The following is a 70,477-nucleotide window of genomic DNA, read 5'->3' as shown; positions in this document are numbered from 1 at the left end:
TCAGGAGGCCTACTCATCCATCCTGATTACATTTGAATCAGGGCTCTGGCCACCTCTTCCAAGAAACCTGGAGTGCCCTGGCCTACACAATCTGAGCCAATCCCTAGACCCCTCACCTATGAGCATGCGGTATTTGTGTGGGTGCCGAGCATCTTCAATAACAGGAATAATGTTGGTCCTCTTCTTGGCCAAGTTAATGAGGTCACGGCCAGAGCGGTGGGAGAACTCAACTGCATAGACTAGACCATCCTAAAACAATTAATAAAAACACTGATACTACTTTTTAGATGGAATACCTACTTTAAGCTCAAACACTGCATGTAGCATCTCTTCAAATCCACACAGAATCAAAACCCTACCATTTGACAACGTATTGTTGCCAAGGGTTATTCAATCCCACTTTGCTTGATCTGAGAGTCCAGTCTCCCCAGTACAGGCTTCAAACGAGGAAGCCAGGCACAGAGATGAAGTTCTAACAGCTAAGAATACTTACAATGGACTAGGCATTGCTCTAAGTACTTTACAGGAATTACAAGTATCTTCACAGCAACCTTATTTTCCAGAGGCATAAACCGAGGCTCAGAGAGTTTAAGAAATGTGCCGAAAACCACCTCACTGTTAAACGCCCACAACAGAGCCTGGGGTTTTAAACCACTACATTACACAGCCTACAAAGTCATGCAGATGGGCTAGAGGTCCTGAAGTGAGATGCACGGGTGACCTCTAACCAAGGAGCCTGCAGAGTGACACAGAAATGTAGGCCCAGAAACTAATACCTGTTCTTTTAAGAGAAACCACAAGACCAGATTTGGGGGCATACATTTTTAAAGAGGACAACTAAATCCAACACTCTGGTATCTGTACCTTCGACCCCGGGGCCCCTCTAACTGCACTTACGCCAATACCCACGTCCCTTCCCTCCAGACCAGGAACTCAGGAATGGGACTAAATGAGCCTTTGGAGACTGGATGCTTCAAGCTGCTCCTTCTACTACAGGCACTCTGAAGGAAGGGCCTAGCCCCAAGCCACATGGTACAGGGAAGCAGCCAGGCCCACTGACTCCAGGCTGGCAGAGGCAGTCTCTGCCTCCTTTTCACCTCACCACCTGCCCTTACTCACTCCTCCTTAACCCTCTATCCACTCACCGGGCCTACGATGTCAGAGACGTGGGAGACAGTGGTGCCTGAGGCAGCGCCGAGGTAGAGCACCTTGGCCCCTGGCTTGATATGGATCTGGTCCACACCACCCAGGATTGCTGCCGCCAGCTTGGAGCGGAAGGGGTTCCAGGCACGGTACTCAATTTTGTCATCTCCTTCCTGGGCCGGGAGAGATGGGGATAGAAGTTAGTGCCAGGTTTTTTTTGCTAGACCCCACTGCCCTTAGCCCTAGGGCCTAGGGCGCTCATTCATTGTTCAAGAAATGAACACAGGCACACATCAGTGACCATGATGGATGCAGTACCTGCCCTCTCATGAAGGTTAATGACTCAGGTAGAAGGGGCAGGGACAGACAATAAACACAGAGATAAAAGATCGTATCAGTTAACAGCAAGACCTGTGTGTTCATTCAACAAACATTTGCTGTGCCAACATGTTCTGTGCCAGACCCTATGCCAGGCTACATAGTGAATGAGACAGACCCCTGCCCTCAAGGAGCAAGTCTACACCAAACTACGTACAGTACAGAAGCCAGTGACAGTTGCTAAGGAGAAAAGATCAAGCCAGGAAAGGACATACAGTAGGGGGAGGGGGCTGAGGAACAGGTGAAAATGAGGCAGGGTGGCCAGGGAAGTGCCTAGGAGACATATGCAGACCCGAAGGAGGTGGGGGCCATGCAAGTCACCTGGGGAAGCACATTCTAGGCAGCAGGAAAGGCAGCAAAAAGCCCTGAGCAGGAGCGTGCCTCATCATAAAGGTGAAGTGGGATAATAGAGCAGAGGGTAGGCTGCTTTTCATGGACTGGGTGGCACAAGGTGGCCTTGTGAGAAACACAAGGTGATGTTGACCAGAGATGCTGGTGATGAAAGGAACCAGACATACACACAGCTGGAGAGGAGGAGTATTCAAGATAGAGGGAAGAGCAAGGAGACCCGTATGGCTAGAAGACTCTAGGTCTGGGGCAGGGGTGGGGGCATGGGTGGGGAGGGGGAGCTGGAATGTGCAGGGTCTTCTGGGCCACACTGAGGACCTGGGACTTGAACCTGAAGGCAATGGGGATCTGACTTATGTATTAAGATGACTCCCGGGCAGCCCGGGTGGCTTAGCGGTTTAGCGCTGCCTTCAGCCCATGATCCTGGAGCCCTAGGATCGAGTCCCATGTCAGGCTCCCTGCATGGAGCCTGCTTCTCCCTCTGCCTGTGTCTCTGCCTTTCCACTCCCCTCTCTCTCTACCTTTCTCTCTGTCTCTCTCATGAATGAATAAATAAAATCTTAAAAAAAGAAAAAAAAAAAGAAAAAAAAAAAAAGAAAAAGGTGACTCCCTAGCTGGCATGTGTAGGATGCATGGTGGGGGTAGGGAGACCAGACCGCTGGCTACCCTGTCAGTTGGGGCCCTGGTCTCACCGAAATCGATACTCTCTTCTCTCCGTAAACTGATTCCCCAGGGACCAGATTCTTGGTGACAAGCGCATCTTCCTTTCCTCGACAAATGAAGACACCTAAGTGAGGAGACCAGCGCAGGGTGAAGACTCTGGGCTGCACCCCACAACCCACCCTACCCTCAGCAGCTCTGCACCCTCCCCACTCACCCTCATGCCGATGAGGTTCCACCATCACATTTTTCCCCGACTGGTTTCCTCTCTTCCCTCCCCGACCACGACCCCGGTTGCCGCCAGACTGGAAACCTCCACCTACAAGGCAGAGATGAAGTGAGAGAGGGAGATCCCATGATCTCTTCCCTCCCAAAGCCCAGGGAAAGCCTCCTAATCATATCCCACCTCCCACCCACTCCCAATGTCACTTACCACCTCGTCCTCCTCCTCCTCGGCCACGGCCCCTAAAGCCTCCACCACGACCTCTGCCCCCACCAAAGCCTCCTCGGCCTCCACCACGACCACCGCGGTCACCGAAGCCCCCTCGGCCACCGAAGCCGCCCCCGCGGGGGCTGAAACCTGTAGTGGCAACAGAAAGAGGAATTGGGGCAATTAAGTTTGAGAAGTTATGTCTCGTAATTCCACACAGGAAAATCAGGACCAATGCAGATGTCCACTGGCAGAATGGACAAATAAAATGGGGAGTATTCATAAGCACCAGTGACGAGGATCTATATAATTACAACAGGTAGATAAATCTTATTAGAGTCATGGGACGCCTGGGTGGCTCAGTGGTTGAGCACCTGCCTTTGGCTCAGGTTGTGACCCCAAGGTCCTGGGATCAAGTTCCGCATCGGGCTCCTCGCAGGGAGCCTGCTTCTCCCTCTGCCTATGTCTTTGCCTCTCTTTGTGTGTCTTTCATGAATAAATAAAATCTTAAAAAAACCCAAAAAACCAACAAACTTAAGAGTCATGTTAAGTGAAAAAGCAACTCGAAGACCATGTCCAACACAGTATTGGTCATAAGGCTCAGCAACAGCTAAATTTAAACAACGTCGTGCTGTGTTGATATACATGGTAACCCTGCCCCATGCCACCCCCCAAAAGAGGAAAGGGGACGATAAATGCAAAGCTGATAATACTGGGGATTGAGAGGGGAATATGAACAAGATTCAGGTAGGGGAGGGATACCCAGGTAGATGTAGGTTACTGTCAACATGCTGCTTTTGTTGGTCAGATAGGAGGTTTGAAGATCCACTCTATTTTCAGTGTTAGTCTGAAGCCTGTGCACGCATCGTGGCAGGAAGGGCCCCCAGACCCTGAAACCATGTCCGTGCCCTCCCACTCCTGAACTTCAGTCTGGAGGAAAAAGGCCAACCCCTAAACAGAGGGGAGTTGGCCATGATGTCTTTCTTGCTACCTCATCGACCTTCCTGCAAACTTGCAGAGGTCTCTCTCAGCTCAGAGGGAGAAAAAAAAACAAGAAAAAAGTCGAGTTGTCCTTTATGGATGGGCAACAGCACATAAGCAATTTAGGGCTTGTTACCTGGCCTGAAATCTGAAGGGGGGCAAAAAAAAAAGATTCAGGAAGACTTGATTTTCATCACCTCAGGTCAGAGCAAACATGCGCTGCACTGAGCTGGTAATGACGGCAGAAGCAGATGGCATTCTCCTGGTGCTAACAGATTCACTATCTGACTTTTCTGCGCCAGTGTCCTAAGCTCTGCACTACTTTGGGCAAAGCACAAGTTACAAAACAATAGTGTGACAATTAGGGATGCTCTAAAATGACCTCACCTGATGTCAACTACTCAATAGTAAACTAGCTAGAGTTTTTTGTAAAGGTGCGTTATATCTGCGCGCTATGAAATCTTCACACACTGTAAAGGTGTTAAAGATGAAAATACGCAGGCGCCCGGCCTGGGGGGCTCAGTCGGTTAAGCAGCTATCTTCAGCTCAGGTCATGATCTTGAGGTCCTGGGATGGGTCCCCGCATCGGGCTCCCTGCTCCCCTGCTCAGAAGGGAGGAGAGTCTGCTTCTCCCTCTGCCTCTGCCCACCTCCTTCCTGTGCATTCGCTCTCTCTCAAATAAAAAAAAAAAATTTTTTTTTTTTAAAGATTTTACTTATTTACTCATGACAGAGAGAGAGAGGCAGAGGGAGAGAAGCAGGCTCCATGCAGGGAGCCCGACGTGGAACTCGATCCCAGGGCTCCAGGATCACATCCCAGGCCGAAGGCGGCACCAAACCGCTGGGCCACCAGGGCTGCCCAATAAATAAAATCTTTAAGAAAAAAAAATTTTTTTAAAAGACGAAAATGTAGAGCTTTTAAACATTATTCCTAATTTAAGTACTAAAAGTTAAGTTTCAGAATTCCCGAAGAGTCGCCTTTACTCCCTCTACAGGCTCCTGCCCACAGGGCAGCTACAGATGGACCTTCTCCAAACCACAAAATTGGATCTCTTGATCCCCTTGCCTAAATCCCTTCCAATGGCTTTCCATCATGTTGAAAATGCAACTGAAATTCCTGTCTCTGGCTTCCAAAGCCTGAAATCAGTGGCTCTCACCTTTGGCTAATCCCTGGAACCTAGAGATCCCGATTTAGGTGTAGGGGCCTGAGCATTGGGCTTTTTAAGGTTCCCCAGGCAATCTGAAATGTGCAGCCTGAACTAAGAATGTCGCTGACTTTTGTGCCCTCACGCTTTCTGTTCTGGGCCTTGCACCCTTCCTCCTCAACTCACTCTCCAGCTTCTAAGCCCTTCATACCTGCTGTCCTTCCTGCACACATTAGCTGGGCTCACCCACTTCTTCGTTGCACTCAGCTCTCTGATGAAACATTCTTTCCTGAGAACTCAGGGCCTTCGGGCTCCCTACCTTTAGCTTCTTCCTATCAAGCATCACACATGGCACTTTTTACTTTATCACTGCCTGACTTCCCCACCAGCATCCCAAGGGACAGGGATGTTTTAATACTTTTGGTCACTCTGCATCCCCAGCACCATGCACAACATTTGGCACAAAGTGTGGGCTCAATAAATATTAAGTGAGCTGTCTGCTGATGACTCTTAAATCCCTGGGTTCTGCCCCGGGCGGGGGAAGCACTCTCTCTGTTCATTCAGGGAGCCCCAGTCCCCGCCCCTCAATCAGTTCATGTGTCCCGTACAGGGCGATGGAGATGCCACTCACGGCCCTAGAGAGTAGGGAAGGTTCATGGGAATCCTGAAAACTTTACCTGTAAGACAGAGATACGGCGATAACAATCACACATTGTAGGAAAAAAATGTCTTAATACACACAAAGCACTTCCCTCAACACACTGCCTGGTACACAGTTTGAACAGGAGTATTTTAATGAGGGGAAGGAGAGTCCCCCTGTCCTTCCACTTAGGGGAGAAATCACTAGGCTGAAGGGACTCTCATCCCAGGCCTGATGGAACAGTGACCTGAGAAGTGTGGGCATAGCTAGGGGACCTGGGGGCATGAGTGTCAACTTGCAGTTCTAGGTACTCAAAACATATCTATTCATTTCAGGTCCAGGGGAGCTTACAAAAATGTACCAGAAGTACCAACTCCTCAGGAAAACACACGTTTGCACACACATTTCCAGAAGTTTTGGGAGGAAGTTCCACGGACCCCCAGGTTTAGACCCTGCTCTCCTCCTAGAACCTTCCCATCTCAAAAATGGACACTCCATCCTTCCAGGTACATGTGTCCACACCCTGAGGTATCCTTGATCTCTCTTATACCCACATACAAGCTGTCGGCTTTATGTTCAAAATATATTTCCAAAGTGTGACAATTTGTCAGGCAGGTCCACTAATACCACCCTAGCCCAAGCCACATCATCTCCTACTAAATCACCACAAGTTTCCTGCTAATGCACCTGCTTCCACTTGTGCTCCCCTGATGCCCTTTACATAAAAAAACAATAAGGATCCTTTTAAATGTGTCAATCAGACAGCATTCTGTCCCTGCTCAAAATCTCCCCAGGGCTTCTTCTCTGTCAGACTCAAACCCTTAGTGAAGAGCTGACTCTTAACTGCTGCAGCTTCATATCCTAACACAATGAGGGAATGGTTGGGCGGAAGGTATATCCTCCATTCCTGGGGGAATCAAATTGTAGGGTGCCTGCAGGCATGCCGGGGTATGATGGAGAGACACAGTCCAGCATTGCCTCCCCGCCCATCATTTCATCAGGTCATCAGGTCTTCTTTCTCCTGAAGAAACCCACCCTCCCCCTCCACCAGATGACCCCATCTCTCCACACACGCAGGGAGGGTGGGAGAAAAAGGAAGTGCAAAGTGCAAAACAAAGACCTGTACTAGGAAACAGACCTTCTGGGTCACAGTGGAAGATTTCCCCAAACTCTAGCGAAGCAAGTTGTGGGGAGGGGCATTGCCTGATTTAGGAAGCCCCAAGTCACCAGGAAGAAAGACCCTAATTTTGTGCCTCTTGAGAGGAATGATAAAGATAACAGGAGGTGGAGACAAATACTATTATGTCAAGTCCTGTGCTTTTCCCCCTCGGCCTTATTGAACTATAACTGACATGTATATATAACATCACATATGCCAACCTGTTGATTTATTTGTACACTTAATCTATTGCAAAGAGATTACCACAATATGTACTTTTTCTTAACGTGATCTTGCTAAATTATAACTGGGCGCCATTTTACAAACGAGAAAACAGAGAAGTAAAGCCACTTGCCCAAGGTCACGCTGCAACTTAAGAACCAAAGCTAGTGCTGAAGTTTTGAACTGAGATCTTTCTTCTGTCAAAGCCTGCCCTCTCATCGATCTACCAACGGGGGAGGCGGGGTGGGTTCACCAGAATCTCGGGGAAAATCAAATGAATAAAATCACTCACGCGTCCTGTGACTATCTCCCTCCCCCACCCCACGCTAAGCCCGTCTTGGGCTCGTGAAGGTTCATCTCACCGCGAGTTGAGCATCACGATCACTCACACCTCGGAGACCCGCCCCTCGGGAGAGTAGAGAGCGGGAAAGTGGGGCAGAAAGGGCCACACACTCCCAAGCCGGGAGTCCTCATTCACTACGGCCCTCTCTGAGAAGCTGGTCTGGGAGCTAAGGGGGCTCTGGTTGCGGCGACACGCGAAGCAAACGGGGCTTCTCCCCGACCCCAAATCGGGACTCACCTCCGAGCCAACACATAATCCCCAAATCCCGCAGCCAGAGATCCAAGACCCCAGACGCCTGGATCCAGACTCTGGGTCGGTTGTCCCGACTGCCACCCCCAGCCCAATAACCGGGACCCCTAATGACGGCCTCAGGGAGTCGAATCCTAGCTCAGGAACCCCCTTCCAAACCCAGGACCCCCGACTCACGACCGTGACCTCCGAAGCCAGTCACACACCCCCAGACCAGGAACCCGCACCCCGGACTCAGCGTCGCTTCACAGGGAGGAGCCAAGACCCCCTCGCCACCGCCACGGGCGACCGGAACCAGGACCCCCTCCCCACTAGCGGCCGGACCCCCTGCCCCTAGGCCGGGGCCCCGCCCCTCGGGCTCCCGCCGGCCCCCAGTCCCCGACCCCGGCCCTCAACCCCGGCCTGCACCTGGCTTCATGGCGAGAGCTCAGCCCCGCGGCTCAGGACTCCGCGGCGGCCGGGACTACACGAGTCTGGGGCTTTCGCACGTGGAAAGGAGCGCACGCGCGGCGACGCACGGCGCGTGACGTAACCTCGCAGCCCCGCCCCTCGGAGCTCCTTCCGCGTCCGGAGCCCCGCGCGCGCGCTGTGGGCGGGGCTTCGCAAGCCTCTCAGGGCGCCGCCCCCGTGGGCGGCCTTAGGCGCGTCCATCGCGACGCTGAGCGCGCTTCCCGCCTTCTCTTGGGCGTGCGATCCTCCCCGGAGCCGGGGCTCGTCTCTTGTGCTCCCTGCTGCCCCTCTGCTCTGTTTGTGATTAACTTCCTAAGGTCTACACCCGAAAGCTTTCCCTGACCCATTTCCACCCGACGAACACGGACGATTCTGGGCTCACACATATGCAGTCGATTAAGCATTTATTTATTTATTTATTAAGATTTATTTATTTATTCATGATAGACACGGAGAGAGAGAGGCAGAGGCACAGGCAGAGGGAGAAGCAGGCTCCATGCAGGGAGCCCGACGCGGGACTCGATCCCGCGACCCCAGGATCACGCCCTGGGCGGAAGGCGGACGCTCAACCGCTGGGCCGCCCAGGGATCCCCGGAGTTCATCTTCTAGTGGGAGGAACAGACACCAACTAAGTTATTAGAAGGCAATAAAAGTGCTTTTGATGGAGGAACAGAGGACTAGCTGAGGACAAAGCACCGGCCCAGGGCAGCACATTGACAAGTCCTTGAGACAGGCAGAGGGACAGTCCTCTATGGACTCAACTGCCTCGATGTTAATACTTTGTTAAGGGCAAAAGGCAATATTAGCCTGACCCCCAGGATCCTGTGAGTCTACTTTAACATAAAAAAATTCCTTTAGAAATTTCCTTTATCTCTGGGATCCCTGGGTGGCTCAGCGGTTTAGCGCCTGCCTTCGCCCAGGGCGTGATCCTGGAGATGGAAGATCGAGTCCCACATCGGGTTCCTTGCATGGAGCCTGCTTCTCCCTCTGCCTCTCTCTCTCTCTCTGTGTCTCATGAATAAATAAATAAAATTTAAAAAAGAAAAAGAAATTTCCTTTATTTCTAAGTCTCCAAGATACATGTTGGCAATCATCCCCCAAGCACGTGGCCCACCGAGGTACATCTGAAGGGTCTCATGACTCAGGTTTTATTAGACGGTAATAAGTGCCCTTTTCCCAACAATAGCTACCCCCTCAAGGTGCTGGAAACCTTGCTTCCGAAATTCCTGAGAGAGTGTGCTATCCTCAAACCCCTCCCGGCTCCCAGGTACATAATCAGCCACCCCTCCCAGGCCCAAGGCAGCAGCCCTGGGTCCTGCCCCCATACTTTAATAAAACCATCATTTTGCACCAAAAATGTCTCAATAATTCTTTCTTGGTGGTCGGCTCCGGACTTCACCCCAACAAACCTCACCTATAATTCCCAAACTTCATCACTTTGGAGAAAATAAGAGGAGGAAAGGAAGATAGGACAGTTGGAGGAGAGGTGACTTTCTTAATCAGGCATCAAGGAATGCATCCAGTGACTTGAGCAAAGAGTTAAAAGGGATGAGGAGTGAGGCATGCACCTATCTGGGGGAAGAGAGGTCTAGGTATGGAGGATTGTAGGTGCAAAGGTCCTGGGGCGGGGATGGTATGGAGGGTTGGAGAGGCAGTGAGGGGTGTGGTTGGGGCAGAGTTTGCAAGCAGAGCAGAAAGAGATGAGAGCCCGGAGGTAACAAAGGAAATTGTGTGAGGATCTTGGGTGCCAGTGAAAGGACTTTGGCTTTTATTCCAAGTGAGATGGAGCTATGGGAGATTCTTGAACAAAGAAGGGATGTGATCTAACATGGGATCACCTTGTTTGCACATGGGAAACAGAGTGTGGGAACAGCCCTGAGAGGAGGGAGACCAAGGAGGAGGCTGCTGCAGTGGATCAGCTAGCAGACAAGGATGGACAAGATCAGGGTATAGGCAGAGGAAGGAGGGACGAGTGAGCAGATTCTAAGGAAGTATTGGGAATTTGGTGCTTTGTAATTTTATAATATTAATATTCATCCTTACATTCATTGCACAAAGCAAAACAAGTGCTACTATGAGATACAACTAAAAACCTCCGGGAGAATGCACTGGCCTGTCCCATTCATGGCTGTATCACTCAGTACCTAGAACAAGGCCTGGCCCAAAGTGGGTGCTCAGTCACTGTTTGTTGAATGAATGACTGAACCAATGCTTTTGAGTTCTTTGTGCGGGGTGTTCCAGCCACGCAGATGCATTTCTGAAAATCTGTTTAAATGTTAAGATGGAAAACCTGCTGAGTTTATTCTGGATTTCTGGGAGCTGTGTAATAATCAAATGGCTTAGGGCACCTGGGTGGCTCAGTGATTGAGCATCTGCCTTTGGCTCAGGTCATGATCTCGGTGTCCTGGGATCGAGTCCAGCATCAGATTCCCCTCAGGGAGTCTGCTTCTCCCTCTGCCTATGTCTCTGCCTCTGTGTGTCTCTCATGAATAAATAAATAAAATCTTTAAAAAAAATTGCTGCTTGTTTAAATCTGGGTCCAAACAAGTTCCCTTCATTTGGTTGTTCTCTCATTCTCTCTCTTTCTCTCTCTTTCTCTCTCTCTCTCTCTCTCTCTCACACACACACACGTACACACACACACACACTGGCCAAGAATTTTCAGAGATTACGATTTTTTCATTTTAAAACTGTTTTTTTTGGGGAAGTATGACATGCCTACAGAAAAGTGCATGTAACTGCCCAGCTTTATGAGTTATCACAAAGGGAAGAACCCATACCACCACCATTCAAGTCAACAAATAGAACATTACCAGTACTCTAAAAGCCCCTTGTACTCCTTCTCTTAGGTCTCTTTCATTTTTTTTTTAATTTTTATTTATGATAGTCACACACACACAGAGAGAGAGAGAGAGAGAGAGAGGCAGAGACATAGGCAGAGGGAGAAGCAGGCCCCATGCACCAGGAGCCCAACGTGGGATTCGATCCCGGGTCTCCAGGATCGTGCCCTGGGCCAAAGGCAGGCGCCAAACCGCTGCACCACCCAGGGATCCCAGGTCTCTTTCATTATGGACACTGTTCCCACCTTGCTTTTCTCACTTCATAACATAACCAGGAGATCACTCCAGTAACAGTGTTTCCAAATATGCCTTATTTTACTTTCATCTGCAGAATAGTTCATATGTAAATCAACCAGGCTGCTGATGGATATCTGAATTGTTTCTCTTTATTTAAAAGATTTTATTTGGGACCCCTGGGTGGCTCAGTAGTTGAGCATCTGCCTTCGGCTCAGGGCCTGATCCTGGAGCCCCGGGATGGAGTCCCACATCGGGCTCCCTGCTGGAGCCTGCTTCTCCCTCTGCCTGCGTCTCTGCCTTCTCTCTCTCTGCCTCTCATGAATAAATAAATAAAATCTTTTTTAAAAAAATCTTTTAAAAAGATTTTATTTATTTAAGAGAGAGAGAGAGAGCATGAACGGAGGTGGGGGCAGAGGGAGAGAGAGAAACAGACTCCTCACTGATCAGGGAGACCAGGACCCTGGGATCACGATCTGAGCCAAAGGCAGACACTTAAATGAGTGAGCCACCTAGGCACCCCTCCCCTCCTTTTTAAACCATAAAGAGCACTGTGATGAACAGCGTTGGCTTATATCCTTTTACTGCCATTGTAGCTTTGGGTTGGATTCCTAGTAGTGAGTTCACTGGGTCGGGAGAAAAAAGCATCTATAATTTTGAAAGATACTGCTGAGTTTCCCTGCATCAGACTTATGTTTGCATTCCCAGTGATAGGATATGAGATTTTTTTTTTTTTCCTGATAGCCTTGTCAGTAAATTCTGTTGTTGAGGTCTATCTGGTTGGTGAGAAGTGGTATCTTGGGTGATTTAATTTCCCTTTTTCTTAATATGGGTAGGATTGAGCATTTCTTATTTTTTTAAAAAAGATTTTATTCATTTTTTCATAAGAGAGAGAGAGAGGCAGGCTCCATGCAGGGAGCCCGACGTGGGACTCAATCCCAGGTCTCCAGAATTACACCCTGGGCCAAAGGCAGGCACCAAACCGCTGAGCCACCCAGGGATCCTGAGCATTTCTTATTTTTAAGGGCCATTTGTATCTATCTATTAGCTATCTAAAATTTTTGCCTCTTTTTTTTAAAAAAAGATTTTATTTATTTATTCATGAGAGAGCCAGAGAGAGAGAGAGAGAGAGAGAGCCAGAGAGAGAGAGAGAGGCACAGACACAGGCAGAGGGGGAAGCAGGCTCCAGCAGGGAGCCCGATGAGGGACTCGATCCCAGGTCCCCAGGATCACACCCTGGGCCGAAGGCGGCCCCGAGCTACCGGGGCTGCCCTTTTGCCTCTTTTACTATTGGATTGTTTCTTTTTCATCTTAATTTTTAGGGCATCTCAATTCCTTTTCTTGAAAGGGAGTTGAGCCTATGTGAGACTCACCAAAATTCGGTGGAAAGGACTGTGTTTGGTGGCATACTTGAATTCAAATCTAGGCTCCATTGTTACAACCTGCTTTTGGGCAACTTAACTTCAATAAGTCTATTTCTTTATATCTATCCTTGTTTTGCAGAGTTGCTGGGAAGCTCAGAAATACTATATATGGATAACCTGACCTATTGAATCATTCAACATATGTAGATTTCTTTCTCTGTCAATTGCATATGTATATTCTCCACTCTTTTTTTTTTTAATTGGGCTGCTATCTTGTTTTATTGATTTGAAGGAGTTCTTTATATATTGTGGATATAATCCTTTACTAGGTATGTTGCAACTCTTTACTCCAGGTTAATCGTTGGCCATTTATTCATTCAATAAGTATGTCCTGAGTATCTACTGTGTGCTAGGTGCTGAGAATAAAGTGGTGAATGAAGCAGATATAGTCTCTGCTTTTGAGTTACTTCTAAATGGGCAGAAAGTCAAATAAAAGTAATTTTAAAGTGTAACAAATGCTAGGAAGGAAATAAGCAAGCAGGCAAGCATCTGGCGCAGAGGGTAACAGGGAATCCACTTTAAATGACGTGGCTGTGAAAGGCCTCTCTAAGGCCTTAAGCTAACATGTAAGCTGACATTTGAAGGATGAGAAGCAGCTAATCATCTGGTAAGTGCAAAGAACAGCATATTGCAAAGAAGTAAAGTGGGAAAAATCTGGCATGTTCAGTACATTGAAAGATCAAGTTCCCAAATCATAATTGGCAAGGAGGACAGTGATTGGAGATGAGTCAGCAGAGGTGGGCAGGGGCCTTATAGGACAAGATGGCGAATTTGATTTTATTATGAGAAGTTTCTAGCCAATAGTCCCCCTTATATGTTAGGAAGAGTCATCAAATAGCAGTGAGGGTGGATTACAAAAGGGGAAGAGCAGGTAGGAGGCTGTTGGCATCATCAGCATAAAGGGGTGATGGCTGTATCAAGTAGGCATAAGAAAGGCAGATTTCAGGTACATTTTGATACAACCCAACAGGATTTGTGGATGAACTGAGTGGAGGGCAAAAGAGAGGGAAGAATCAAGAACGATCCCTATTTTCTATTACAGTGAGTATTGGCAGCGCTAGTCACTGGGTGGGTAAGGCCATCATGGGAAAGGTGGGGGAAGGGTTTAGAAAGGAAGAGAGATTTCAAATTTTGACTTGTGGATTGAATGGACACATTGAATCCTCACTCCAACTCTATGAGGTAGGTACTATCATGAACTCTGCTTTAAATATGATGCTGTTGGGGCATCTGAGTGGCTCAGTCAAGCATCTGACTCTTGGTTTCAGCTCAGGTCATGATCCCAGGGTCTTGAGATGAGCTCTACATCATGCTCCGTGCTCAACAAGGAGTCTGCTTGAGATTCTCTCCCTCTCCCTCTCCCCCTTCCCCTGCTCACACAGTGCTCTCTCTAAAACAAACAAACAAACAAACAAACAAACAAGCAAATAAGATGCTGTTGAGTGAATGTTTGAACCCTTGAGTCCCTTCAAAATGCTTATGTTGGGGCAGCCAGGGTAGCTCAGTGGTTTAGCGCCGCCTTCAGCCCAGGGCCTGATCCTGGAGCCCCAGGATTGAGTCCCACGTCGGGCTCCCTGCATGGAGCCTGCTTCTCCCTCTGCCTGTGTCTCTGCCTCTCTCTCTGAGCTGAAGGCAGATGCCCAACTGACTGAGACACCCAGGCGCCCCAGATTAGTGCCTTTATAAACTAATCCCCAGAGGGCTCCCTTGGCCCTTTGCCATATGATGACACATATGAGAAGATAGCCAATCATCAACCAGGGAGAGGACTCTCGCCAGGCACCAAATCTGCTGGTGCCTTGATCTTGAACTTCCCAGCTTCCAGAACCATGAGAAATAAATTTCTGCTGTTTCTAAGCCATCCATTCTACAGTATTTTCTTATAGCAGCTGCATAGACTAAGACATATATGGAAACCAAGTGGCAGAGAAGTTGTTGGATTATAAATTATAAAGCCAGAATCTATTCACCCTCTTTCCATTTTTGACTCCTTCCCTCCATTCAATTGTTCATCTTCCCCTCATCTACTTTTAATTATCCATGTCCCTATCTTTCCATTTTGCCACCCCATTCACCCATCCAGGTCCCCTTCCTCCTTCTCTCCCTTTCCCCTCCTTTCCACCCACCCATAATCTGTCCACTCACCCACCCATACCTCCAATCATCCTTTCACCCTTCGGTAAATATTCATCATGTGCCAGATGCCCCAGGCATATGACAGCTGCTGTGCAAGAAGGAAAGTCAGAGTGGAGAAGGCATAAGACACATTGGCATGCAGCTTAGCCTGAGATATTTATTCAATGCTCTAGCAATTGGCCTCAGTGGCTCATCAAAGGGGTAGAACAGTGTAGGGGCACACAGGGACACTGTGCACCCTCCAATTATTGGAATCTCCAGGAGGGTCAGGTCCCGAAGTCCTCATTCCCAGGAGATGATTGATCAGCTGTGACTGTAAGAGACAGACTCTTAGCAATTCTCTTGCAGATTGAGCACTTACCCCGACTGCCCCCTTCCCATGAGGACCCAGGTGCCCCTACCCCCAAGTAGCCTGGCTTCCATGCTACATCTCTCACCATGGGGAGAAGTCCTGCACTCTTCAGCTCTCCTGTTGTCATCTTCTGGAGTCATGCCCATCATTGGTCTGGGCCTTGTCAAAGTTTCCGCAGACCCCACACAGCTTTCCAGCATGGTCATCATTGACCATCACAGCCAGCTGCCCGTTGGTGCCAAGCCACACCTGGACCCCTGCCTTCTGAATAACACTCACGGAGCCATCGGGATTCTTACGTATGGACACAGATGCCGATAACTCAGCTGGGAGAGTCACAGGGAGACCATTCACCTGGTGATGGTAAGGGAAAAACAGAGGTGAGGCTAGAGTCACAAAAGAGTTGGAGGGTTACCAAGATGGAGACTCCAAGCAAGATAACAAGTTCAAGGAGCAAAAGCAGAGACACAAGTGCCAAAAGAGATAAAGACATGGATTGACGCACCGTATATAGAGATGCATACATAAGCTAGCTGGAGATTTGGAGAGATGGTTAAAAGGACAGAGAGATGGGTTGATGGATAAGTAAGAATGCACAAAACATTCCAGGGCCAGCCAGGGTGGTGAGGAGCACTTTGTACCAGATAGATAAACACACGATCCAACCCCAGCATCGTCCCGTATGGTTCTCCTTTTCAAAATAAAAGAACACTTGTGTGTGTCCTGTTAAGTTACTGGTTCCCAACAAGAGCAACTTCATGTCTTATTTTTTCAATGCTGATATCTACAGACAAGTAACGAGCTAGAAAGTATCACAATCATGTGAGAAAATTACTGTTTCTCTGTCATAAGCTGTGGACACAGTAACCTTGAGAACCTCATGAGTTTTTCCCTTTAAATAATTGTTGTTTGTTTTCTTTTTTTTAAAAAAATATTTTTATTTATTTATTCATGAAAGACACAAAGAGAGAGAGAGGCAGAGACACAGGCAGAGGGAGAAGCAGGCTCCATGCAGGGAGCCTGACGTGGGACTCGATCCCAGGTCTCCAGGATCAGGCCCTGGACTAAAGGCAGCGCTAAACTGCTGAGCCACCCAGACTGCCCCTGTTGTTTGTTTTCATTGATGAATTAATTATTCTAGAGTTAGACTCCGTAGAGAACCCTTCTTTGAAAGAAAAGTTCTTTTTTTCTAAATGCTTTGTGTCTGAGTCTTCCTCTGCCAGTTGATTTTGATTGGAAAGATAGATAGATATACCTGGATGGATGGATGGATGGATGGATGGATGGATGGATGGATGGACGGACTGATGGATTGGTGGGTGGATGTGTGGATGGATGGGTGATGGGTAGGTGGATGCATGGATGGATGGATGGACTGGGGGGTGAATGGATGGGTGGGTGGATGGATGGACTGGTGCGTAGATGGATGAGCGGGTGGATGGATGGGTGGATGGATAGACAAAAGAAAGGAAAGAAGGAACAGAGGGAGGGAAAAGGGATGCAAAGAGAGAGGAGAAAAGGGAAACAGAGGTAGAAGAATAGATGGCTGGAAGGAAGGAAAAAGAGATGGATAGAGTGAAGAATAGTTGGAGGAGTGGATGCAAAGTTTCATCAGACTTCAATCTATGGAGGTATAATAACTGGGTCTGAATCATCTGTGTCTCTCAGCATATGGCCTGTCAGAGAGGGAATGGACTGAATATATTCACAAAAACCACCTTTTCCTGGGAATCCTCTTTGGGTGGCCAGGCCCCATTCTGGGTACTGGGGGCAAAGTGATGACCAAGAGGGACAGGACCACTGTCCACCTGCAGATTATATGCTAGTGATGGAGAAAGGCAACAAACACAAGCAAATAATGGATGACTTCAGATAGCGATAAGTGTTTTGAAGGAAATCAAAGAGAACAATAGCATGGAGACTGGGATGGAGAGGAGGAGCTTCTGTAGGTAGTCAGGAAAGGCCTTTCTGTAGAAGCAACGCTGGAACAGAGGCCTAGAGGACAAGAAGGTGTCAACTCAGATTGCCTGGGAGAAGAGCCCCACAGCAGTGGGCATAGCACATGCAAAGGCCCAAGGTGTACATGCAAAGGAACAAGCTTGGTTTGCTGAAAGGTCAGCCTGGCCTTTCATAAGCATAGCTAACAAGGGAAGGAGTTACAGGAAACGAGGTTGGAGGCCAGCAGGAGTCAGATCACACAGCCTCGTAGGCCAAGGGAAGGAGGTGGCTTGAGTTTGGAATGTTGTTCTGGGAAGCCACCTGTAGAGTTTTACACCTGATCTGATTCACATTTCTAGAGCATTTGTCTGCTATACAGAGAACTGTTTCTCAGAGGGGCAAGGAGAGGTCAAGAGTAGGTGTCTGTGAATCTGAATTATGGATCAGGGAGATGGCTTGAGAAAAGGAATGATTGGTCCAGATTACCCTAAAGAGAGAATGCAAGCCTCCCTGCTTCCAGCAAGGGCTGAACCTTGACCTGTCTCCATGCGCTGGAGGGGGGATGCAGATCATCCACTGAGGGAGGTGTGTGGAGCATCAGCTGTATCTCCACTGAACCCAGAAGACCCCGGTGGATATCTCTACAATCAATCAACAGGTCACAGAAATAAGGACATGCTCATCTAGGAGCTTAGGGTAGCCTGGCATCTGTGTTTGAGTCTGGGACTCTTCCACATGGGCCATGAATGATTGGATCATAAGCCGACATCAGCTTGGCCAGAGTCTCTATCAGAAATCTGGAATTGGGGTGGTGAGAACCAGGGGGTTTGGCAAATGCAAATGTACATGAGAGGAAGTCAAGGGGCAGAACGAGGGGCACCAGTGCTGAAACAGACTCCTGGAGGCAAACAACAGCAGGCATGAGAGGGTCCTGAAGAGCAAGCTGAAGGACAAGTGAGGGAAGGATCAGTGGCCTGTAATCATCAGAGTCCGGGGGAAGTTCCCACTGAACGCTGCACTTGGACACAATCAGGTCCCTTGTATCTACAGCACCTTGTTCCTACCAAAGTGGTTCGGAACTGAGTCTGGTGCTGGTGGTTTCAAAGCCTGGATCTCCTAGGCACTGTCTGAATGACTTGAATGTATGACTTCAGCTTCTTGGGCCCTAGTTTATCCTCTGTGCAAAATGAGGATAAGAAAATGAGGATTAAAAAAAAAAAGAAAGAAAATGAGGATAAGAAGAGCCCCCATTCTGTGGGTATGTGTTGGGAAGCCAAAAGAAATGAAACTGGGTGGGTGAATAGCAAGTCCAAAAGACAGAGGTACAAATCCAGATAATACTGCCAGTGCACCTGGATCCAGCCACTCCTGAGGCTCTATCCTTGGATTTTCTAGTTCTGTGGGACAATAAATTCCTTTTTGCTCAAGGCAATCTGAATTCAGGTTTCTGTTGCTTACAGCCAATAGAGTTTTGATTAACACTATTATCAGAACGACTAATTTATTTGAGCATGTTTTCACTCCTCAAGAACTCAGCCAGGGATGTGTGGGTGACTCAGTCAGTTAAGCATCCGCCTTCAGCTCAAGTCATGATCCCAGGGTCCTGGCTCTCTGTTCAGCAGGGGGTCTGCTTCTCCCTCCCTCCTTCTCCCCCCAAATAAATAAAATCTTAAACAAACAAAAACAAGAACCAAACAACTCAGAATAGAGAGACCAAGTCTGAAATACTGAGACAAATACAAATGCAGGGACTAAACTATAGAGATCTGGATAAAGGAAACGCAAGACAGATGGGCAGCCAGGATTGCAGGGACACCACAGCAGGAGGAACAAAAAGCACAGGGGAGACACGCCCCCATGCCAGGCTTACCCACACGCCCTTCTCTAGGCTCAGAGTCACCAGCCCATCCTTGAAGAAGATGTGAACCTCGTCCACAGGTTCAACTTTGTCTTTGCAGGCATGGAGGACTGCAACCACTCGGTACCAGGGGATGGTGGTGTCTGGTAGTCCCGGGCAGAGGGAAGACAGCTCATAGATGCCCTGGGAGTGGAAAGCTCTGCGGGACCCATTGAAGATGATGAGGTTGGCATCTACAGAGAGGGAACAGAGACCCTGGGGGGTCCAGCAGTTCCGGGCCCCCGCCTGGACCTCACATACGCTGTTTGGCCCGCAGCTGGCTGCCTGGCACGTCAGGCCAGTGCTTGAGGAACAGGAACAGCGCTGGTGGCAGTCTGAGCTCAGCAGTGAGGAGTTCACCTGTGCACAGAGAGAGGGGCTGGGTGACCTCAGTGCGGTGGATCACACCCATGGCTGCAATCTCCCAAAGCTCTGCATGCACGCAGAGTGACTTTGCAGCAACTTCTATCGAGAGACGTGGAGGTTATTTCCCCTTCCTCCCAGGAATCTGGGTTCACCTCAACACTCTGCTTTGGTTATTGTAAGACAGCAGAAGCAGTGTCACACCCAGAGGGTTGGACCTCATGAGACCTTACAGCTGTCTCGCTCTCTCTCTCTCCCTCCATCCGTCCCTCCTTCTCTCTCTCCTTCTTGGAATCCTGCCCACAAGAACAAGTGTGGACTAGTCTGCTGGAGGATGACATCCCCAAGGAAGAGAGACGATGATCCCAGCTGCCACCACAGAGCTCCAGCCAGCTCTCAGCTGACCCACCGCAGGGCTACAGATGTATGAGCGAGCCCTGGAACAGCAGAAGGACCACCCAGTGGAGTCCAGCCCACACAGCAGAGCCCCAGCCTTACGAACTAAACAAATGGTTGTATTAAGCCCCTAGGGTTTGGGGTGATTTGTAACCGGGTAAAAGCAAACTGATACCAGATGGGAGTGAGCACTGCAGAGATCCCAGGGTCCTGGCACTCACAGCCCCAGAACTCAAGGCCACCTGGGAACCCAACTCCAGGAAATAACTTTTTTTCTCCCACCTGACTGGCTGCTCTCTCTTCACTGCATTTTCAAGTTCATCCTCATCTCCCAAGTCCTTAACCACTACTTTGCTCAGGGCTCAATCCTTAGACTTTTCCCTTCTCTCTCTATGTCCAACACCTGGTGATCTCATCAAATCTCATAAAAACTAAAAGCAGTGTCAAAAAAAAAAAAACTAAACTAAAAGCAGTGTCTGATCCTCATTTGGACTCTGGCCCAGGGGGACAGGTGATTGTCAAAGAGGACATTACTGGGACCACCAATAAAATTCAAATAGAATCTTTATAGTATTGAATCAGAGTTCATTTCCTGATTTTGTTGTTTTTTTTAGATTAGCATTTCCTGATTTTGAAGTGAATCACATCATAATCATGTAAATGAGTTTCCTTATTCTTAGGAAATCCCTGCTAAAGAACTAAGGGATGAAGGGGGACTGTGTCAGGATCATACTCTCAAATAGTTCAGAAAAAAATGTGCATATATACTTATATAGAGAGGATGTCAAAGCAAACGTGTCAAAAGGTCAATAAGAACCTAAAGGAAGAGTATGCAGGAGTTCTTTGTATGATTCTTGCAAGTTTTCTTAGGTTTGAATTCTTTTTTTTTTTAATTTTTATTTATTTATGATAGTCACAGAGAGAGAGAGAGAAGCAGAGACATAGGCAGAGGGAGAAGCAGGCTCCATGCACCGGGAGCCCGACATGGGATTCGATCCCGGGTCTCCAGGATCGCGCCCTGGGCCAAAGGCAGGCGCTAAACCGTTGCACCACCCAGGGATCCCTAAGTTTGAATTCTTTAAAAATAAAAGTCTAGGGACGTCTGGGTGGTTCAGTGTTTGAGCGTCTGCCTTTGGCTCAGGTCATGATCCCGGGGTCCTGGGATCGAGTCCCACATTGCGCTCCCTGCAGGGAACCTGCTTCTCCCTCTGCCTTTCTCTCTGTATCTCTCATGAATAAATAAGTCAAAACCTTAAAAAAATTATATAAGTCTGCAAACATTAAAAGAAATGAATGAATGTAACAAAAGAGATAAATACTATCTCTCTATGATGTCTTGCTCATCTGTATCTCCAGCCCAGACTTCCCTGGAGAATGCCAGACTGACAAATCCAAGAAACCTTCTAGCACAGGTAGAGTGGTGAGGACTGGGATGGGGGAAGCACTGGGGTAATACCTAACCCAGCCTAGGGGATGATCAGGGAGGGCTTCCTGTAGGCGGTGACACCTGGAGGAAGGAGTTTGGCATTTCTTTCCCCAAAAGTCTTCCACTTCTAAGCCTTCTGGCCTATCTTTCTGCCATTCATAAAATGATGGAGATGAATGAGGATGGAATGTGGTCATTCATCTTTCCTTTCCTTGATATATATATACTTCTGAGGAGGTGGGATGCCTAGTAGTTCAGAGGGTAGGTCCAGGCTGCTGGGATGTGAATCCCAGCATTACCACTTGCTAAGGGACCATCAGGGCTCAGTTCTCTTTGTGGCAGTGGTGCCCATCTCACAGGATTGTTATGATCACTAAATAAATGAACACCTGTCACAAACGTGGGGCATAGCAAGAGTGCAGAAAACATCAAGTGCAAAAATAAATCAGATTCACTTTCAACTTCCATCAGCAGAGGATGGCTAACTTCATCAGCTACTGTGCTGTTGTAAATTGTTGGGGTTTTTTACTGTGTGATGAAGGCAGAGGGTAAGGCCCGGTTCCCAGCGGGTGCCCTTCAGGCACCACAGCACCCGATCCTCAGACACCTATGGTGCAAGGATGATGATTAACCCCATGAAGAAAATGAGGCTCAGATAAGGGGCTATATTTTGGGGGGGCTGAATGGCCCCCCAAAAATATCAGGTCCCAATGCCTGGAACCAGTCAATATTATCTTATATGGAAAAAGAGTGTTTGCTGATGTGATAAATTAAGGATCTCAACTGTCCTGGATTATCTGAGTGGAACTTAAATGCAGTCACTTGTATCCTTAGCAGAGGGAGGCCCAGAGAGGTTTTGTGACACATACACAGGAGGTGGGGAAATGTGACATGGAAGCAGAATTTGGAGGTGGCCAGGAAAACTGGGGTGCAGCCACCAAAAACTGGGGTGAGGGACGCCTGGGTGGCTCAGTGGTTGAGTGTCTGCCTTTGGCTCAGGGCGTGATCCCAGGGTCCTGGGATTGAATTCCGCTTTGGGGTCTCCGCAGGGAGCCTGCTTCTCCCTCTGCCTATGTCTCTGCCTCTCTCTCTGCATCTCTGATGAATGAATGAATGAATAAAATCTTAAAAACAAAAACAAAAACAAATCTGGGGGGAAGGAGAGAGGAGGGGCAAGGAATGGCTTCTTCCCTGGAGCCTCTGGAGGGAGGGCTGTCCTGCCCACACCTGGATTTTGCCCCAGTGCCTCTGGTTCCTGACGCTGGCCTTCCGAACTCTGGGAGAATAGATGGCTCTGGTTTGAAGCTACCCAGTTTGAGGTCGTCTGTCTCAGTAGACTCAGGGAACTAATACTTCCCTGGCATGGAGCCATGGAGCTGGGAAATGTCCCCATCCTTGAGGTGTGGGCACAAGAACTCCACATGTTTCCCTGGAGCTCCTCCTCCCTCCCTGCCTGTCATCCATCGTTGATGCCAACCCTAGGCTCACCGGCAGGTAGTGGCCGTCATGGGTGCAGCCACAGTCTTGCACGGGGATGCAGGTGCCCTGCGAGAGCAGGAAGCGGTCATCACACTCACAGCCCTCAAAGCAGCGGTTGGTGCAGCCGGTGAGGCCGGAGAGAGCTGCGCAGGAGCCCTGGCAGGAGCGCATGCAGGTGGAGTAGTGGCTGTGGGCCGGGCACTGGAGTGCTGCAGAGGGAGGAGGTAGGGCAGGTCAGGGTCCTCTCCCGCACTCTTACCCCTACCCCCTAGGCCTCCCCGCACACCAGGGTCTAGGGTGGCAGTCAGTGCTGGGGACACCAGCAAGAAAGCAGCCTCGGGCCCTGCTCTATGAGCTCATCTCAGGGGGACAGACAGTGACAGCCCAGCATGATCAGGGCTGCTGGGGGAAGCACAGGCAGGGGGTCAGGCCAGGATGGGGCAAGAAGAGGGAGTTGCAAGGACCTAGGGGAAGTGTTCCGGGTGAGGCCCTGGGCTCTGGCAAGCAATTGGCAGAGCGTGTGGCTGCCCCTGAGATGAAGACTCGGTCGGGGAATGGGAGGATCAGGTGTGGGGTAAAATGCTAATGCCATATGAGAACACAGCAGATCTGAGGGACCCTATGCACATCCGGGGGAAAGTGTCCAGGAAGCCACTGGCCCCCCAAGACTGGCAGTCAGGAGAGAGGTCAGGGCTGAAGACAAAGTGTCCGCTGTCAGCACTGAGGACAAATCTAGAGCTATAGGGGTGGATCATGGCTCTGGACAGAGGTGCTGTCCTTAGAAGAATGAACAGGACACAGCCCTACCCTGGGAGTTAGAAGGAAGCATACCCCTAACTGGGGGTATCTAAGAGGTACAGTCCTGGGCCGGAAGTCTGAGGGCTATAGCCACATCCAGGGGGACATGGGGGCCACGTGAGCCACAGACTCACGCTTTATTATGTGAGCTGCCTGACCAGCCCTCCCAGGTCACCACAGAGAAGGTTCAGGACAAGCCCTGAGGATGAAGCACGTCTGTGGTTTCAGGAGAGTGGGCCCCTGAAGGGAGACTGAGAAGGGCCAGTGGGAGCTCTGTGGGGGGTGGTGCAGGAGAAGCTAGGAGAGCCTTCAAGAGGGAGGGACTGCTGGTGAGATGCAGACAGGATGGGAGCAGGTGCGGGGCGGTGGAGGGGGGCGGGACGTCCCTGAGCCTGGTCTGGAGTCTCTCGAGGGCCCCCCTGGACACTCACGGCAGAAGCTCTCCGTCCTCCAAGGCTTCACGGTGCCACTGACTGCCTGGCAGGCTGCCGTGTAGGCCGCTAGGCTCTGGCACAGGAAGGCGGTGCTGCCTTTGTGGTGGCACAGGTCGTACACGCACTGGCGGAAGTACTCGGAGGGGTTCAGCACGGCGTGGCAGCCTGCGAAAGGGCCGTTGGGGTCCCGGATCTGCCCGCAGGCCTGGTTGCTCTCATAGGGCGCCGTCTCCTGGGCCGAGCACACGGGGCAGCCACTGGCCCCACAGCCCTCAGTGCAGCCCTGGGAGGAGCTGGGCGCCCGCCACGCGGCTCCGAAGGCATCCACGCTGGAGGCCTCGGCGCCATTGGGCAGCACAAAGTCGTCGCTCCAGTTGCCGTTGAAGTTCCCACAGAGGCCACAGAGCCGGCCACGGAAGGGGCTGGGGATGGAGATGAAGATGTGGGCATTGCCATCAAAGAGAAGCCGCAGTGCTTTGGTGGTCTGGAGAATCACGTTCCGGCCCTCGGCAGTCACCCGCACGTGACCCACGGCCACAGGCAGGGCCACAGCCTCGCCATCCACAGTGACCTGGATGGAAAGGTCAAGCAGGTGGTCAGGGACTCACAGAATAATGGGTGAGGCGGTCCCCTCAGACTCCTGGGGTGGGACTGTGTTCTTCACCAGCCCTTTGGGGTCAGACCATGTTCTTCGGATTACCTGAGGGTGGGACTGTGTCCCCCTCACTCACCTTGGGGTAGACCCTATCCTGCTCAGACCCCCGGGAGAAGCCACTTACCTTTGGCCCCTGAGCCAATGTCACAACCTGGCCAGCCACAGTAACCACCAGCTGTTGGAGATCTCCAGCTGCATCCTTCTCAAGCACAATGGCAAAGTCCTCGTCCTTGGGGTCAGGGTGGCAGACTCGGGCTAAGACGTAGGAGCAGGAGCCATGCAGGTCATAGACACGCCCATCCAGGGTAATGTAGTGGATGCCACCATTGATCACACAGCGGCCACAGCCCGTAGGGTGGCATGCCTGGACACCGTCCTCTACTCGGCACTCCTCGTAGGGCCTGCAGGCCGAGCCCTCCTGGCAAGTGACTTGGCCGCCCTGCCCACACTTGCAGCGCCGCTCGCACTCAGGGCCCGGGTAGAAGGACTCGCCCAGTGGGTAGTAGTGGCCCTCGTGGAGGCATCCACACTGGCCCACAGGCACACAGGTGTCGCCGCTGAGCACGAAGCCGGCGTCACAGACGCAGCCCTCCCGGCAGGTCTGCACGCAGCCCTCAGGCGCAGAGAGGCTGGGGCAGCTTATAGGGCAGGAGTCACCGCAGAGCTTGTAGTGGCTGTTGGCAGGGCACTGGATGGCTGTGAGGACAAAGAGGGAATGAGCCAGGTGGGTGCATGGGAGAGGCACAGAGAAGGTGCAGAGTGGGAGAACCTGCTCAGAATCTGTATGTTCTGTCTGAGAATATTTCATGACTGACTCCATCCAGAGATCTGGGCAAAGTGTCTGATCTAGGATATCTTACTGGGGGATCCAGGGTGGGGATGTGGAGACCAAGTCTCTCTGACCTTGCTGTGTGTCAATCTGATCAAGTATTTTTTTTAAGCTTTTATTTATTCATGAGAGACACAGAGAGAGACAGAGACATAGGCAGAAGGAGAAGCAGGCTCCCTCTGGGGAGCCTGATGTGGGACTCGATCCCAGGGCCCCGGGATCACGATCTGAGCCAAAGGCAGACGCTCAACCACTGAGCCACTCAGGTGCCCCCTGCTGAAGTATTTCTAAAGATGAAGTGAATCTTATGGGGTGAATCTGACCACCTACATCTGACCAAGATATGCAGGATTAGAACCCACTGTGGGTGTCTCAGGGGGGTGAATCTGACCAGGGCGTGGAGCCAAGTGTATCCTGTATCTCTGGTATGAATCCACCTGAGTACACCTGGCTGTGGATGTCTGACCCGAAGCCTCTGATGGAGTCTCTCTGACAAGGTCGGCGTCGGCGTGAGTCTGACCATGTGTATCTGATTGGGTGAAGCTGACTGGATAAATTTCACCAAGGCCATGTGTCTGAGGGTAATGGCCCTGGACTCTCTGACCATGAACCTGTATATATCTACCTGGGGCTGTGTCAGGGTCATGATCTTACCTGGGAGTGTCTGCCCAAGTGCTTCTAATCAGAAGAGTCTCTGCCTAAGGTTATCAGACCAAGGTTCTATCTGACCTTGTGTATTTCGGTGTTTGAAACAGTGTAGGTGCATCGGACCAGGTGTAACTCTCTAGGTCTCTCTCACCAGGGGTACCTGAGAGAATCTACCTCGACCAGGTGTATCTCGCTGTGTAGCTTTCACCGGCTCCACCACCCGGTCTATCTGACTAAGATATCAGCACGTGGATCCCTGAGAGGATCCTGGACCCGGGGTTTCTGACCAGGTGTATCTGAGTGTCTCCCATGGCAGTCTGCGTCCTGGTGCATTGGTGTGTGAAGGCCATTGTGGTTCTTTGGACAGGAGCTATCTGGCTCAGGGGAGGCAAGGTGCTGCCTAACCCTGTGGGGGAGGAGAACTCTGGTCTTAGAGCTGTGTGAAGGGGAAGGCGGGAAGACACCCCCTGCCCAACCCCACCCCATTATGTGGACCGGGCATGGATCAGTACTCACGACAGAAGTCCGGCCGCCTCCACTCTCCGAGCTGGGCCCCCGCGGCCTGGCAGACTGCCACGTAGGTCTCCACGGCAGGGCAGAGGCCTCCCGGATGGCCCTGGGCCTGGCAGGCGTCCAGCAGGCAGGCCTGGAAGTACTGCTGGGGCGGCACCAGGGCGTGGCAGGGCGCCAGCGGGCCGTCGGGCGCGGAGATGATGCCGCAGGCGTCTGGGCCGCCGAAGGGCTCCTGCTGCTCGGGCGTGCACTGCGGCGGGCACGGCCCGGGCACGCACTCCCCGCAGCCAGCCTCGCCGCCCACCTGCCAGCCGGCCGGGTTCCCGCCCACCGCCTCGAGGTCGTCGGCGGGGTCCTGGTTGTAGTTCCCGCACAGGCCACAGAGGGCGCCCGCGTACGCCGCCGGCACGTGCAGGCGCACGAAGCTGTCCCCGTCGAAAGCCAGAGACAGCCCCGCGGCCGTGGTCACCACCACGTCGGCGCCGCTCAGGTAGGCGCGCAGGCGTGAGTCCAGCTGGTAGGGCAGCGCCACGAGCTTGCCGTCCACCTGCGGGCACGCGGTAGGGATGGGGGATGACCGCGCGGGTCAAGGTTCAAATTTTGACTACACCACCGAAGGGGGTGGGGGTGGGGTAGGGTGGAACCCTGAGGCTGGGATCTACCCTTGGTAATAATAATAATAATAATAATAATAATAATAATGACAGCAGCAGTAGTAGTAATAATGGGCATCTAGAGCTACTATGCCACTGCTTCCTCACACGACCCTCTGAAGCAGGTAATCTTCTTAGACCCATTTTATAGCAGAATAAACTAAGGCTAAACTAAAGGAATTATGTAAGGAATGGAGAAGCCACTGCTCCAAGGCCTATACTCTGAACCCCTGCATCATGGCCCCGCTAACCTATGAAAGGGAATCAGGGGAATGACAAACTCCTGAGTGTCCCAGACAACCCCAGGGCTGGCATGGGCTCCCGTCTGGCTCCAGGCCCCTCACCTGCAGCTGTCGCGGCCACTGGGCACTGAGGGTCAGGCTGTGGCTGTAGATGTGTAGGGTGACGCTGCGAGTGTAGCTGACCGCCTGGCTGCCCCGGTGCTCGTTGACTACAGTGACGGTGAAGTTCTCAGCCCCCGTGGGTAGTGCCTTGCAGGGCGTGCTCAGCAGGTACTCACAGTTGCCTTGGAAGTCGAATCGGTGCCCATCCAGGGTGACGTAATGGGGGTCACCCCAGGCCTGACACTCAGCTGTGCTGACAGGCTGGCAGCCGAGCTGGCCCGAGGGCAACAGGGCACATTGCTCACCTAGCCCGCACTTGGCAGGCTTGCAGATCGGCGAGCTGCCCCCAGGCCCGCAGTGGCACCTCTGGGAGCAGGTGGCATCAGCCCAGAACTCACTGCCAGCTTCGTGGTAGGTGCCGTTGACCCAGCAGCCACAGCCACCATCCAGGGGCACACAGCGGTCGGCACTCCACACAAAGCCTGAATCACACTGGCAGCCCTCGGCACAGGGGCTGTCACATGGCTTTGGGGTCGTGGGAGGTGTAGGGGCTGGGCAGCTGGCTGGGCAGGCTGGGCCACAGAGCTCGTAGTGGCTGTTCTCCGGGCAGGAGATCTCTGTGGGTGGACCCAGGAGTGGGAGGGAGAGAAAGAGAGGGAATGGTGTCAGGGGTGGGGTCAGAAGATTGGGAGGAGATAGATGGAGACAGAGACAAGGAGGGACAGGGAGGGATTGAGGGGAACAGCAAGACACCAATAGAAGGACACAGAGGAAGACCCAAACAGATATGGGGAGAGAGAATGAGAAATGGACAGGCAGAGACAATCAAAGGGAGACAGAGATAAGCACCAAGAGACAAGAGGCAAAGAGAGAGAGAGAGAGAAACAAATGGCCCAGAAAGACCGGAGTGAGACCCATCTAATGTGGGAGAGACAGGATCCCCTCCTCCACCCCCAGCTCCTGCTCTGCTCCCCGACACTCACCACAACCAGCCTCCTCCCTCCAGTTCTTAATGGCAATCCCGGCAGCCTGGCAGGCGGCGGCATAGGCGGCCAGAGCCTGGCAAAGGATGTCGTGGGCCCCACCGCCTAGGCAGACATCCAGAACGCAGCCCTTGAAAAAGCTGTCGGGGGCCACATGGGCATGGCAGGCAGCGAAGGGGCCTCCCGAGTCAGGGGCCAGGGGCCCACAGAAGCCCGGGCCCTTGTACTCCTCCAGGCGGTCCTCAGGGCATGTTGGACAGTTGCCCTGGCATTCATCCCAGCACAGCGGGTCCCAGCCTGGAACTCGCCAGCTGCCGCCCCAGCTGGGTATCGAGGGAGCCAGTGTGCCATTGGGGAAGACTCGGTCGTTGCTGATGTTCCGGTCCATGTTCCCGCAGAGCCCAGACACCTGGCCGTGATAGCTACTAGGCAGTGTCACCTCTACTCGCCAGTCCCAGTCGTAGGTGACCCGAAGCCCGAAGTCAGCCACCAGCAGCGCTTTTGATGGGCCGTGGGTCACCGAAAGCCGCCCCCCGGCCACAGAGACGGGCAGCACTGTCAGCACACCGTTCACCTGGGGGTGGAGGGGAGGGGAAGGAGGCAAACAGGGCTCACTCGAGGTGCAGAGGCTTCAGCTCTGGCCCCTTGCCTGCCTCCCTCCCTCCCTCATCTGCCATGGCTGGCAGCTGCCAAGGCCTTCCTCAGGACTGACAGTTATATGTCGGTTAATAAACATCAAGGATGTTGCTTGAGTCCAGGCCCTGGAGAATGAAACCTTACTCTGCTGCTTTTTCTGGGTCTCTCTTTCTCTCTCTCTCTCTCTCATTCTCTCTCTCTCCATCTCCCTCCCTTCTTCTCTCTCTCTCTGTTGTCTTTCCCTCTCTCTACATCTAGATCTAGTTCTCTTTCAGCATCTCTCTCTCTCTCTCTCTCTCTCTCTCTGGGTCTTTCTGTGTCTCTTTCTCCCCCCCCCCCCATCTCCTGTACACCCCTGTGTGTCTGGACATCTCTTCAAGTCACTCAACATTCATTATTGAGTGCTGACCCTGTTCTGTACCTCTCTCTCCCTCTGTGCACTACCATTCATTAATCTGTAATCCTGTCACCATGGGCAGGAAGGGCAGCCCGCCTCCCCCTGGCCTTCACCCCTCTCCCCATCTCCCTGAATTTCACTCCTTGTTGCAGGCTCTGGGCCTCTCATTTATTCCCTCACCAACATTCACAGGCTCTCAGACGGATCCCCATTTCACAGACAAGGAAATGAAGGCCCATCAAGAAAAGTCACACCCAACATCACACAGTTCACAAGGAGAGTCTGGATTCAAACCCAGGTTGCTAAAAAAGGCAAATGCTGAAGTCTTACATCAGAGCCTTTAGCAAAGGGCTGGGCTCATTTAATTCCCAACAAAAAGGGGGCGTTTGCTGTCATTGCTTTCACTGTCATTTTGTTTTGGGCCTAGGCCAAGAGTGAGCTTTCAGCTCCTAACTGTGGCTGGCAGGATGGCTTGCCCCCACCAGGGCATGTTGGACTTACCCGGACTTTGCCAACCTCCCCTTTGTGGATGGAGATGTTGAAGCCGAGGGCAGACACGGTGACGAGCCTCACATAGGATACAGCAGGGTTGCCCCGGTTCTCATTTTTGGTGGTAACGGTGAAGGGGGTCAGGCTTTGGGTTCTGCCCCCCTGGTAGCCGGCTGCTGACAGCACGTAGTCGCACGTGCCCTGGAAGTCGAATTCCCAGCCATCGAAGGAGTGGTAGTGTGGGTCACCCCACAGCCAGCATGTGGCCTCATAGTTGGGCACGCACACAGCCTGGCCATCCTTCTCCTGGCACGTCTCCTGTGGCCGACACGTCACACCATGGCATGGGTCTGGAGATGGGGAGAGGGGACCTTGTGGGGCTGCCCAGCCTAAGGTCGGCTGCTCCCTGGCATCTGCCCCAGTCTATGCTGGCACTACTGTACTGGTGCTGAGGGCTACTGCAGGTGAGAACAGATACCCGAGGCCTCACATCTGAGACCCATGCCTGTTGGTTTGCTGTTGGAGACCTAGACCCCAAGGACCTTGCAGCAAAGACACAGACTGTAGGGTCCTTACACTGGAACCCAGCCTCAGGGGTCCCAGTATCTGCAATGCCAGCCCCGAAGGCATCCATGAGAGGGCATCCACCACACCAGGGTTTTCTGTGTTCAAGACCTGGGTCCCGCATTCGCCCATGCCTGAGCTCCCAGCCTTTTGGGGGCCACCAGGCTGCACAGCCTCTAAACCAGCAGATTATATAGCTGCACCTTCCAGTGACCTCCGCCTCTCCACCTTCCTCCCTCCCCTGGGTGGGAGTTGGGAGCTGCTCCCTCCATCTGCTCATTCAAGTTCTCTTACCCCTCTGGGACTCTGTTGCAAATAAATACTGTAGATTAAACTCCTCATGGAGGCTACTGTGTGGTTTCTGTCTCCTGATCCCACTCTGACTGAAATAGCCCCACCCCTGGGAGTCCCTGTGGGGACTGAGGGTCTCAGTTCTGGAGGTCCCATGCCCTTATCTTTGGGAATAAGGAATTATTCTCTGCCCTTCAACCTGAGAAACCAGTCCTGGGTCGGGGGAGCTCTGTGACTCAGATTTATTGGTGTGGGGAGGGGGGTGTCCCATGTCAGACTATTTCCCTATAAGTCCTGATCCTCCTTTGAGGAGGGCCCTGTATTCTAAGATCCCAGTCTGGTGGGGTCTCTGCTTGAGACCTCAAGCCTATGCTTTCTATCTCTGTCCCTGTGGGTCCCAGTCTCCCCTGCCTTGAAGGGGAGATGATGTTAGATGCCTTGAGCCTAATCTTGCGTACCAGCGGTCAGTGAACCTTGGCACAGCCAGCTGTCTGTTTTTATAAATATCAGAGTTTCACTGGCGCCTCATCCCCTTGCTTACATAGTCTATGGCTGATTTCATGCCACGATGGCAGAGTTGAGTTATGACTGCGCCTACAAGGCCTGCAAGTTTGAATGTTTGCCATCTGGCCCTTTAGGGAAAAAGTTTTCCTGTCCTTGCCTTATGTCCAGGGTCTGTGACATCGCCCCCAGGAAACCTAGCCCTGAGGCTCCCCACAGCCTGGATTCTACCATAAAAGTCCCTGCCTCCTGGCCTGGAGGCTCTCTGCCCCCCGCCCTGGGAATCCCAGCCTCGGAGGGCCCCAGGTTGAGACCTCAATCTTTACTCCTCCGTACCTCTCACTGTGAAAATCAGGATTTGCATCACCCTGTGCTCCCAGCCCCCCTGAGGCCGGCCCCAGCCCAGCACCTTTGGTGACGCAGCTCAGGATGCCTCCCGAGGGCTCGCACACCTGTCCTGGCTTGCAGCTGTGGGCCTGGCACACCACGCCTTGTCCGGCATGGCACACACACTGCTGCTGGCAGTTGTCAGTGAGTATCGTCTGGTTCGGCTGTGGGGACAGAGGGCAATGGCCATGAGGGTGGGAGCTGACACTGGCAGACAGAAGATCCAGAGAACACAAAAGGGACATCTTTCAGCAGGGTGGCCCCTTGTCTGTGGACCTAAAGCACCGTATGGTCCTGAGGTCAAATTCATTCATTCACTCATTCACTTTTCCAAAACCCCCACTAAATGTCTGCTGTCTATGAGAAGCGGTGTGACATACCAATTAAGAGCAAAAGCTCTGGAGCAAACTGCCTGGGTCTGAAGCCTGTTTCTGCTGTTTCCAAACTGTATCACTCTGTGTAAATTACTTAACCTCTGGATAACTCTGTTTCCTCATCTGTAAGCTGCTGATAATATAGCACCTACCTAGAAGAGTATAACTTCGTTAATAATACAGAAGAAATGAAAAGGGAGGGTTTTTTTTTCTTTTCTTTTCTTTCTTTTTTTTTTTTTTTTAATAATCTAGGTTGGAGTTGAAACAAGATGGGGAAAATGTGGTTATCACTAAAGCTGTGTAATAAGCTCATGGGGATTTATTACACTGTTCTCTTGACAGAAGTCAAACATGGCGGGAGCATGTTTGAAAATTTTCTTAATAGGTCAGCCCAGTGGCTCGGCGGTTTAGCGCCGCCTACAGCCCAGGGCGTGATCCTGGAGTCCCGGGATCAAGTCCGCGTCAGGCTCCCTGCATGGAGCCTGCTTCTCCCTCTGCCTGTGTCTCTGACTCTCTCTCTCTTTCTCTCTCTCTCTCTGTCTCCTCTCTGTGTATTCTCATGAATAAATAAATAAAATCTTAAAAAAGGGAAAATTTTCGTAATAAAAATTTCATACATACAAAAAAGTTCATACCAAAATTTCATAATAAAAAGTTCACACATACATATATATTTCGGAATAAAAAGTTCATCACAGGGCACCTAGATGGCTTGGTGGTTGAGTGTCTGCCTTTCGCTCAGGTCGTGATCCTGGGGTCCTGGGATCTAATCCCGCATTGGGCTCCCTCCAGGGATCCTGCTTCTCTCTCTGCCTGTGTCTCTGCCTCTCTCTGTGTGTCTCTCATGAATAAATAAAATCTTTAAAAAAAGATTCATCACACATATCCTGTGCACATAGCACTGAAAGCCATAACTGGCACATAATGAGCACTGTCTACCTATTCACTCTTATTACTGCTTTCATTTGTATGAGGCGACAGCAGAGAGGGCCCCCGCACAGAGCTTGTGGTCCTTTGAGGGAGACTGACTTTAGACACACAGTCAAATCAAAGAAAAAGGAGTAAGTGCATGAAGGTGGGAGAAGGAAGCAGATGGAGTTACCTGCTGTGTCACACAGATGGTCTAGACTTGTGGAATCAGGGAAGGATTTGAAGTTGTAGGGCCCATGGCCATATTGAGAAGAGTCTCCCCACTGCCGTGGGGAAGGTGGCCCAAGGGAGAAAAGTGAGGGTGTGGAGACAGCAGCGGGGAGATGGCAAATGGGACAGCAGTGGGGCCACGAAGAGGGGAAGGGATGGGTGGGAGAGACATTCAGGAGGCCAAGTGGGGGGCTGTGGGGTAAGGGGCAGTGGAATGGGGTCTGGTGCAAGGCCCTGGGCTCTGCCTGCAATGACAGGGTTCCTACCTCATAGTAGATACCGTTGTGGTAGCAGCCACATTGCTGGATGGGCACGCAGGCCAGGCCATCATTGAGGAAGCCGGGGTCACACTGGCAGCCCTCGGCACAGCTCTCTGGGCACTGCGGGGGTGCGCTGAGTGCGGAGCAGCCCAGGGAGCAGGTGTCTGCACAGACCTCGTAGTGGCTGTTGGGGGGGCACTCCATCGCTGCAAAGAGGGAGTTCTTGTCAGGGCCCCCTCCCAGGAGCTCTGTGGGAGGGGCTGCAGGGCCCCATGTCTGCCCCTTCTATGCCTCAGTCACCCCCCATTCCTCTGCCCCTTACTCACGACAGAATGATTCGGTCCTCCAGGGTTCAATATCGCCTCCAGCCGCCTGGCAAGCACTCACGTAGGCATGGATGTTGCTGCAGAGAATGCTCTCATTCCCACCACCCAGGCAAAGATCAAAGATACAATCTTTTAAGGGACCTTGGGGATCAACCAGCTTGTGGCAGGCAGCCAGAGGCCCATTGGGGCTGGTGAGGAGCCCACAGAACTTCTCCTGCTTGTACTTCTCCTGCAGCTCAGGTGGACACTCAGGGCTCGAGTTGCAATCTTCGCCGGGCTTGCAGGTGGGCGGCGGCAGGCAGGGAGAGCCTGGCACTGCCTCCTCCCAGGAGTTGCCAAAGTCAGTAGAGCTGCCTGCCTGTGAGCCGTCTGGCTTCTGGAAGTCATCCTTGGAGTCACCATTGTAGTTCCCACACAGGCCATGCAGCTGCTGGTAGTAGTTCCCTGGGACTGTGACCCGCACATTGTACACGAGGTCATAGGCCACACGTAGGCCAAAGTCAGTGTTGATCACGACGTCCGAGCCATGCTGGGAGGCGCGGATCCGGCCCTGGGCCAGTACCACAGGAAGCCTCATGTCCACACCGTTCACCTGGGAGGCAAGAGATTCCACATGTCAGAGGGTGCACTTTGGGAGGGCAGACGCTAGTTCAAGCCCCTGCCTGACACTGGGGATCCACGTGACCTCACCTCTCTGGGCCTTAGTTTTCAAATTTGTAAAATGGGCATAATGGTCAGGTCTTATAGCAGGCTGAATGGTGGTCCCCAAAGGATATGTCCACCCAGAACCTGAATATAATCTTTTTTTTTTTTATAATCTTATTTGGAATAAGAGTCTTTGCAGATATACTTAGGGTCATCATCCCAAGATCACCCTGGATTCAGGTGGGCCCTATGCCCAAGGACGAGTTTCTTTATATAATGACGAGAGCCAGAAAAGGGGACAGACAGAAGAAAAAAGGCCATGTGAAGACAAAGACGGGGCACCTGGGTGGCACAGTTGGTTGAGTGACCGGCTCTTTGTTTCAGCTCAGGTCTTGATCTTGGGGTCTTGGGATCGAGCTCTGCATTGGGCTCTGTGCTCAGCATGTAATCTGCTTGAGATCCTGTCTACCTCTCCCTCTGCCCCATGTGCTCTCTCTCTCTCAAATAAATAAATAAAATAAAATAAAAAGAAAAAAAAAAAGACCAAGACCAGGATGGGAGTGTCCTGGCCATGAGCCAAGGAACACCTGGAACCACCAGAAGCTGAAAGAGGTGAGGAAGGAGCCACCCTCATGGAGTCTTCAGAGGGAGGGCAGCTCTCACCGACCCCTTGAATTTGGACTTCTGGTCTCCACGACAGTGAGCAAACAAATTTCTGTTGTTTTATGCTGCCACGCTTGTGGTAACTTATTTCAGAGCCATAGGAAGCTGATGCAAGTCTCGATGGAGTAACAAGCTTACCAGCTACCTTTCGTTCACCACTTGCTGATCAATAATGCAGTGATGGACTCCAGAGCCACCTGCCTGGCTTCCAACACAGCTCTGTCCCTTCCTCTTCCTGTGACTCTGTGCAGGTGAGAGACACCTCTCTGTATTTGTTTCTTCATCTACTGAATGGGAGGCAGGGTGGACTGGCAGGATTATTCAAGCGGACATTTGGAAAGTGCTGAGAAATGTGTCCGGCACAGGTATTCTGGGAGCATTTGCTAGTATTGTGAACTGTTTGGAAGTTTTTATTTTGACAAGTGAGTGCTAAGGCTTTAAGCATTAGTGAGTGGAGCATTAGGCTAATGGGAAATGAACTTCAAACCCCTGAGCTGAGAACCAGTGGTTTCAAGTTGAAGACTGATGGTCACCAACAAAGCCTTAGAAATCCACCTCTGAATAACACGCTTGCTCATCCTTCCTGAATGTAGACACAGTGAGCATCAGATTCTTTGGGAAGTGTAAGGAATCAGAGGAGAAGGCAGGAGGAAGACACTCTCCTGGCCGAGGCTCCTTAAAACATAGTCACCTGCCATACTTCCCAAGCAGGGACTGGGAATGGTTAGGGACCAGTGACATATCTCTGTGTCTCAGTTTCCTCATCTGTAAAGTGGGGGCTATGATAGTTTCCACTTCATGGAGAAGCTGGGGGATTCAGTGAGATGCAAATGACAAGAACACCAACCACCCCTGTATTCAGAGCCAACTCTATGTCAGGCACTCTCCTAGGAACGTGGGCAACCTCAGGGAGTGTATGCAAGCATCTAACCCATGGCCAGTGCACAGGGGGCAGCTGAAAAAGTCAGCTCTTTGTCAGCATCCTCATCATCAATACTTTGTGGATACAATGGTCATGAGCCCCCATTTTAGTGGGATCCCTGGGGAGATCTCTCCACTTTCCATATGAGACCAAATCCTTCTCAGAAAGCACCATGGTGTGCACCATTGGCACTGTCCCCTGGCATGTTGTCCTGGGTTCAAGTCATGCCTTTGCTGAGGCACTTTGGGCCAGTGATGGGACCTTCCCCTCTAAAGAATAAAGCAAATCATGGTACATCCAGTTGCAAGGATGAAATGACACTGTGGATGTGAAGTGTTTAGTGGCCAATAAGATCTAGGGTAAAAGCCATAGCTGCTGTTACTATTGTTATTATGGTTGCTGAGGGGTGATGGGGTCACCCCCAGATCGTCCTCTGTCCTTGAACCTTTCTCATCCCTGAACTTGTCCAGCCTCTGATTGCATTGTGTTGCTGGCCAGGAGACAAGGGAGGCAGCTGGAGCAGGGACCAGGTGCAGGGAAAAGGAGGAGGAGGTCGGGAGAGGTGTTCAGAGGGAATAGGCAAGGGCAGGAGAGGAGAGCCTGAGGAGCACATGGAGGGGGAAACTGAGCCACATGGGAGCAGGTCCCAGGTCCCCAAGGCCTCCTGACTCCTCGGCTCCCCACTTGGGGCACGCACTCTCCTCAGGGATCCCATGCCTCCCACATCCACTGCAAGCTCTGAGCCCCATGTCCCACCCACACAGCATGCTCTATCCCAGGCCCCCTCCCCTTCGTGTTCCACCACTGCTCTCACCGTGACCTTCCAGTGATTTTGCTTCAGCACCAGGGTGAAGTTAGCCACCTGCACGGTGATCACCCTAGTCACACTGACTCTCCCATTGCCCCAGGCTGCATTCTCCTGCAGGACGGCAAATTGCTGCAGCCCGGGTCGGGTCACGTTGGTCCGAGACAGCACGTACACGCAGGTGCCCATGAAGTCGTAGCGACGGCCGTCGAAGGTGGTGTAATGGGGGTCTCCCGATGCTTGGCAGGTGGCTGAGCCCACAACCACGCAGTCCAGGATGCCACCAGATGGCTGGCAAGCCTCGTGTGGGCCACAGGAGGAGGGATTACAGGACACCAGGCCACCCTCCTGGCATTGGCAGAGGGAATCGCACCCAGGTCCAGGGCGGAAGGTCTGACCTGGCGGGTAGTAGACGCCCTGGTAGGTGCAGCCACAAGAGGGCAGGGGCACACAGGACTCACCACTGAGTGCAAAGCCCTCGTCGCACACACAGGCTTCGTGGCAGTCAGAACCACAGCCCCCGGGCACTGGGAGGTCTCCACAGGACAGCGGGCAGCCACGGGAACATGCCTCATAGTGGCTGTTGGGAGGGCAGCTCAGAGCTGCAGGGAGAGCAATGATGAGCATTAAGAATTTCTGCTTCTGGGGGATCCCTGGGTGGCGCAGCGGTTTGGCGCCTGCCTTTGGCCCGGGGCGCGATCCTGGAGACCCGGGATCGAATCCCACATCAGGCTCCCGGTGCATGGAGCCTGCTTCTCCCTCTGCCTGTGTCTCTGCCTCTCTCTCTCTCTCTCTGTGACTATCATAAATAAATAAATAAATAAATAAATAAATAAAAGAATTTCTGCTTCTGGGTAACACACGTACAGGCACACAGTCGCTCACACACTCACATGTAAGCCGTCTAGCTTCAAGGAGCCCCTCTGTTCAGTGGGGCCTGTGGGATAGATTATTTCATAATTAATCCAACTTGACTGTAATTTGTGGTTATCTGTAATGTCTTTTTTTTTTTTAAGATTTTATTTATTTATTCATGAGAGAGACAGAGAGGCAGAGACACAGGCAGAGGGAGAAGCAGGCTCCATGCAGGGACCCCGACATGGGACTCGATCCTGGGTCTCCAGGATCACGCCCTGGGCTGAAGGTGGCGCTAAACCACTGAGCCACCCAGGCTGCCCTGTAATGTCTTTAAGAACATATTTTAAACATGTAAGTGCATATACAGTGTGTGTATGTGATTGATGCAATGTGTTTGTGAACATAGTGGTTTCAGTTTCTTCATTCTATCATGATATAGTAGTAGTAGTAATTATGTAGTAAATTGAAATATTTGGCCCATTTTGTAAGGAGGAAAAAAATAATTCCCGTTCCTCTCTCCAAACTCCAGCCATTCCAGAATATAAGGTGATTTCCTTGAAATAAAACAAAAAAGCCAAGACTAAGCCCAGTAAAGCCTCTATCTGTGCTGATATGATACCCATGAGTGGCCATTTAAATCTAAGTTAATTAAAGTTAAATAAAATAGAAGATTTAGTTCCTTGGTCACACCAGGCCCATTTCAAGTGCTCAATATGTGATTGGTGTGTCCCTCAGGATAGCTCAGGGACAGAATATTTCCATCATCACCAAAGTTCTTTTAGACAGTGCTCTTCTAGATCTTATAGCCAGCTTACAAGAAAATGTGGGGACAGAGGGACAAGTTAAATAAAACAATGAAGAAGCAACCAGCCAAATCCAGAAAGGAGGAAATTCTGCAGGACAAATGACTTGATTTTTTCCAATAAATTAATGGCCCAAACAAAATGGATAGAGGGGCACACATGTGATAAAGCAAATATAGTAAAATGTAGACTGTAGAATGTAGGTGGCAAATGTATGGGTATTCATGGTAAAATTCTTGCAATTTTTATATACATTTGAAAATTTTTATAATAATATGTAGGAGAGAAAAGGAAAGTAGCTGTTACGGGATGAAAGTGATTTTTTTTTTATTATTTATTTATGATAGTCACAGAGAGAGAGAGAGAGGCGCAGAGACACAGGCAGAGGGAGAAGCAGGCTCCATGCACCGGGAGCCCGACATGGGATTCGATCCTGGGTCTCCAGGATCGCGCCCTGGGCCAAAGGCAGGCACCAAACCGCTGCGCCACCCAGGGATCCCTGAAAGTGATTTAAGTGGAGATGTTTACTGAAATATTTATGGGAAATTCATGCTTGAATTTGCTTTACAACATGTCAGCAAGGGCACCTGGGTGGCTCAGTGGTTGAGCATCTGCCTTCACCTCAGGGTGTGATTCCAGGGTTCTGGGATCGAATCCCATATCAGGCTCCCCGTGGAGACCCTGCTTCTCCCTCTACCTATGTCTCTACCTCTCTCTGTCTCTCAAAAATACATAAATGAAATCTTTAAAAAAATAAAATGTGTCGGGATCCCTGGGTGGCGCAGCGGTTTGGCGCCTGCCTTTGGCCCAGGGTGCGATCCTGGAGACCCGGGATCGAATCCCACATCGGGCATCCCGGTGCATGGAGCCTGCTTATCCCTCTGCCTATGTCTCTGCCTCTCTCTCTCTCTCCATCATAAATAAGTGAAAGTTGAAAAAAAAAAACTAAAAAAAATAAAATGTGTCAGGAATATAAAAAAACAAAAACAAAAACAAAGGGGTGGTAGAGGAACTGAGAATGGCATGATGCCCACAGTCATCAAAGCTGGTGCTGGGTAAGTCAGGCCCCACCCTAAGCCCCCCTCTGCCTGATGTCTGCATCCTCATAACCCAGTCTTCTACAACTGCCAAGGGGTACAATGGCAGGAGTAGTTTTAAGGAAATAGGAGATTCTCAGTTTCCACAAAGGCAACAGAATAAAGCGATTAACAGTACAAGTTCAGGAGCCAGCCTGCCTGGATGCAAGTCATGCTGCCCTGCTGTGCGACCTCAGGGAGATCACTTAATATCTCTGTAGTTCCAACTGCTCACTTTGTAAAATAGGAATAGGAGTGATCCCACCTCACAGGGTGGTGGTGAGAAGGAAATGAGAAAAATCCTTAGAAACTCTTAGAAGGGGAGCTGCATAGTAGGGGGTGTGCCACACGAATGCCACCCATAGCAATAGGGGTACTCTTCCTAAGATGCAAAGTCAGGCCATTGTAGACCATCCAGCCCTCATAGAACTGCCAGCAGCAGCAGGACTGCAAAGATAAACCATGCGGCCCAGACCAGGAGAACAGCCCAGCAGCCCACAGAATCATGAGAAACAATAACTGCTTATTGTTTTAATCCACTTTTAGCCTTGGGGATGTTGGTTACACATCAAAAACTAACTGGTGTGGTGATCAAAAAAGAGACTTTCATGTATGTAAGTATATTACGTTAGGTTAAATTCTGCTGGAACTAAAAATCATTGGAAGGTCAGTTCAGGAGAGTGAGATTTTTTTCCTGTTTTCTCCCCCATTATGTCCTCAGTGCATGGAACATAGTAGGTGTTCAACAAATATTTGTTGAATGAATGAATGACTATAAGTTAAGCTGAAGGAGAAAAAGAAACAATGTGACGTGACATGCATATATTTATCATGTGTATTTCAGTGGACAGCATGTGTACCATCCAGTAAGATGTAAAGGAGTGAAGTGGGCCAGATGGTGACCAAGAACACTGGAGAGGGACCAGGCTTCTTCTAAGGGCAGCATTGCTACTCATCTCTGAATGACAGCTGCCACATAGGAATTAGACCCAGGGCCACCAGATATTCTGGGTCGTCTTACAAATATTTACTGCATCTGTGACTTCCTACCTGTCATGATCCCCAGGTGTGTAACTGAATCTTCCTAAGCCTCTGCTTCCTCATCTGTTAAATAGGTATAACCGCAGTCCCTACCTCAGAATATCTTTATAAGAATCACGTAGATTAATAATATTAATAGGTTAATGAATATTCATAAGGCCGAGGCCCCCCCCCCCCCCCCCCCCGCTGTCACTCCCGGTACTCACGGCAAAGATTCTCACTCCTCCAGGGGTGCACAGTGGCCCCAGCGGCCTGGCATGCAGCAGCATAGGCGGCCAGTGCCTCACATAATGGCGCAGACTGGCCTGGCAGCAGGCAGCGGTCATAGACACAGTCGCGCAGAGCGCCCTGTGGATCTATCTTGCTGTGGCACTCCCGGAAGGGCCCCGTGGTGTCGGCAAGGATGCCACACTCCTTCTTGCTCTGCTGCTGCTGGGCCACCAGGGAATCCAGGTTGGGACAGTCGCCTGGCTCAGTTGCTCCACAGCCTGGCCTCGTCTCCTCCTGCCAGCTATTGCCAAAGGCCAGTGCATTGGGAGCTTGACCTCCACCCCGCAGAGCCAGGTCGTCATTGGGGTTCCCATTGAAGTTCCCACAGAGCCCACACAGGGCCCCAGCATAGCTGCTGGGCACCTTGGCAATCACACGGTCATTCCAGTTGTAGGTGACAGTGAGGCCAAAGTCTGTGCGCACAACGGCATCTTGGCCCTGGCGGAACACCTGCACCTGCCCGTTGGCTGCCTGGAGGGGCAGGTGATGAAGGATGCCATCCACCTGGACAGAGATGAAGGAGATCCAAGGGGTCAGGGTATTCATGGCTTTGTGTCCCACCCTTCACACACTTGGCTCCAAATATTCTGAATTCCTTGCTATTCTCTTGAGCACATTATTCTTGGTTCCACTTCAGGACCTTTGCACTTGCTATCCCCTCTGTGTAGCTCACCATCTACCTCTCTTCAGCCTTCAACTATCAGCTTAAATCCAAATCTCTAACTCATGGACTTCAGAGCCTACGGGACCTGTCTCCCCATAACCTCCTCAACCTTACCATCTCCCACTCCACCCGCCCCCCCCCCCCCCCCCCCCCCCCCCCCGCCTCACTCATTCTGCTACAGCCATACTGGCTTTCTTGTTATTCCTCTCAATTTAGTCCAACCTTAGGGCCTTTTCACTTTGCCAAGAACATCACCCAACACTTTTCTCCTGGCTGCTTCCCCTTCAGCCTTTGGGACTTGGTACAAAGCCAGAGCCACTTTGGCTCTGTCCACCTCTATGTCTGCATCACCTGTCACAGTGCTCACCCAGTCTCCTTGGTGTCACCCTAAACACCACCTCATGGCCTTTGCACTTGCTATGCCCTCCCCCTAGGATACCACACAGCACTTTTTAGTTGGCCAATGCTACTTCAGCTGTGGGTGTTAGCTTTGATCCAAACCCCTTACGATGGCCTAAGAGGCTCTAGGTGATCTGAGCCTCACTACTCTCCAATTTTGTTCTCTGGTACCATCCGTCCACACCCCTGCAACTCCAGCCAGGCGTTCTCACTTTCTCCTGGACTCAGTGAGCTCAGCTCAGCTTCAGGGCCTTCCCTGTGCCTTCTGCTTGTGACATTCCTATCCCCTTCCACGTCCCTATTCTTTGTCTGGTGGCCTCCCCATGATTGTTTACGTCTCAGCTTAAAATAGAACCCCTCTGCCCACCAGGCCCTGCTTGTCTCCACTTTTCTCACCTAGTTTCCTATCAACCTCTCTATTCCACACTTCCAGCCTCACTCTCAGGTCCAGCTGCATGGCTCTGTGCTGTTCTCCTGTCTCTTCAAGCTCAGTTCAGCGCAGCCTTTGCACCTGCTGCTTCCTGTGCCTAGGAACCACCACTCTTGGCCTGGTGGTCTCTTCCTTGTCCTTTGGTTTTGGTTTAAATCAAAATCTCCATTGTAGGCATTCCCTTCATCATCCCCTCCCTCCATTCCAGCCCCATGGGCCTTCTGGCTCTTCCTCTGCCCCTCTGGTTTGTTCTTGCCTCAGGGTCTTTGCACTTGCTCCTTCTGCCTGTAATACTCTCCCATCCACTTCTGTCCCTGCCTGTCCCATCTGTCTCCTCAGGAGTGGCAATAGGATGTAGTGGTTAAGAGAGTATGAACTTCACTCCCTAAGGGGGATTTCCTGCCCCCACCCTACTGGCCCCCCAGGGTCCTGGGTCACTCACCAGCACTTGCCCAGGGTACTCCCGGCGCACGATCACATTCACGCCATGGGCCTCCACGCGTACGGCACGCGTGTAGCTCACAGTCTGGCTGCCCCGGTGCTCGTTTTCCACCAGCACCCGAAAGGTGGGCAGCGCTGCAGCCTGGCCACACGATCCCACCAGCAGGTACGTGCAGGTGCCCATGAAGTCGAAGCGCCGGCCATCAAAGCTCACATAGTGCGGGTCTCCGGATGCCTGGCAGCTCCCAAAGCGGTCGGGGTAGCAACCCAGGAGGCCGTTCTGGACGCGGCAGCGCTCACCAGTTGGGCAGCCCTGTGTGTCCTTGCAGCTCACCTGCCCGGTGGCACCGTTGCAGGTGCAGAGCCGCCTGCACTGCTCGTCCTCCCACACCTGCTGGTCCGGAGCAAGCGGGCGGCCTTGGAAGGTGCAGCCGCAGGACGAGGCCTTCACGCAGGAGCCACCGCTGGACACGAAGCCTGGGAGGCACACGCAGCCCTCCACGCACGGGAGCCCGGAGCAGTTGGCAGGCGCTGCCTGGGAGTTGCAGGTGGCGGGGCAGGCGGGGCCGCAGTGCTCATAACGGCTGTTGGCTGGGCAGGACAGGGCTGCGGAGGGGGGAGACAGAGATGGGGAGGGGGCTCAGGCCAGCACGAGGGGCTGGGTGGCGTGCTCTGTCGGGAAGGACTCAAAGGGACTTCCCTCCTGACACTCTCCTCCTCCCCCAGAGCTCCCCAGGGCATTTCCATCCCTCCTGGTGTGGGGTCCCAAACCTGAGAGACATAGTTAACTCCTTTCCTCCTCTGTTCACGGACAACCAATCTGTCAGTAAATCCTGGGAGCTCCATTGTCAAAATCTATCCAGAATCTGCCCCCTTCTATTGCCATCATCCCCATCCTGGTCTGATCCCCCCACAAGCAGCTTTCTGCCCGGTGTCCCCCAACAACCCCATTCTGCTTTCGCAGGCCAGAGACACCCTGCGAACACCAGTGGCATCCTTCTGCTCAGAGCCCTCTTGTGGTGCTATCTTAGGGGAAAAGCTCAAGTCTTCCTGGTGGCCCACAAAGCTCTCCATCATCTGCACCCATCATCTCTCTCTTCAACTCCTCTCACTCTCCCTTTGGTTCACTCTGTCCCAGACACAAGGGCTTCCTCATGGGTCCTCATACTCCTCATACTCCTCATGGGTCCTCAGGGCCTTTGCATTAGCTATTTCCAGTATCTGGATCGGCCACTCCTCAGAAAGCAATGAAGCATGTAAGAAAGCTACTGGAGGCCAGATAGCCTGGGTTCAAATCCTGGCCTCTCCTGCTTAGCTGTGTGATTGTGAGCAAATGATTCCAATTGCCCTGTGCCTCCGTTTCCCCATCAGTAAAACGAGATAGTAACAGTACTGATCTCACAGGGCTCTGAGGAGTAAATGAGTTCATCTATGCAGAGACAGCCCATAGCATCATTACTACTTAGCTGACTCCATTGTCTTATCCTGCTCTCGGCTCCCAATGTCACCTCCACAGAAAGGGGAGCACCCTCTTTGTGAGCCTCCCATTTGCTCTTATTACATGAACTTCATTTCTGTTGCTCTTTGAAGATATTCCATGGTTTACTACTTACTATATGTCTCCCCTGCTAGGATATGAATTCTGTGAGAGTGGGGATCTGGTCGGCCTCAATCCCCCTCTCCCTCCCGACCCCGATTCGACAGCAACAAGGACAGAGTCTGGCCCACAGGAGGCACTGGATAACTCCGGCTGGTGTCTACCCAACAGTGAGATGAGGACGGAGTACTGACCAAGACAAACCCCATGTGACCTCAGTGTCTCCCCAGACTTCCTCCTCCAGAGTCCCCGTCTCAAGCCCCACACCCGGGCCTGGACACCTCCTTTTCCCTGTGCATAGATGTCATGTATCCTGAAAATTTCTTGGGGAGTTTCACAAGGGCAGGGGCAGGTGTGTGCTGGTCCTCACTGTGCCCATCATCAGCAGAGGGGTGGGGCGAGATAGGGGCTCAGGGAATGTTTTGGGATGAATGAATGAATGAATGAATGAATGAGTGAATGAATGATTAAGTGTATGGCCGCCTGACTAAGGAGCCTGGACTTTATCCAGAGGGCATCAGGGAGTCACAGAAGGGCTTTGAATGAAGGGATGTTCACATTTCTGCTTTGGAACTCTGGGGACTACCTCTCATACCAGCTTTTGCACATGCTCCTCTCTCAGCCTGGAACCCATGTCCTGCTGCCCCTTTATTCTGCCTAGTTTCAGTTCCTCCTACAGGTTTCAGATTGGGCATCCCTTTCTCTAGGAAATCCTCCCTGACCCCCTACCCCCAGGCTGAGTCAAGAAGTTTTCCTGATTGCCCATGGCCCTCTGGACTTCCTCCATTCTGGCCCTGACCACTCTGCCCCAGCCTTGCCGAACTCAGCAGGGAACACTCTAGTGGTCAGTGTCTAGTAGTGACTGTCTGCCCCAACCTTAGGCTCACTATGTGCACAGTGACATCTTGGCCATCCTCCCGGTGTCCCTGACATGGTCCAGCTTCAGGCTGAAGTGCTTAGAGATTGAGTCCTCTGCCTCCCACCACGGGCTCCCAGCCCACACCAAGGGCATCACTCACGACAGTTGGCTAGTGGCCTCCAGTTCCCGACAGAGATGCCAAGCCCCAGACAGGCCTGGGCGTAGGCGCTGAGGCTCCGGCACAAGCTGGCCCGGTCCCCATTGAACACACACAGGTCGTACACACACTCCTCCAGGAAAGGCCTCGGGGGCAGGGCGCTGTGGCAGGCAGCAAAGGGGCCATCGGGCTGGGTCAGCATGCCACAGAGACGGTTGCCTTCGTAATGCTGGGCCTGGCCTGGGGTGCAGGAGGGACAGTCGTTCTGGCAGCCATCGTCACACAGGTCATCCCCATCATCCAGCTTCCAGCTATTGGCAAACTCCACGGGGTTAGGTGCCAGCTCCAAGTCAGCGGTGAGGAAGTCATCGGCGGGGTCATTGTTATAGTTGCCGCACAGTCCGCACACCTGGTCTTGGAAGCGCACTGGCAGGCTCACGGCCAGCTGGCAGTCCCAGTCGTAGGTGACCACCAGCCCGAAATCCAGCTCCACCACGGCCCGTGTTCCACTCTGGTACACCCGCAGGCGACCCTCGGCCAGGGAGGCGGGCAGGCGGGAGCGCTGGTTGTCAATCTGCAAAGATGGGGGGGTGGAGGGGAGTTGGTGGTAAGATCCTGTGCAGTCTGGCCTTCACCCCTCAAACCTTCCCACTTGCTTCCCCTGTTCCGGTTGCCCTGGGATACCTTCTTCCTGTAGCTGCCACCCACCAAGTCTCTGGATCTTTGCCCTTGCATCCCTGTGGCCTAAAATGTTCTTCCGCTAGATGCACACAAGGCTCACTCCCTGATCTCTTACAAAAGCTTTGTTCAGATGTCACCATGGCCATGAGACCATTCCTGACCACTCTATTTTATATGGCAACCTCTCCCTACTCCCTACATCCCTTCCTTGCTCTATTTTTTTCCCCTATAGCTTCTAAGTTTCTAACATATAATTTACAAATTTCTCATGTTTATCATTTGCCTAACGCCATAGACTGTCAGCTCCATGAAGACAGGGATTTTTGTCTGCTTTCCTCACTGCTTCATCTCCAGCGCCTAGAACAGTACCTAGTAGAATAGCAAGTGCTCAATAAGTGAGTGAAGGCACCGCTGTGTTAAGTAAACATTCACCAGGCACTCCCTCTGTGCCTGGCCCTGGCTGGGAGATCCTGGGAGTGATGACCAAGATAACCCAGACCCTGCTCTTATGGGGCTCTCAGTCCAATGAGGGAGATAGATCTGTCACTATTAGATCAAAGTGACAGATCAGAGTGATCAGGAGAGTGGGAGTACAGGAGGTGGTGGGAGTACAGGAGGCTCTGGGAGTCCAGAAGAAGAGCCAGACTCAATCTAGCAGGTTGGGAGAGGCTTCCTGGAGGCAAGGACAGCTGAGTTGAGCTGAGCTATAAAGGATCAGTGTGGAGAGTCACAAAAACAAGGGGAAGGGTATTCTTTCCAAATGTCCTGAGCGGGGAGAAGGCCTAACCGGAGGATGAGGAGGATGAGGAGCGTGTCTCTCTGTCCCTTGGGCCCAGTTTCCTCTTTCTGAGCATTTCTTCTTAATTCTCTCTTCACACATGCTTGTCTTAGCCAAGAGATATGAGAAAAGGAATAACAGGCAGAGGGGACTGCATGAACAAGGTCCAAAGGTAAGATAGATCTTCATTTGGTCAGTGAGTCAGGAATGCCCCTGTGTGTCCAGGTCCACACTGGGCAGTGCTGTGGGTATAGCAGTCACCGAGACACTCACAGGCTCTCAGCCCAGGGAGGCAAGTCATCTCCATTTTTAAATGACACAAGTAATATTTGTTCACTACAGGAAACTTATAAAATGTTCATGGGCAAAAATGAAAAAAGAGAAATCACCCATATTGCTGTGGACACACACACACACACAGAGGTACATTTATAAATCCAGTCAGGGCTTTTTCTACCTTTTAATTTGTATATTTTTTTCTTTTTAAATAATGGGACCATGCTGAAGTCCCCATTTCATGAACCTCTCTTTTCTCCTAGGAATCAATGTCTTGGGGACATCCCATCACAAGGAGCTCTAAGCCTTTGTCCAGTCACTGACCCCTCTGTAAGAATCTGACAAAAATAATAGGCCCTCTTTCCGAAAAACTTCACAGCATGTGCAAAATTCTACACATAATATCAAAGATTTGAAGTCTCTCTGAGCTTGTGGTCAATCCCTCTGGATCTTGAGAACACCTACTTTAATCCGCTTTAATCCATTTGTTAATCTCACACTTTTACACTTGTAAAACAAGAGAGCTATAAGGATACTCAGTGCTTTGCTGTTTACCATCGTGAACAAAGCATCCATGGGGGGTGGGGATTGAGTTTACTGAATGAAGAGGCATCCATCCCATGCAGACCCGTGCAGATGTAAAGAAAACAACAACAAAAAAAAGGGGCAGCCCCGGTGGCGCAGCAGTTTAGCGCCACCTGCAGCCCGGGGTGTGATCCTGGAGACCCAGGATCGAGTCCCACGTTGGGCTCCCTGCATGGAGCCTGCTTCTCCCTCTGTCTGTGTCTCTGCCTCTCTCTCTCTGTGTGTCTCTATGAATAAGTAAATAAAATCTTAAAAAAAAAAAAAGGCAGAGTCTCCCTTTATGTTGATATGGAAACAGCTCCAGGAAGCTACCATACAGTGCAAAAAACAAAATGCAGAACAGAGCAGACAGTACAGAACTCTCGCTAAGAAAGAGGAGATGTAAGAATGTAGGTTTATATTGCTTCTATTGGTATCAAGAAACCCTAGGTAAAACGTCAAGAAGTCAGTAAAACTGGGGAATGGGGAATTTTGGCGGAGGGCAAGATAGCAGATGAAGACAGGAGTGACAGCCAGACCTTTCACAACGTGCCCTGTTTGTTTTGAGCTATGCCAACGCTTTACCTCTTTAAAAAAAATCCATCACAGCAACATGGAAGAAACTCTCATGTACTCTGCTGAGCAAAAGAATCTTCCCGCAAATGACTGCTTATAGTGTGTGATTCTGTGAATGTGAAGTTCTTGAGCGGGCAAAACTAACTATGGTGGAAAAACATCAAAACTATGGTTGCCTCTAAGAGTGGGTTGGGATTGTCTGGGAAGGGGCATGAAAGAATGTTCTGGAATGATGAAAACATTCTCTATCTTAATGGAGGTTTGGCTGCACATCTGTCAAAACTCCACGAACTTCAGATGTATGGGTTTTATTATGTGTACATTTGATATCAAAAGCAAACAAAACAATGTAAAACTATTGTATGAGGCAGAATGGCAAAGAAGTTAAGAATAGTGACTGTGGAGCCAGCCTGCCTGTGTTCCGAGCTCCATCTCTCACTGGCTCTGAGCCCTTGGGAAGTCACCCATCGCTCTGGACCTCAGTCTCTTCATCTAAAAGTGTTAATAATAATAATAATGCCTCACCTCTGGGTTGCTGTGAGCATTCCATGCATTAATACATAGAAAGCACTAAGAAACAAATCCAGCACGTAGCAAATGCGAACTGATTAGCGTTTGGTCACTTAAGATATTTCCCTTCGTTGGGCATTTTGTTTCCTATTCTTTTTTCCTTTTGCTATTACAAACTACATTGGCATAAAGTCTTTCCCCCTTAACCACATCTCTGAATATCCTTAAAATTTCTAGAAGTGGAATTGCTGGACCACAGGGATTCAAATCCTCCCTCCCCAGCCCCCACTTCTGTGACCCCCCCCCCTCGTTCTCTGTACCCTCCACCCCACAGCAAAGGGCCTGGATTTGGGGCCCTCCACCCAAGCTTTGCCTCCTCCTTCTCACTGGAAGTTCATAGGTATTAAACCTGTAAGCTTCTGGATACTTACCCGAGCTAAGCCAACTTCCCCACGGACCAGAGATATCACGTGGCTATAGGCCCTCACGTTGACCAAGCCCACATAGGAGACCCGGCGACTGCCCCGGTGCTCATTCTTGGCTTCCACGCTGAAAGCAGGCAGGGTCTCGTCCTCGCTGCACAGCTCCACCATTGTATACAAGCACGTGCCCATCATGTCATAGCGACGGCCGTCAAAGGTGGTGTAGTGGGGGTCACCTTGGGCGCGGCAGGTGGCCACGGGCATCTCCACGCACTTGGCCTGCTCATCCACCACCTGGCATTGCTGCTGGAAAGTACACTGCAGGTCTTGGCAGGTGGGCTTCTCCTGGGATGGCACGGCTGGGGAGAGGAGGCAAGGTGGCAACAGGGAAAGTGTCAGGAGTATTCTGGAGCTCTCCTGGAGGGACTCTTGGAGCTCTCCTGCTGTGGAGAGTTTGGGCAGTTGCCTCACAACTACCCACTTGAGAAGTGGGGACACCGAGTTCCGAAATCCCAAGGGGAATGGCTGCCCAGACGTGACCCAACTCCAGGTATTCTATTTCTCTAGTTTGACACGGCTCAGCCCAGAAGAACTGGAAGGTAGTGAAGAAGGATGGGCAGGGATCATCGTGGAAATGTTCATTTTGGGGTTTTCTCTCTCTGTGACCCCTCCCCGTGCATTCCCACTCAGGTCAGAAGGCTAAGGAATCTTTTTAAAGGACAGAAAATGGAAGACAGAGACTGTTCATCAGAACAGAAATGACCGGTGGCTCAGGCTGCCTAGGTTAGAATCCTGGCTCTGCCGGTCAGCTGGGCGGCCCTGCACAAGTAATTTTAAACTCTCTGTTTGTAACAAGGGGGTGATAATGTTACATTCTTCACAGGGATATTTGGGGAGGAGGGTGTTGCCAGGCTTAAATAAGCTAAAATTAAGTAGGATTTGGCCGAGGCGTTGAGTGTTACCTGTTATCGTGAATCACCTACCCCTTCTCGCTTTCTACTATTTAAGCACAAAGTGGCTCTTTGAAGTTGAGTACCTTGCATGCCCGCGGTTGGAGGGGGCATTTTTGCCAGTGCCGGGAACTCTAATGTCTAGGGTCCTAGCTTGAGGCAGGGAGTCCACATAGGAAGAAATAGCTCTTCCTCCCCTGCCTTCCAGGGTACAAAAGCTCTTGCTTTCTGTCTGCTCATAATAACTTGCCAGATAGGGATCCCTGGGTGGCGCAGCGGTTTGGCGCCTGCCTTTGGCCCAGGGCGCGATCCTGGAGACCCGGGATCGAATCCCACGTCGGGCTCCCTGCATGGAGCCTGCTTCTCCCTCTGCCTGTGTCTCTGCCTCTCTCTCTCTCTCTGTGTGTGACTATCATAAATAATAAATAAAAATTAAAAAAAAAATAACTTGCCAGATAACCCCTAAGAGCTTTATAAATGTCAACTCATTACTCCCCCGCTGCAATCCTGTGAAGGGGTATAGTTATCCCTGTACAGATGGGAAAACTGAGGCCCATAGAGGAGAGGTCACATGCCCAAGGGCACAAGGGTGGGATTGGAAGTCTGGCTTCAGTGTCCTCAAACCCCACATTGCCTGGGGGCGAACCCTCAATGAGCAGAGCCTAAGGTTAGGTGTAGGGCCAGGTCCTAGAGATTGACTCTATTAACACACACAAGACATCTAGAATGGTCTCTGGTATATTGAGAGAGAACTCCCCCCAACATGGTAGCCATTATTATTGTCATACTCTTAAGACCTCTTGAGTTGGGGCATGAACACTCCTATATGAGGTGTGGGAGTGAGAGTTAGCAGCTGGTATAGTTGCTAAAATATCAAGGTATTTCTAAGCTGGTGAGAAGCTGCCAGCCTGATCCCACCCCTCCCTTCAAAGATCCTTTCCTCTAGGCACCTTGGTTCTTTCCTAGGACTCTGTCCATAACTCCCCCCCATCCCACACACACACACAAAGCAATAGATAAAGGGCTGATGTCAGACACCTGCCAGCCACTGCGGGGGCTTGTAGGACCCTGCTGCAGTGAGTGCTCTGGCTGGCATCTCTTCTTATTGGTCAGGACCCTGGATCACACTTATTGCTAAATATGTAGGGGGTCTTAGAGGGGGTTGGGTAGGGAGGAGCTGGGAAGCCTTTGGGGAGGGGAGGATGGCAGAGAGGATGGAGGTGGGGTGGGGACAGCCCAGCTGAGCACGAAAGCCACAGGGGAGCAGGCGGGTGGGAAAAAGGAAAAGGCAAGCGAGCCAGCAAAGGGGTCACCAGGTGGACAGGGCCAGGGGTCACTTCCCATCACTTACTTCGGCCGCAGGCACCTGCTGTCCCATAGCTTACGGCCTGGAGCAGCCCGAAGGTGAGCAGCCCGAAGTTGGTAGTGGCCTCAAGCATGTGGATCTTGTCAGTAGGGCCAAGGTCCACTTCGGCATATGAGAACTCACTGCCAGGCACGGCTGTCCAGGAGACATCGGCCCCCATCCCGTGCCCATCCATGGTCAGCTCGTTAACCGCCTTTGTCTGTGCCATCACCAGAGCCAAACCCTTCGTGCCTGGCACAGTCTTCACCACATAGGCTGGGCAGTAGGCTGCCACATCTGGCACCAAGGCCAGGTGGGGGTCATAGGTTATTCCATCCCTGGTGGCGCCTGTGCCAAACTGCAGGACCTGGATGCCCACATTCGCCGACAGGTAGAGGGGCAGGTTTGGCCGGGTCTCAAACTCGGCCACATCGCCCGCCTGGAGCCCACGGGAGCCCGTGGTGCCCCCCTGATTGTAGGTCAGCTTCGTGGTCTGGCTGGCCACGACATAGACCAGATCGTAGCGGGACTGGGAGGACAGAGAGGGCACCACGTAGCGGGTGCCCCAGGCAGACGTGGGCAGCAGCTGCTCCACCACATGGTTGCAGTTAGTGTGTTTCTGGGCGCAGCTGTGGCCTGAGAACACAGCCACGGGGCTGCTGGCTGTGATCTTTGACCCCGAGAGTTCCGCTGTGCTCTGTACCTGGACCACCTCGTAGGGCTTCAGGGTCAAGCTTAGGACACTGCCCGCTGGGTAGAACTTGCCCTGGAATGTCGCTGATCCCTTCAGCTGAATAGTGACTGAAGCCCCCGCCGCCCCAACCACCACGGCAAACTCCTTGAGGTTCTTGGATGAGATGCTGGAAGGTGTGAGCACAAAATACTCAGTGCCCAGAGCATGGACAGGCCACAGCAGCGTCAGCTCTGCTGTATCGGGCTTTGTGTTTACAGCCTGCACAGAGATGTTGTGGTCAGAGGAGATCATCACCGAGTTTTGGAAGACCTTACTGCCGACCATCTCGGCCTTGGAACTGATGTTGACCGTGACTGACTGCCCAGGGTTCACTATGACATTCTGCACGGTGCCATCTGCGTGGCAGTGAATGGAGACTGAGGTGGGGCGGTCTGATAGACTGGAGAGGAGGAGTTGGAGAGAGGCCCGGTGGTACCCGGGCAGGTAGTTCTGCAGGAAGGCTGCAAAGAAGTCCACTGAGGTCCCCTGGGTCAACCCTGGGGGCAGAGAACACAGTTGTGGGGCTGCTCACCCAGTCCTCTCCCACAGAGAAGGAAGCCCTTGCATTGTGCCTAGAGACCATCCTATTGAAGTATTAATTCGAGCTTCCCCCCACCCCCACCCCTCCTTTCTTTCCTTTCTCCTTATTCACTGACCAGCTTTTCTGGCTTTTGTTTTCTAGAAGCCTGTACACTTCCAGCGGGGATCTCAAACAAATGCTGATGTGGCCAGGCAAGTGATGTAAACGTGGGAAACCATCTGGGTGCAAACCGGAGCATTCATACACCAAGGAAAGCGGGGTGTTGCTGCTAGCTTTAGCCTGTTATTATGATGGTTTATGGGCTCTTTTTCTTCTCTCTCTCTCTCTTTTTTTTAATGCCAGCTCTTAGCATTTTACCCGAGAAACTGGCTATTTGAATTTCCACATGAAATCTCCAACCTAAAATTGTTTTAAATGTTTAACTATGGGGCCCAGGGATCCGTGGGTGGCGCAGCAGTTTAGCGACTGCCTTTGGCCCAGGGCGCGATCCTGGAGACCCGGGATCGAATCCCACGTCGGGCTCCCGGTGCATGGAGCCTGCTTCTCCCCCTGCCTGTGTCTCTGCCTCTCTCTCTCTCTCTCTGTGTGACTATCATAAATAAATAAAAATTAAAAAAAAAAGTACTATGGGGCCCAAACTGGCTGGATTCAGGTGCCAGTTTAGACTTCTGTCTTAATAAAACGTAGGGGGTGGCATCTGGGTGGCTCAGTGGTTGAGCATCTATCTGCCTTTGGCTCAGGGCGTGATCCCAGGGTCCTATGATGGAATCTGGCATCAGGATCCCTGCAGGGCTTCCCCCTCTGCCTGTGTCTTTGCCTCTCTCTCTGTGTTTCTTATGAATAAATAAATAAAGTCTTTAAAAATAAATAAAAATAAATAAATAAATAAATACATAAATAAATAAATAAATCTTAGGGGGTGGGATGTAAAGGGGGTTAAGGGAAGAAGGAGATTATAGGAGTGTTGACAACATGTCTCCTGGAAAGAGAGAGGAGTGGGTGCTTCTCAACACCCCAACTAGGAAGAGATTCTCCAGGGCTGGGAAGAGAGAGAGAAAAGGAGGGGAAGGATGAAGAGGACATGGGAGGAGATCTATAGGGTCCTGGAGAGAGTATGAGGTTATAGAAGGATTGTCTGCTGACTAAGGGGAGCCTGGAAGGACGTCCCCATGTCCCACAGGGTCAGAAGAAGACTTCCGAAGTGACCGAAGTGGACGCCGACTGATGACTAGAAGGCTCTGAGGCCCCATCCTTCCGCAGGTACTCTGGCTTCCCCGAGGCTCCTGGCCTGGGCATAAACCTCGGGAATCAGGGCACCAAGCCCTTCCAGAATGACTTCAGTGAAATTTTCTACCACCTCAGCAGAAGGAGGCTCAGAGTCAGAACTTGAGTTGAGTTATAGAAAACTGAGAAAACGGTAGTCTCAAGGACTTAAATCTGGGGACCGCGGACTTCATTTGCTTTCTTCTAGGACAGGGAGAAAATGGGAGAATTCCACATTTCTCTGTAGAACCTAGGGGACCTCTCTCCCATCTCAGATAGCTTGGGGTGGCATTGGAGATGGGGCTGGGGAGGGCGTACAGATGGAACGTGCTGACCCCGGCAGGCAGAGTCCCCCAGACTTAGTGCAAGGACACGGATGGGATCTATCTGACTTACCGCACAGGAGGGTTGCTCCAGTCCAGAGGGCCCACCAGCTCCACAGGGAACCCATGTCTGCAGCAGGGAAAGAGAGGGGGTCATAGAAGGCCGGTCTGCCCCTCTGGCTGGGTGCTGTCCCAAAGAGGACAGAAGGGCCCAGGTTCAGGACCAGGGCCACCTGGGTACCAGGAAGGCTGAGGTGGGCTGGATCGAAAGGCCAGTGTGTGTGTGTATAGGGGAGTTAGGTATCCAGTGGGTCTGGTGGTGGGGATGGAGGAGTTGCCATGGAGGGCAGGACAGGACAAGGATGGGAGTTAGGTGTCTAGTGGGTTTGGTGGGGTTGGAGTGGGGAAGCCTGGAGCCAGGAGTTAGAGTAGGGGACCCAATGTTCCACTTCTAAAGGGGACCCCAGCCTCTCTCATCTCACCTGCAGGTCCCTGGAGCTACAGGGCTAGCCCCTGGGCTGGGCTATATAGTGGAGTTTCTTGGCTCCTCGGCCACACCCTGGGCCACCTGCCAGGAAGATGGTGCCAACTTCCTGGAGGAGGCTGGTGATCCCAGGGCCAGGTGGAATGGGGACCCTGAAAGCCTGGGAAGGGCAGGGCTGGACACCTGGGTCCTTAGAGGGGTGTGAGAACAGCTGGTGGCTGTGGCCTACAAGCCTGCTGGGAGCTTCAGACTTGGAAGGGTGGTGTCCCTGAGGGAAACAGGTGGGGAACAGGGTGCTGGGAGCCTGGGTCCCCGGTGGGTGGGGGAGTAGGGGCGGAATGTGGTATTCAGTCTTGTTTGCTGGTTCGATGGTTGGATCTCTTCCTTTGCCTCCTGCCAGGAACAATAGCAAAGGACCCATATCCGGGTTCTGGCTTTTCCCTAGTCCCTGCAAGCTGATTCCTCCGGGTCTCCAGCCATCCATGTCCTGTGTCCAGGCACCACTGTTGGGGGGCAGGGGCAGGTGTCTGGGGCGGGCAGGAATCTGAGCACCTGAGCTAGGTCAGTGGGGCACAAACCCCCCACTCCTAGTTCAGTAGGACCTCTGGGTATCTTGTCTGCAAAATATGAACATCAAAATTAACCTCACTGGGGACCGTAGGTGGGAGGTGGCTCTTCTGGTGGGGTCCCCCATGGAGAGCAGAGTGGGAACTGGGGACTGGATCTGTGTGTAAAGAAGGATGAAGGCCTCTGTTTCCTGGTTCCACGCAGACACTGGGTTCTACTTCCTGGAGAATTATTTGTTTTCTGGGAGGTCTTTTTGCCCCAGGAAGGGACTGGCTGGGGGTGCCTATGTGGCTGTCGGTCAAGTGTCTGCCTTTGGCTCAGATCATGATCTCGGGGTCCTGGGGCTGCACCCCACATTGGGCTTCTTAGTCAGTGGGGAGTCTGCTTCTCCCTCTCCTCTGCCCCTCCCCTACTCATGTGCTCGTGTAAGTGCGTGTGCATGTGCACGGGCTCTCTCTTCTTTCAAATAAATACATACAAATCTAAAAAGAGAAGGAAAGAGAAGGGGAAAGGAGAGAATGGAAGGGGAGGGGAGTGGAGGGGAGGGGAGGAGAGGAGAGGAGAGGAGAGGAGAGGAGAGGAGAGGAGAGGAGAGGAGAGGAGAGGCGAGGCTGCATGAACAGGCTTTGGGGAACTCTATGCCTGCCATCGCCCCAGAATCTACGTGGGACAGGAGCTTAGGTGGTACACGGAGAGCAGAAGAAGAGAATGCCGAGAGATGGGGTGGGCTTTCTGAGATGGGATCTGTTCCTGCAGTGGAGCTGGCCTGACCCATGCCCTGTTCTTATCCCAGTGCTAGGACTCATTGTTTGCTGGGGAGTTTCCCTAGCAGCTGCAAAGCCTAGGTGCCCTCTTGGACAACACTGCAGCAGCTGCTGCCCCCAGGACTCCTTCTCTTATCACCACGGTCCTGGGCCTCTGGGTGGCCTGGGTGGGTGGGGGCTCTGGCATCCCCGACTCAGGGCAGGTTCCCAGAGGGAGAGATAAAGGCTCAGAGTTGAATGGGACCCAAAGTCAACCAGGAAAATGAAACGAGCAAACAAGAGGCTGGATGAAAGCCAGGGATGTCCAGAAACAGGCAGGGGGTAGGAGGGGAGGCTCATGGGAGTGGGAGTTTCAGGAGGAGCAGGGCCTGCATCCCTGAGGTAAATGAAGGACCGGGAGGAAGGGCTGCTGGGATTCCTGAGAAGAAAGCAGCTCTTGCAAACTAATGTGCAAATCTTCTAAGCCAGGTGTCCTGTTGTGGTCTGAGACACTCAGAGAAATGAGGGGCTGGGGGCAGAGGACTACGGTGAGCCTCAGGAGTGATCGTGCCCCTTCAATTACCTCTAAGACTTAAGGTCTCCCCTTGGTTGATGCCAGAGAGAAGCCTTTGCCTCTTCAAAATCCACTGCTGTCCTTCGCAGCCAGAGTCCCTAGAAGTGGGGTGGTAGTGGGGAAATCTCACCACTTAATATTTTGGATTTGACATCCCTTGGGATCTTCTTCTCACTCTTTTCAGGGCCCAATGGGGTGTATGTGTGTGTGTGTGTGTGTGTGTGTAAGTGTACGTGTGTGTTGACACATCCTGTGGCCTATTCTATCACAGCTATTCTTAGAGCTGTGAGAACCCCATATCTAGGGTTCTCAGTGGGGAAATCCCACACTTCCTCATGGTCAGAGAAACACATCCATCCCACTCCCTTGAATCCTCACTCTGAGCCCAAACAGAGGTGTTCGTGAACCTGAGCCTCCTGGCCTCTCCCTGTGGCAGGATCTGCGGGGGGGGGGGGGGGGGCAGATCTCCACTAGTCATACCACTTGAGACCTCTGGGACCCTCAGGCTTGTCTGGGCTGTGCAAACCATGGGCACAGCTGGAGAAAATTTACTCTCTGCAGCTAAATGCAGATTTGCTGGCAATTTTTAAATTTATTTACTTATTTATTCATGAGAGATATAGGTAGAAAGGCAGAGACACAGGCAGAGGGAGAAGCAGGTTCCCTGTGGGGAGCCTGATGCAGGACTGGATCCCAAGACCCCAGGATCACAACCTGAGCCAAAGGCAGATGCTCAACTACTAAGCCACCCAGGTGTCCCTGCTGGCACTTTTTTTACTGGATTCCTTCATGATCTGGGTCCTACAAGGATTCCCTCCCCCACCTTGGGGAATCCCTCCATCTTGCACAAGCTGCCACTAACCTCCCTTGATCTTGGCGCTCCCCCGCCCAATACCCTGCCATGCTTCCCTGTCCTTGTGAACCCAAGTCCACACTGTTGGCAGGATTATCTCCATTTGCTCCTACCTTCTCCCTGGCCATTGTGTGCGTCATTCCTCCTACTTGGAGCTTCCTTCTTGCTATTCTACTTGCAAACTCTGCATCCGGAATCCAGACCTCACTTTTTGCGTGGCTTATTTCCCAAGAACCCAAGCTAAGGCTAATCTGTTTTATTCCTCTACATGGCACTGACTACTTGCTCCCTTGCTTAACGGAGATCCCCACTCCTTTTTTCCCACACTTGAGATTGAGAGTCCTACTGGATCTATAGTCCCACTAATCTCTCCTCCATTTGCCACAATCTGGCCTCCATCCTCACCAAAACTTTTTGTTGAGCCTTTTTATTGGCCACTTGGTTCCAGCTTCTTCAGTTACGTTTGACACAAACACTTTTTCTTTGAGAATGCCTAATGTCCAGGGCGCCTGACTGACTCAGTTGATGGAGAATGGGACTCTTCATCTCAGGCTTGTGGGTTTGAGTCCCACATTAGGTGTAAAGATTACTTACAAATAAAATCTTTTTTAAAAAGGGCGCCTGGGTAGCTCAGTAGTTGAGCATCTGCCTTTGGCTCAGGTCATGACCCTGGGGTCCTGGGATTGAGTCCCGCATGGGGATCCCCACAGGGAGCCTGCTTCTCCCTCTGCCTATGTCTCTGCTTCTCTCTGTGTGTCTCTCATGAATGGATAAATAACATCTTCAAACAAATCCATTCATCTCAATCTTAGTCCTGACGATACATAGAATTCCTTTCCAAAGATTTCCCTTCACAAACCTATAACTTTCCTTTGCATTCAGATTTTGTCCCAAACCATTTCTCTCAAACAACCAGTCTTATCCAGGGCAAAATTACCTTATTTTATCTTCAACAAAAATGCAATCCCATTCCTTATACCTTCTTAAAAAAACATATCTCCTACTTTTCTATATACAGAGTTGCTTCCCTTATTCCCATCAGTCTTAAAGTCTATACTTTCTTGTTTAGCTTTGGGTAAAATCTCTTTTGAAACTGCCACAGGCTGTTGGCAATGCATTCAGAATCCACCTTTTAAAACTTGATTTAATGCAATATCTTGCATTTGTAACATCTCACAGGGAGTTCTTTTCTCAGAGTCCTCTCTGAGTCCTTCTTACTCTGGCCTGGCGATCCCCCTGCTGCTCCAGCCTGTGTTATCTGAGAGGCCAAGTCTGAACTGGGTGACCTGGCTTCTCATCATCACTCCTCCATTCAGTACCCACCTCATCATCATCCCACATGTCGCTATTTCAGGTGTCAGGGTCCCACTCAAGCCCAGCAGAAGCCATACCCTAAGTGCATTTTCCTAGCCTTTACCTTCCCTCTCTTCTTATACTTGGCCACCCGAATGGCCTCCTTTTCTGCCACATGCTGGCAGGTGTGGACTTGGTCAGAAAGAACAGAAGTCTGACATTGAAGCATAGCCATTCTAGATTGCCAATCGTCTACCTCCTTTTCCAAATTTTGGTTTTACCTCCTGGTACTCATCACGATGTTTTGCTATCATTCACCTATATGCCACTAACAAACACTATTCCTGGCTAGCTAGGAACAACACATCATCTTTCCCAGTCACAGTCCACAAAGTGTCCATGAGCTGCAGCTCAGCTGACTTGAATTTACCTTCCCATCGTTCACACAGATCCGCCCGCTTAGACCATCCTTTTGCCAGCAAGCAAAACTGTGGGTCCTCCCACCCGGGAATATCACCTTTAGTGTGGGGGCTTCCTTGTTGAGAAACAGTAAAGGTATGTGGTGAATCCTGCCGACTACACCAATTATGTCCTAAATAAAAGATTCATGGCGGCTGTACCCTCAAGTTTCAAAGGGGAAGAACACTTGATTAATATAAAAATCTAATAGAGGGACACCTGAGTGGCTCAGTGGTTGAGTATCTGCCTTTGGCTCAGGGCATGATCCCGGGGTCCTGGGATCAAGTCCCACATCAGGCTCCCTGTAGGGAGCCTGATTCTCCCTCTGCCTGTGTCTCTGCCTCTCTCTGTGTGTCTCTCATGAATAAATGAATAAAACCTTTAAAAAAAAGTTTAATAGAAACAGAAAGAAGAGAAGGTAAATCTGGACATAGACAAGGGTAATTAGTAAGCAGTTAAAGACACTAAAACAGAGTTACATCAAATTGGGTACTTAGAACATCTGACTTCACTAGATGGGGAAGCCCCCTGGAGACAGCCAGGCTAGAGTTGTGACTGAGAGGGCTGGACACTGGACCAAGCATCCTCCCCCTCAGGTGTGACTTCCAACTGACCATCCCCATAAGGCCAGATTTATAGGGCAAATCATGGGGTCTGAAATTAAACATTTGTTCATGGTATGCCTGGGTGACTCAGTGGTTAGCCATCTGCCTTTAGCTCAGGGTCTGATCCCAGGATCAGGGATCGAGTCCCGTATGGGGCTCCCTGTGAGGAGTCTGCTTCTCCCTCTGCCTGCGCGTCTGCCTCTGTGTGTGTGTGTCTCTCATGAATAAATAAATAAATCTTAAAGAAAAAAATTGTTCACCTATGCACAGGTTGGAGTGAGGTACATTTCTATGCTATCATGTCTTTACATATTCAAGGGTCCTGAGCTAGGTGTGCTTGCCTCCCTTCCCAGATTCCATCCTGGGGGACCAACTCAGCCTGGAGCCAGAGCGGATGCAAGACAACATTTATAGCTCCAGGTGTCCAGACCAGAAGAGCCAATTCTGACCTGGAGGCCAGCTATGGTCAACTAACCAGGCTCCCAAGGTCACTCATGCAGCATGAGCCTGTTTGTGCAGGTTGGGGTGGTCGGTTATGCAGGACACGTCACAGAAACCTCCAGCCACACAATACAGTGCACAAATCATAAATGATACAGCTCATTGAGTTATCTCAAAATGAATACACCCTCATAACCTTCACTCAGCTCAAGAAAGAGAATATTTCCAGCATCCCAGAGATCTTCTTCATGCTTTTTCCTAATTGCTATCCACTCCCTCTTCCCATAGGGAGCCACTATTTTGGCTTCTAATACCACAGATTGTTATTTAGCTTGTTTAAAATTTTTGCCTAAAGGGAATAATACATCTGTGTTGCTTTGTGACTGGCTGCTTGTACTGGGTGCTATCCTGGTGCACATAACCATAGTTCATTTTCATTGCCATATGGAACCCACTTGTATAAAAATCACCACATAGGGGCAGCCCGGGTGGCTCAGTGGTTTAGCACTGCCTTCAGCCCAGGGCCTGATCCTGGAGACCCGGGATTGAGTCCCACATCGGTCTCCCTGCGTGGAGCCTACTTCTCCCTCTACCTGTGTCTCTGCCTCTCTCTCTCTCTCTCTCATGAATAAATAAATACAATCTTTAAAAAAATAAAAAATAAAAAATAAATAAATAAAAAATAAAAAATAAAAATCACCACATACTTGTCCATTCTAGTGTTGATGGGCATTTGGATTGTTTCCAGTTTGGGCTAATAGATACTATCTTTTGGTGCATAAGTGCACCATTTCCATTAGGATGTGCTGTGGAGTGTCTAAGGGTTAGAATCACTAAATCATTGGGCTCAGCTTTAGTAGACGCTATCAAATGCACTGCAATTTCAACTCCAATGGTCAGTGTGTGACCATTCTGGTTGCTCCACAGCAATACTCAACTCGATCTTGTTAGATTTTATAACAAAGTCATGTTAGCCATTCTTGAAGTGTAGTGGTATTGAGTTGTGGTTTTATTCTGCATTTCCTGGATTATCAGGGACGTTTAGTGCTTTTTGATAGATTTCTTGGCCACTTGGATCTCCTGTTTTTTTTTTTTTTAAGATTTTATTTATTTATTCATGAGAGAGAGAGAGAGAGACAGAGACAGAGACACAGGCAGAGGGAGAAGCAGGCTCCATGCAGCGAGCCCGATGTGGGACTCGATCCTAGGTCTCCAGGATCAGGCCCTGGGCTGAAGGCGGCGCTAAACCTCTGAGCCATCCGGGCTGCCCTGGATCTCCTGTTTTGATTTGTGATTTCAGCAATGTGCTTTTTCAAGTCTCTTACCAGTTTTTCTTTTGGATTGCCTATCCACATCGTGATCTGTAGGAGTTCTTTGTATATTCTGGATACAAATAATTTATTGGTTACCTGTTTTGCAAATACTTTTGTGGGTCTGAGGAATTGATCCATTTCATGTTAACTGTGAAATTTGTGAGTATAAAATTGTTTGTAGTACCCTCCTAATGTTTTAATGGATGTAGGTCTGTGTTGATATACCATCTTTCATTCTTGATATTAGTAATTTGTGGCTTCTCTTTTATGTTTGTCAAGCTGGCTAGATGTTTATTAATTTTATTGATCTTTTCAAATAACCAGCTTTTTGTTTCATTGATTTTCTCTTGTTATGATCCTCTTCTCAATTTTATTAATTTGTGCTCTTCATTGTTTCTTTCCTTCTGATTGATTTGTTTATTTTGGTGTTTGGTTTTTTGGGTAGGAGCTTAGATTTTTGGTTTGAGACTTTCCTATTTTTCTAATGTAAGCATTTAGTGCTTACAAATATGCTCTCCAGCACTGCTGGAGTTGCATCTCATGAATTTTGATATGTTGTATTTTCATTTGCATTTAATTCTACGTATTTAAAAAAAAATTTCTTGAGACTTCCTCCTTGACCCGTGGGTTATTTATTTATTTATTTTTGTGTGAGAGAGAATGCTGAGCAAGAGAGTCTGATGCGGAACTTGGTCCCAGGGCCCTGGGATCATGACCTGAGCTGAAGGCAGACACTTAACCAGCTGGGCCACCCAGGCATTCAACCCACAGCTTTTTTAGAAGTTAGTTAACACCCATGTAACTGGAGATTTTTGTCTTTCTGTTATTGATTTCTAGCTGATTCCATTATGGTCAGAGAACATATTCCATATAATTTCCATTTTTTTCATTTTGTTATGGTTTGTGTTATTACCCAATGTATGTTTTCTTTTGGTAAATGTTCCATGTATTCTTGGAAAGAATGTGCATACTGCCTTGTTGGGTGGGGTGTTCTATAATTGTCAATTAGATCCTGTTGATTGGTGGTGGTGTTATTCAGTTCTTCTGTATTTTTGCTTATTTTCTCTCTAGTAGCTCTATGAATTGACAAGAATAAGGTTTTGAGTTTCCTAACTATAATCGCAGATTTGTCTATTTCGCCTTTTAGTTCTCTTTATAAGATTTTATGTATGTATGGATTGATTGATTGATTGAGAGAGAGTGTACAAAGGAGAATTTCAGGCAGACTCCAAGTTGAGCATGGAGCCCCACACGGGGCTCAATTTCACAACCCTGAGATCACGACCTGAGTGGAAATTAACAGTTGGATGCTTAATAACCAAGCCACTTCCCTTACCTTTACTACTCCCAACCCCAAAGTATATAATCCGTTGTCCCTCAAAATCCTGGTGCAGTAGGCAGAAGCAGTCAGCAGCTCTTGCTCCCCACAAGTCCTGTCCTCATGCTTTAATAAAACCACCATTTTGTACCAAAGATGTCTCAAGAATTCTTGAGAGCCATCAGCTCCAGACCTTACCAACATTCTAAAACTGCAACAACAGGGGCCCATGAGGAATGTCCTTCAAATTTTATGGCCATGGAAGTACTTGATGATCCAGTAGGGGCCAATCCATTTTAGAGTTAAATCCCCTGCTGTGTTAGACTTCCAATCCTTTATATGGGGTGGGTTGCTAGTGACTGTCTGGTCAGGTTTAGGGAGGAGAATGATGTGGAAATGTTGGGGTTCAGAGCCAATGGCCAAGAAAGAATTCTTGAGATGTCTTTGGTGCAAAAAGGTAGTTTTATTATAGCAAGGGGACAGGACCCATGGGCAGAAAGTGCTGCACTGGGGTTATGAGGAGTGGCCAATTATATACTTTGGATTTAGGGGAGGTAAAGATATAAGGACACTAAAGAAGACTCATAAGGTCCTGGAGCCCTAGCTATTGTCAAGCTAAGGTTTTTTTCCCTCTAACAAAGCATTAACGTTAAGATAGTTGGGAGCTTCCTGTAGGAACATGATACTTTGCTTGCCTCAAGTATTTGTCAATGGGCTGCAGGTTATAAGGAAATTTAATTTTATCTACATTTCCTTCTTGCCTTTGTTGTCCATATCAATGGTCTGCATATTTGCTTAGAGATTTATTAATTAACCCAGCCTCAAGTGAATAATTTAACAGAGTATTATAGTCTCCATCTATTGATAGGTCTACAGTGAGAAAATACTTTCCATATAGTAACTCAGTGGGGCTTAATCCTATTGGTTTCAAGGCAATTCTCATTTTGAGAAGCCTGACTAGTAAGAGAGACCAGTTTTCTTGAGTCTCATAACTTAAAATCTAATATCCACAAACGTGTGTTATTAAAACATATTTTCTCCATAATCACTCTCATTTTATCAAAGATAGCCAATCAAGACTAATTTATTTGAAAAACAAGTCCAATTTTAACAAAGCTGGCCTAATTATTTATGTAAGCTCAGCAAGAACAGTAATTCATCATATAGGTCTTTTAAAATCTGCTTTGCTGATGGGGTGCCCGGGTGGCTCAGTCTGTTAAGCATCTACCTTCGGTTCCAGTCATGATCCTAGGGTCCATGGGAGTGAGCCCCATGTCAGCTCCTTGCTCAGCAGGGAGTCTGCTTCTTTCCTTCCCTCCTACTTGTGCTCTCTCTCAAATAAATAAAATCTTTTTTTAAAAAATCTGTTTTGTTGGAACTTTTTATAAGGAATCTCTAGATTGAACTTTTAGTAGCCCCAAGGCCAGAAGTCAAGCCAAATATTTGCCATCAGACCTGCCTGCAATACTTGCAGATTTAAGCGAATTCTTCTCGGGGTCCCCCAAATATCCTGAGGTTCCTGCACCTGCCAGAAATGACATTCTTTCTTCACCTGGTAAGGCTTCTGGGGACTTTGTAAGCAAGGTATCAGGCCAGCATTTCCAAGGGGCTCTATTGGCTTCATGCTTCATAAAGTCAATCTTAGTTTCTTAAAGTTGTATGGTCATATCTGAGTCTATGCAAATGTCTCAAATATGACATTCCAGTCAAAGCCTTAGTAAAATAACCAATATTTCCAATGGTGTCCAGTTACAAGGAAAACAGATTCATATTGAACTTTTGCAAATGACTACTGATGTGGGAAACAAAGGCAGAAGAAAATGTAAATAAAATCAAATGTCCATGTAATCTGCAGCCCACTGATAAATACTTGAGACAGGGAGAGTATAATGTTCCTCTAGAAAGTTCCCAACTGTCTTAATGTTAATGTCTTGCTAGAGGAAAAAACAACCTTTGGCAAGAGCAAGGCCTCCTATTGGTATCCGGTATCCTAGTCTCCTTTATTTATTTATTTATTTTAAAGATTTTACTTATTTATTCATAGAGACAGACAGACAGAGAGAGAGAGAGAGAGAGGCAGAGATACAGGCAGAGGGAGAAGTAGGCTCCACGCAGAGAGCCTGACATGGGACTCGATCCAGGGTCTCCAGGATCACACCCTGGGCTGCAGGCGGCGCTAAACCACTGCACCACCGGGGCTGCCCCCTAGTCTCCTTTAGAATATGAAAATCCTTTTGGAATTTTCCTTATCTTTACTTCCCCCAACCTCTAAGTATACAATCAGTTGCCCCTCACAACCCTGGGGCAGCAGGTAGCTCTTTCTGCCAACAGGTCCCATCTCCCTGCTTTAATAAAATCCCCATTTTGCACCAAAGACATCTCAAGAATTCTTTCTTGGTCATCGGCCCTGGACTTCACCCCACCAAACCTCACCTATATTCCAAAACTTCATCAACTCTGATTACCATGGGAAAAAGGATACTTCTGGAGACCTTTCGAATCTCAGAGGGTTCAGGTCGAGAGAAAAGTAAAGGCTTCAATTTATAGTTCACAAAGGACTATTTTATCACATTTCTGTATATCACAGCTACCTTAAGAGAAAGTGTCCTAAATCTAGAAGAGCAAAAATGAGAGAGCCAGCAATGTTTCAAAAAGAGTCACAAAAACTATAATCATCTTCCTCAGTTCATTTAGTCCCATGTTACTAATTCTTGTTCAGTTTGAATGCAGCTTTTTAATGTTAGTTTTGGAAATTTCTACCCATAGTTTTATGATTTTAAAGATATCAAATAGCTGTTGTTATGCAGAAGTAGGAGGTGGTGAGGGGGTGGCAAAAGAGGTGAGGTGCTGCCAGAAGGCTGGAGGCAGATAAAAGCCTAGAGGGCAGAGGAAGAGAACTCCCATCCTGAAGCTCATCAGCTCAGACAGATGAGCAGATGGCATGGTTTTTTTTTTCCTCAACAAGTGGAAATAGGCAGTCCATGTCAGGCTGGAGAAGACAGGGAACTTCCCTGAAACAAAAGTTTTGAGGGCTGCTTGGGAATAGTCTTTAAAGTCCTCATTCCAAGGTAGACTAACCAGAGGCAATTGCCTCCAATTATCATAGCCATTAACCTGGGAAATGAATGAGGGAGAAGCCCTCATATACAACAAGAGGAACCTGGTTCTATTTTAGGAGTAGGAACAGTAAGAGAGAGAGAGATAGTCAGGAATAGCCCGTGTTTCCTCCAGCAACTTCGTCTATTATGAGGAGCCCTATTTAGATAATCATCATCCAATATGGTAGGAGGGGGTTTATCAGCCTGTTTAGTGGCCAAACACATTCTGCAAGAGGCCCTTAGGTCAGGGTCCTGATTTAGGGCCATGCAGGCCTGGACATGGAGTACCTCTGTCCATTTGCCCTGTTTCCTGCAGAAGAGATCTGATAGATCATATTGAAGCTTAATGTCCTGTTAATGGGCCATTTTTCCTTGTCTCAGAAGGAGTACTGAGGCCATGCATTGTTACAGAAGATCAGTCTTTTTTTCCCCCTGAAATCTTGCAATCTGAATTATATTCAGGGGGTTAAAAGGCATCCCAAGGAAGAATCCTGAAGATCCCATGCTTCCACAGAAGTAGAGAAGGCCCATCACCAAGAAAATCCTCGCCCCCACTCCACTCCTGGGTGGCATTCCATGGAGGATATGTCACAGGTTCCTGGTGTTAAAGCAATAGGAGATGTCCCTTGAATGAATTCTCTATGATCACTGCCGGTGCTCTGCCCTGTAGGAGGGATGCCAGCGACCCTCACTTCTCCATTGCATCCTAGGCTACAAATGAGTGCCAGAGAACGAACCAAAATACTGTGCCACGCTGTGTAGACTGTGAAGAACCTGCTATTTTTAACTCATGGAAAACTCTAGAAAAGTTTTATAAGGGGACATTACCCAATTTTGTAATTTAAGTAGTTAGTAGGGGACATTGATGGAAAACAGTAAAGATAGAAATTCATCATGATCTAAATGACATTCTAACACATGTAGTGCTTACAGGCCACTTCCCTAGGAAACAGTCTTAGTTGAGTTTTAATTCAATTGGGTATCAGTTTTGGCCAGTTCTGAGCAGAGGTCTCCTGGCCAGAAGCAGCTAGACCAGAGATATGAAGGGGATCATATTAGGACAATGAGGAGGAAATAGGGATCCCTGGGTGGCGCAGCGGTTTGGCGCCTGCCTTTGGCCCAGGGCGCGATCCTGGAGACCTGGGATCGAATCCCACATCAGGCTCCTGGTGCATGGAGCCTGCTTCTCCCTCTGCCTATGTCTCTGCCTCTCTCTCTCTCTCTCCGTGACTATCATAAATAAATAAAAAATTAAAAAAAAAAGATTTTAAAAAAAGGACAATGAGGAGGAAACCTCACACGAGAGTCCTAGTGTTGACAGCTGTCCTACTGACTTAGGTGGCTGTCCTGCGCACAAGACAGACAACTTTGTTGAAGAAAAGAAATAAAGACAGGGCACCAAGTTTCTGGGTCATATTACTATTACTGTCAGGGCACTAACTTCCAGCCAAAATATCGGCTTTCTCCTCCCCGTTGAGTAGCCATGGGCTAGAGGAATGCAACCTGAACAATCCACATGAAAGTATTTCAATAAGACTGCACTCCTTGAAAAGCCCCCAAAATGAAAATAAGAGAAGAGAAAGTACTCAACGAGTACTCGCCAAGGCTTGGTGTCGAGATAAGACGACTCAGGTCCCGTGCTGGGCACCAAAATGATGTGAGGGGCCTGGAAGCAATGGTCAAGAAAGAATTCTTGGGTGTTTTCAAGTGCAAAAAGATATTTTTATTAAATCATGAGGACAGGACCCCTGGGCAAGAAGAGCTGCACTGGGGTTGTGAGGAGCAATTGATTATATACTCTTAAGTTGGGGGTGGGTTAGAAATAAAGGAAGTTTCCAAAAGGATTTTTTTTTAAAGATTTTATTTATTTATTCATGAGAGACACACACAGAGGCAGAGACACAGGCAGAGAGAGAAGCAGGCTCCATGCAGGGAGCCCGATGCGGCACTCGATCCAGGGACTCCAGGATCATGCCCTGAACCAAAGGCAGACGCTCAACCACTGAGCCACCCCGGTGTCCCCCAAAAGGATTTTTATATGTCAAAGAAGACTTACAGGATCCTGGAGGTCTGGCTAATGTCAAGCTAAGGTTGCTTTTTGCCTCTAGGAAAGCATCAACATTAAGGTAGTTGTGAACTCCTTGAGGATTGTCATACTCTGCCTGTCTCCAGCATTTGTCAGTGAACTCCAAGTTGTAAGGAAATTTAATTTTTTTAAAAATTTTTATTTATTTATTCATGAGAGACATATAGAGAGAGGCAGAGACATAGGCAGAGGGAGAAGCAGCCACCCCGCAAGGAGCCTGATGTGGAACCCAATCCGATCCTGGGGCTCCAGGATCACACCCTGGGCCAAAGGACGGCACTCAACCGTTGAGCCACCCAGGCGCCCCAGAAATTTAAATTTTTTTAAAGATTTATTTATTTATTTATTTATTTATTTATTTATTTATTGTAGACATAGAGAGAGAGAGAGAATGAGGCAGAGACACAGGCAGAGGGACAAGCAGGCTCCATGCAGGGAGCCCGACGTGGGACTCGATCCCGGGACTCCAGGATCGCGCCCTGGGCCAAAGGCAGGTGCTAAACCGCTAAGCCACCCAGGGATCCCCCCCAGAAATTTAATTTTTATCTACATTTCTTTTGCTTTCATTCTTCCCATCAAAATATATCAAGCTTTTCCTGTGCTGCTTCTATGTTTTGAATCAGAGTTAGCATAATTTTGCCAGCTTCAAGGTTATAAAGGAATCTATTGTTTCTTTTAGTCCTTGTACAGTTTCACTTTTAAAAATGTAGATCTCTGGCCCTTTTGAAATTTATCCTGATGTGTGTTGTGAGGAACAGATCTAATTTCAACTTTTTCCACATAGTTATCCACTTTTTTTTTCTCCAATGGTTTGAGATACAACCTTCACCATATACTAAGTTTCTATATGCATTTGGGTCTCTTCCTGGATTTTCTATCCTGCTCTGTTTGTCTATCCATGCATGTGCTAATACCACATTGTTGTAATTACAGGGGTTTTATAATATATTTTAATACCTGGTAGGGCCAATCGTGCCCCCCTACCATGGTCTTCTTTCTCAGAGTTTTCCTGTTTGTTCTTGTCTGATTAGTCTTTTTTTTTTTTAATTTTTATTTATTTATGATAGTCACACAGAGAGAGGGAGAGAGAGGCAGAGACACAGGCAGAGGGAGAAGCAGGCTCCATGCACCAGGAGCCCGACGTGGGATTCGATCCCGGGTCTCCAGGATCGCGCCCTGGGCCAAAGGCAGGCGCCAAACCGCTGCGCCACCCAGGGATCCCTGATTAGTCTTTTAAATAAGTTTTACAATCAATCTTTTTCTAATTCTTGATAAAAGCTTGATGGCACTTTTGGGGAAGATGGTACTACATTTGTAAATTAACTTTGAAAGAATTGAAATCTTTAATATGGGAGTCTTCTGTCCAAAACCATTGTCCCTTCCATTTGTTTGTGTTTACTTTTGTGTCTTTCTGTGTTTATAGTTTTCCTCCTATAAATTTTGCACATTTCTTGTCAAACTTATGCCTAGGTATTTTATTATTACTACTATTTGTTCTTATGAATAGGGTTTGTCTGTTCTTTTCTTCTAACTTGATACTGTTGAAGACTATTAATTTCTGTGTATTAATTTTATGTCATGCTACTTAACTAAATTCTTTCATTTCCATTGATTCTTGAGTAATCATATTATCATCAAATAGAGATAGTTTCTGGGATGCCTGGGTAGCTCAGCAGTTGTCTGCCTTGGGCTCAGTGTGTGATCCTGGGGTTCTGGGATGGAGTTCTGCATCAGGCTCCCTGCGAGAAGCCTGCTTCTCCCTCTGCCTGTGCGTCTCTCATGAATAAATAAATGAAATCTTTAAAAAAAATTAGGGATAGTTTCCAGTGCTCATGTCTCTAACTGGTATTGGCTCTGGCTCCAACATAAAGTTAAAGAGACTGAAGATAAGGACTTCCCCATCAGAATACTGTTCTCAGTACACTCCCTGACTTCAATTTTCTTTCCATATCCTTCCCCAACTGCAGTCTAGCTTTAACTACTCTGAGTTAATGCTAACCAAGGCTGCCAATAACCTTTTTGTAATTAAGTCCTGAGAACATTTCCTGCTCTCAGAGAATAAACACCCCTTTTTCTAATGTTCTCCTTCCATTGGCTTTTCCGGCAGCACATACTGATGTACGTGTACACACACACACACACACACACACACACACACACAACCCAACCACTCCTCTGGTCCCCCACCAACCCCACT

The 70,477-nt window shown here is 50.0% G+C and overlaps 2 protein-coding genes across 3 annotated transcripts in view; both read right to left on the bottom strand.

Moving 5' to 3' along the window:
- FBL (fibrillarin) overlaps positions 1 to 8,261 on the bottom strand; it is a 10,908-nt gene extending 2,647 nt beyond the window's left edge. The window contains exons 1-6 of the mRNA XM_038528904.1: positions 8,106 to 8,261; positions 2,963 to 3,109; positions 2,747 to 2,848; positions 2,562 to 2,656; positions 1,146 to 1,316; positions 117 to 249 (exon numbers count right to left, since the gene is read on the bottom strand). Of these exons, the coding sequence (XP_038384832.1) occupies positions 117 to 249; positions 1,146 to 1,316; positions 2,562 to 2,656; positions 2,747 to 2,848; positions 2,963 to 3,109; positions 8,106 to 8,115 (658 nt within the window). The 5' untranslated portion in view covers positions 8,116 to 8,261. The remainder of the gene's footprint in view (positions 1 to 116; positions 250 to 1,145; positions 1,317 to 2,561; positions 2,657 to 2,746; positions 2,849 to 2,962; positions 3,110 to 8,105) is intronic.
- A 6,657-nt stretch (positions 8,262 to 14,918) lies between these two features.
- LOC484505 (Fc fragment of IgG binding protein) lies at positions 14,919 to 54,671 on the bottom strand. 2 transcript variants are annotated; one of them, XM_038528898.1, is made up of 20 exons: positions 54,520 to 54,671; positions 51,593 to 52,816; positions 49,301 to 49,650; positions 45,488 to 46,058; positions 42,873 to 43,477; positions 40,874 to 41,441; positions 36,899 to 37,491; positions 33,855 to 34,446; positions 33,535 to 33,734; positions 31,777 to 31,918; positions 30,024 to 30,361; positions 28,490 to 29,063; positions 27,507 to 28,123; positions 26,513 to 27,056; positions 24,644 to 25,215; positions 23,862 to 24,435; positions 22,642 to 22,841; positions 18,942 to 19,328; positions 15,219 to 15,487; positions 14,919 to 15,094 (listed from the first exon to the last, which is right to left on the bottom strand). In XM_038528898.1, the coding sequence occupies exons 1-19, from the start codon at positions 54,572 to 54,574 to the stop codon at positions 15,257 to 15,259; spliced, it is 8,937 nt and encodes a 2,978-aa protein (XP_038384826.1). In that variant the 5' UTR covers positions 54,575 to 54,671; the 3' UTR covers positions 14,919 to 15,094; positions 15,219 to 15,256. The 2 variants fall into 2 exon arrangements, with proteins under 2 accessions (XP_038384826.1, XP_038384827.1); XM_038528899.1 differs by lacking the exon at positions 51,593 to 52,816 and having other exon boundaries at positions 54,520 to 54,667.
- Positions 54,672 to 70,477: the final 15,806 nt, after the last annotated feature.

Source organism: Canis lupus, chromosome 1 (genome assembly GCF_011100685.1).
Source record: "Canis lupus familiaris isolate Mischka breed German Shepherd chromosome 1, alternate assembly UU_Cfam_GSD_1.0, whole genome shotgun sequence".
Taxonomy (NCBI): Eukaryota; Metazoa; Chordata; class Mammalia; order Carnivora; family Canidae; genus Canis; species Canis lupus.
The sequence above is the reverse complement of the archived record's forward strand: the minus strand, read 5'-3'. Positions and strand labels throughout refer to the sequence as shown.

Bases quoted from the DNA above. Each gene is read 5' to 3' on its own strand.
- LOC484505 (XM_038528898.1), bottom strand. From the start codon at position 54,574: ATGGGTTCCCTGTGGAGCTGGTGGGCCCTCTGGACTGGAGCAACCCTC. The intron at 43,478-45,487 runs GTGAGTGATGCC...CCCCCTCCGCAG, and splicing joins GAGGCCACTAGCCAACTGTC to CCCTGTCCTGCCCAGCCAAC. The intron at 15,488-18,941 runs GTAAGCCTGGCA...TACCATCACCAG, and splicing joins GCCTAGAGAAGGGCGTGTGG to GTGAATGGTCTCCCTGTGAC.